Genomic DNA, 60,488 nt, shown 5'->3' on the forward strand with positions numbered 1-60,488 from the left:
AGTACATCAGGGACATGCCAATTCCTAGGAAGGTCCCTGGTGTCTTGGAGTTCAAAGAAACAGACATCTGTTGCCCTATCCACCGCTGAAGCCGAGTATGTTGCCGCAGGACAGTGTTGTGCGCAACTACTTTGGATGAGGCAAACCCTCCGGGACTTTGGCTACAATCTAAGCAAAGTCCCACTCCTATGTGACAATGAGAGTGCAATCCGCATGGCGGATAATCCTGTTGAACATAGTCGCACTAAGCATATAGACATCCGGCATCACTTCCTGAGAGACCACCAGCAAAAGAGGGATATCGAGGTGTACCACATTAACACCGATAACCAGCTAGCCGATATCTTCACCAAGCCTTTAGATGAGAAAAGGTTTTACAGGTTGCGTAGTGAGCTAAATGTCTTAGATTTGCATAACTTCACCAAGCCTTTAGATGAGAAAAGGTTTTACAGGTTGCGTAGTGAGCTAAATGTCTTAGATTTGCATAACTTGGATTGATCTGTAGCATACATGTGTTCTATGCCCTTTGATCATGTTACTTATACATTTATGCAATTTGTTGCTTAATTGATGGTACGCAAGTTGTGCAAGGGATCCCCGGACCTCACAAGTCCATGTGTGAATGATGCACATATTTAGGGGGAGAAGTGCTACAACTTGACCCTTTGAGACTAATCCTTGTGTTTGAGTTACTTGATGTAGTCTCAAAGGTGCATTGAAAGGGAAAGGTGAACTTGGACCATGCAAAGACTTCCACTGCACTCTCGTATTAGTGTACTCACCTCCAAGTTCATTCTTATGCTCTTATTGCCTTTTGCTCTTAATTGACAATTTTTGGTGAGGCAATGGGGTTAAAGGGCAAAAAATGATCCAGTTTTGGTGCTTAATGCCAAAGGGGGAGAAATTAAGGCCAAAGCAAAGGGATCAGCTACCACTTGAGAATTTTGAAAATAGTAGAGTTAGAATTTTGATTTGACCAAAATGCTCTTATTGCGCAATTCTGTCTCTTGTGGGGGAGAAATTATGATTATGGGAAAAAGATTATGGGAAAAGGAGAGTTTTTGGCACTCGATCAATTTTTCCATTGGAATATCTCTCTTTGTGCCTAAACAAGTGTGCTTGACTAAGAGATATGAAAATGAATTTGATTTTCAAAAACAAACCAAGTGGTGGCAAAGAATGATCCAAATATGCCAAATTAGAGTCAAAACAATTTTGCATCGATGTTGCACTTATTTGTGTTGCTTTTTGATGTGTTGGCATCAATCACTAAAAAGGGGGAGATTGAAAGGGAAATGTGCCCTTGGGCCATTTCTATAATATTTTGGTGATTAAGTGTCCAACACATATTAAGTGTGTTGATTATGTGACAAACAAGCAAGAAGTGCAAATCATGTAACAAGGTACGTTTTTAGACTTAGTACATTGTTTTGAGTAATGACATATTTTTGTCTAAGTGCTAGAAACAGGAGAAAAGGAATTGGAAAAAAGTTGGCTGTGTACAGCCAACTCCTGCTCGATCTAGGTGCACCGGACTGTCCGGTGGTGCACCGGACAGTGTCCGGTGTGCCAGGCGAGTCCAAGGTGAACTGGCCGCTCTCGGGACTCGACGACGGTGTATGGCTATAATTCACCGGACTGTCCGGTGGCGCACCGGACTGTCCGGTGAGTCGTCCGCGCCGAAGTCGTCGCTCTCGGGAAAAGGATCAGTGGCGTACGGCTAAAATTCACCGGACTGTCCGGTGGTGCACCGGACCGTCCGGTGAGCCAACGGTCGACTGCGCAACGGTTGGCCGCGCAATCCGCGGGCGACGCGTGGCAGCGCCAACGGTCGGCAGGGGGCACCGGACTGTCCGGTGTGCACCGGACAGTGTCAGGTGCGCCAACTGCCACGAATCTGCAACGGTCGTCTACACCAGAATAGGAAGGAGATCCGCACCGGACATGCTACAGTGACTGTCTGGTGGCGCACCGGACTGTCCGGTGCGCCACCCGACAGAAGGCAACTTTGGCCTTCCTTATTGATCTCCAACGGCTCCTAGCTGCCTTGGGGCTATAAAAGGGACCCCTAGGCGCATGGAGGAGTCACCCAAGCATTCACTAAGCATTCTAAGTCTCCCACACTCCGTCTCCGCGCACTTGATCGATTGTGTTAGTGATTTGAGCTCCGTTCTAGTTGTGAACTCGTTGTGCTTCATTTTGAGCTCAAGTCTTGGCTTGTGTGCGTGTGTGTGCTGCAGTTTTGTGTGTGTTGCTCCCCAACCTTACTCTTGTGCTTTCATTGTGATCTTTGTTGTAAGGGTGAGAGACCCCAACTTATGGAGATTCCTCACAAACGGGAAAAGATATAAGGAAGAAAAACTGTGGTATTCAAGTTGATCATTGGATCACTTGAAAGGGGTTGAGTGCAACCCTCGTCCATTGGGACGCCACAACGTGGAAGTAGGCAAGTGTTACTTGGCCGAACCACGGGTTAAAATCACGTGTCTCTTGTGTTGATCTCTTTGTGATTGTCTTGCCCACAAGAACTCGCTTCTCAACTACTTAGTCGCACTAACATTTTTATAACCAAGTTTTGTGGCTATTTAGAGTTGAATTTTACAGGATCACCTATTCACCCCCCTCTAGGTGCTCTCAAGTAGCAGAGGAGAATAGAACTGCTCCATTCTTGTTTTCTAGATGTTTGGTTTCTTTTTTCGAATACGTAGGAGAGCTGCGTATCATTGAATTAAAATAGAGGAAAAACGGCCTGAGGCCCAGGACAAACAGAACAACACAAAACAAAAACATACACTCACACCCACAAAACACACACAACACAGACACATACAACCCACTAACACCCCAGTCTTTCAATAGGCTTCAAGACTTTCCTTTATCCAGGGTTGAAAAGAGAGTGCAGGTTCCTGGCTCCAGCAGCAACCCACAATCTCATCTCGTCCTTAAATCCGTCTTCTAAGGTTGAAAGGTAGGGTCGAGCACCATCAAAAACACACCTGTTTCGCTGCTTCCAAATATTCCAAGCCCCAAGGATTACCATACTATCAAATCCCTTTCTTTTGCTCTTAGGAATCCTCGAAGAAACCTTTCTCCACCATTCAGCAAAGTCTGAATCTCTTCTTTTAGGACCCACAGAAGTCAGACCAATTGGAGTTAAGATACTATGCCAAAACTGTCTTGTGAATACGCAATTAGATAAAATATGATGCACAGTTTCGTCCTCTTGGTCACATAAAACACAATTTTCAGGATGATCAAGCCCTCTTTTTTGAGTCTTTCCGCTGTCCAACATTTATTGTTTATAGCCAGCCAAACAAAGACCTTACGCTTAGGGGCTGCCCAGCTCTTCCAAATTCTTTTTCAGGGCTCAAAAGATTCCGCTCCAATGAAAAAAGCTCTATAGGCAGATTTGGAGGTATACAGTCCATTGCTGCTAAAATTCCACACATGTTGATCATTTGAATTTTGAAGCTGAAAAGAATCAATTATCTCCCATAATTGTAAATATTGCTCAATCTCAGCCAGAGAGAGATTCCTCTGGATATCATGAACCCAGAAGTGAGAGGTAAGGGCCTGCTGCACCTGCACAGTCCTTACATCTTTAATTTTCTTTGGAACTGCAGCAGCGATAAGGGGAGCTATATCCATAATAGAATACCCATGAATCCACTTATCCTTCCAAAAGAAAGTTGAAATACCATTACCAATAGTGGTAGACACTGCAACCTTAAATAAAGCATGGGCTTGGGATGATATTTTAAGATCCAGGCCACTCCAAGGCTTAGAAGGAGCAGTTTTTTGTAGCCAAAGCCATCGCAATTGAAGGGCCCAATTCATCTTTTGGAGATTAGGAATTCCGAGGCCCCCCAAATCAATAGGCCGAGTGATTTTATCCCAAGATACAAGGCAGTTACCTCCTCTAGCCTCTTTTCTTCCTTTCCATAAGAAGTTCCGTTGAATTTTTTCAATGGCTTTTATAACCCATTTTGGAGCATTAAGAGCAGTAAATAAGTAAAGTGGGATGGCAGAGAGTACAGATTTAATAAGAGTGATTCTCCCCGCAAGATTTAAAAGGTCAGCCTTCCATCCTGGAAGCTTGGCAGCAATTTTCTCTATCCAGTGAGCGAGGTCTCCAACACTAAGTTTTTTGCTGCTCAGAGGGAGACCAAGATAGGTTGTGGGAAAGTTTTTTGAGGCACACCCCAAGGTCTGGACAGCCAACGTAGTTCTCTCAAAATTGCACTGTATTGGGTAGGAGAAACTTTTTTGCAAGTTAGTTTGAAGACCTGAGGCAACACCAAAACACCTCAAAATTTCTCTGACCACCACTAAGTCCCCAGAAACTGGTTTTACAAAAACAGCAACATCATCTGCGAACATTGAAACCCTTTGGCTAATGCTTCTGTCAGCAAGGGGGTGTAATAATCCACACTCATCTGCCCTGATGAATAGACTATTAAGAACATCCATAACTAAGATGAATAAAAGGGGGACAGAGGATCGCCTTGTCTCAACCCACGCTTGAGTTTTATAGGCTGTCCAGGCACTCCATTAACAAGAACTTGAGTGGATGAAGTCCATAGTAAGTTCAAAATCAGGTTGCACCAAACCTGTCCAAAACCCAAATGTCGAAGAATTTCCAGAAGAAATGCCCAATGCACTGAGTCAAAGGCCTTTTTAATGTCCAGCTTCAAGAAAATAGCAGGGATTTTCTTATGGTGCAGCATCTTGACAGTTTGACTGACCATAATAAAGTTATCATGAATACATCTTCCCCGAATGAAGGCACTTTGATTTGTGCTAACCATTTTATCCAGTTCAGGAGCTAACCTGTTAGCCAAGATTTTTGTGATAAGTTTAGCAAAACTGTGAACTAGGCTGATTGGTCTAAAATCTCCCGGAAGAATAGCCTCAACATGTTTTGGAATAAGAGTAATATATGCTGAATTCAACAAATCAAGCCTTCCAGGGTATCCTTGTTGTAGAAATAAGATTGCAGCCAGTAGGTCCCATTTGATTATATCCCAACAGCATTTATAAAAGCGCCCTGTGAAACCGTCAGGTCCAGGGGCTTTATCACTAGGGAGACTTAAAATAGCAGACTTAATTTCCTCCAAAGATATGGGATTATCAAAATGCGAGAGCTCCAAATTGCCTTTATGAAAATTAGCAAGGTTAAGACTAAAATTTCGCTCAAACACTTTACCAATCAGATCCTTGTAAAACTGAAACATAACCTGCTGTTTATCCTCTTGAGAAGAAACAATGTTCTCGTCAACCATCAGTTTATGAATAAAGTTCTTCTTTTTCCTGAACCTGGCTTGCGCATGAAAGAAAGCCGTATTTGCATCTCCTGTTTTGATAAAGTTCACTCTAGACCTTAATCTAGCAATGGTTCTTTCCAAAGAAGAAAGATGAAGACATAATAATTTTAGTTTTTTCCTCAACCACTCTTCAGCCGACCACAAGGATCTGCTGTCCTGGGCAATTTCCAAAGATGTAGGGTCATCTTGGCCAATGCAAGTTGAGTAGAAACATTACCCACAGACTTATGACTCCAGGAATGCAGATCCTTAGCAAGTCTCTTAAATTTAATAGATAATCTCTCCATGGGACAAGCAACCAAGATAGAGGCATTCCAGGAAGTAGCAACTACCTCCTGAAAGCCTTGCATCTTTGGCCAAAAACTCTCAAAATGAAAACGCTTCTTTCCCTTAAAGGTCACATTAAGCCTGAGGATCAGAGGGCAGTGATCAGAAATATTAGAGGCAGAACTCTGCAGAGAACAATCAGGAAATAAATCCTCCCAATCAGAAGTGTAGAACACTTTGTCCAGCTTGACTAAAGTAGGAACATCTCTTTGATTTGACCAGGTGAATCTTCTTCCAGTTAGAGGCAACTCCTTGAGGGAGAGATTATTAATCCAAGTATTTAAGCTATTCATGAGGGTTCTATTAATATTTGAATTATTCTTGTCTTCAGCACATCGGATCATATTGAAGTCCCCTGCAATCACCCAGGGGCCAGGACAACTTGTTCTGACCATAGAAAGTTCTTCTAGAAAAGCCAATTTCTCCTCATCTCTATGGGGTCCGTAGACACTCGAAAACCACCAAGCAGTGCTGTTTTCTTTCATAAAACAGACTGACACTGAATGATTATGAATTTTGGAGTCTATAGCAGAAATGAGCCCTCTACGTCAGGCTATCAAGATACCTCCTCTAGTACCACTAGAAGGCAAGTAAACAAAATTCCCAAACTCTGAACCAAGACAGGAAGCAACATCCCAGTGAGAAATAGAATTCAGCTTGGTTTCTTGAATACACACAATAGTAGGCATCATATAGTTTATTAATGATCGAAGAGAATCCCTACGATGAGGGTCATTCAGACCCCTCACATTCCAAACCAGTATATCAAAATTATTCATTGTGAGATAAAATACGACCCTGTGGGATAAACCACTTTACGAAACTTGCAGCAGACCATCAGCTGGGCGAACGAGTAATTCCTCCTCAGGAATTTCCCATCGGAACAAGGTAGCTAAAGCCTTTACCAGACTGACGGAAAGAGGTTTATTGAATTCTCTAGCGCAGCATTCCAGATCATCCGTAGAAACAGGAGCCTGCCCATTTTTCAATCCCAGTTTTAGACAGATAGTGTGAGCCGCAGAGTTCCCAGCGAGGGGAGGAAGTTTGGCTACACGTCTGGATCTTCTTGGCACAAAGTTGGGTGGGATAGACTTCCTGGCTTTTAGCTTTGGAGATGAAGGAACCGGCAACACATTTGAGAGGGGTTTAACGATCTTGTTAAAGAATTCCAAGGCCACACCCTCCTCCTCAGAAGCTAAACAACTTTGCTTGAGGTGTTTTCGTCTAGAATAGACTTGCAAGGCCTTACAAGGCTGCTGGACCAGGGCAGGACAAGGTTCACCATCCTGCAGAGAAACAACTTTCGGAAGGGGTAATGAATTTCCAGTGGCCATAACTGCCCGATTGTCTGGCTTGCAACCCAACTGAATCAATGCAGAAGACGTGGATGTAGACTCTTGAGCAAGTCCAGACACCATACGAACAGAAGACGAAGGGCCATGAGCATCACCAATATCTGACGGCTCCAACCGGTCAGCCACATTTGAATTTGCAAGGGGTGGCGCCAACACAGTAGGAACCATCGCAGAAACCGAGGAGCCAGAAGTTGGAACATCCCACATAATAGATGAGTGCCGGAGACTCACCACCCTAGGCGTCATTTGAGTAAAATCCGAAGTCATTAAGAGCCCGGCTTCAGTAGTCATGCGGGCCAGGGCATTAACTGTCGCCCCAAACGAATCAGCCGCAGAGAAGCATGCGCGGGGGGGGGGGCGCCAAAGCAGCCGGCAATCTGACAGAACCCAAGAGCCAACCATTAATGAATCTGAGAACAAGGGTCTTAACCCAGGCGCCGTCAGCTCAACATCCGAAGCACACGGGAGAGCGAGGCAATCAACTGGGCCACCCTTATTAATGAACCGGAGGGCATTAACTGATGCTCCAAACGAAACGTCCTCATTTAAGCATGCATGGGGTGGCGCCAAAGCAGCAGATCTCGAGGAGTCATCCATTAATGAAGCAGCTAACAAGAGTCTCATCCCAGGCGCCGTATGCTCAGCATCCAAAGCTGGGAGAGTGAGGCTATCAACTGGGCCACCCTTACCAACATTAAAAGAAACTCGCGGACCAAGGCGAGACTTAACCGAAGCGCGACCAGTCAAGTCTCGGTTAGCGTGCCGTCTCTTCCGCTGAACAATATCACAATCATCATCAGAATGATCCGGCAATGTTGGAGGGGAAAGATTTGTCTCAATCTCCGGTCGAACATCCACGCATGATGCCAAAACAGCGATAGGGTATATCAGTGATCGAGGATATGACGAATCCACCTCAAAAACAACCGGCGATTCTTCAACGTGCAGATCCACAAAAGAAGGCAGCATTGCCGGAACAGGGCACCATGCACGAAGCTTGAAAACAGCCCTGTTGTTGTCATCAAAAGAACTTGGATGGATATCTTGAATCAAACATAGACCATATAGAATGCTCTCTACTGTTTCGATCTTCCAAAGATGAGCAGGAATTCCACGGAGCTCTAAATCCATAAGCTGGGGGTAAGGCTCCACCCCCCGAGGCCAAAGCTTGACGAGACCAGCGCTTGATGTTCAATCGGAGGGAGGGGTACAAACAGAGACTGCCCAGCAGAAAGCACACGATCAACCAGCTCAACATTGGAAAATTGAACAATGAAGTTGTTTGACGCCACCATGCGTAAGTTGAGCACATTAGCCTCAAGGTTGAATCTTGAGATAAGCGCATCCAAGACATCCGCAGTACAGAAAGATCCCTCCATAGCAACAACCGAGACCAGCAAAGCATGTCTAAGCTCTTCTTCAGCCTGAGAAATGTTCCTCGAACGCTTGACGAAACACACCTGCCGGCCAAAGGCATCGGCAGGAGCAGGGACAGTCGGTGAAGAGGGAGTGGTGGGAGGAGCAGCACATGCCTCCCGATCATCATGACCACCGCCACTCCGAGAACTCCTCCTTCTCTGCCCACGACGAGTACGCCTTCTATCGCTGCCGCCAGGAATTCCATCGACGAGACGCGCAGAATCTTCCATTCTGCGCCCAGTGACCTCCAATGAAGGTGTCCCCTAGGAGACTGGACGCCACACTTGAACACGACGAGGACGAAGCGTTGCTGTCCTCCGGCGCGGGCACACGTGAGCACGGTGCCCAGGCAGCCGACAGCAGAAACACCGTACTTGCTGATGACAAGCGGCAACACGATGAGAAGGCGAGAGGCAATTAAAACACTTTCCCCTCAGATCAAAGAGCATCGAATGAGGGGGAGTTTAGAATGGTATGAGTCCCACCGACGAGCATGACGACGAGCACGACGGCCAAGAACCGGCACCCAGCCATCAACATCATCCCGAGCAGAAGAAGAGTGGGCAGAGGTCTTGGAAGATAACAACACGTCCTTGTACGAAGCATACGGCTTCAAAGACCTCTGGGGAACATCAGAGGAATAACCATCGTCTTCACTCCATCGCTGCGACTTGGACCGACCAGCAGGGATGGAAGCAGGAGAATCAACCGGTGCCTGGAGGGAAAGAGATGTGGACGCTGGGTCCAGGGTAGACGTCGGCGTGGGGCTGTGGGGGGCTGAGGCAGACGTCGGCGTGGGCTGTGGGGGGCAGAGGCAGACGTCGGCGTGGGGCTGTGGGGGGCTGAGGCACCGGGAGGAGAGGGGCAAGGAGGGGGCGGAAGGGGAGGGGATAGGCGTGGAGCCATTGCATGGTGTCACATGTGCTGTATTGTTTGGTTTCTAACAAAAGAGAAATGCAACGTCTCCTAGAGCCTCAAAATAAAAAATATATCTTAAGTTTAGATGTTTTCGTTCCACCAAAACGATCGGACGTGAGCGCTCTCTCGAACACGAATGAGCGTGTGTTGGGACCTGCTACTGAGATTGTATCTATAGAATAGAGCGTTTCTAAAGCATAAATATATTATTAACTCTATATATCTTAAAATATAAGAATTAACTAGAACTATATATATTCTGTTGTTATAAGTGGACTCTTCGGGAGGAGAGTATCTCCTTATATTTTTATCACTCCCTAAAACCCCTAAAAAAGAAGAGGTATTTAATTAGGTTACATGTCCTTAAGGGTGTTTGTATAAGATTATAATCGTCTAGATTATATAATCTAATTTATTTTAAACTAAGCGTTAATTTAATAAGTTAGTTTGTGTAGCCCCTGCGCTTGCTCGTGCCTGGGTCAGCGGTGAGGCGCAGGGAGCGGACGGGGCCAATCAGCTCGAACACGTCGCTGACCACCTTCTCGAACACGTGGAACGAGATGTTGCCCACATACACCCAGCGGCGGACCCACAGGGGGGTCCGGGTGGGCCCTGGCACACCCTAAGCCAGGCCCACCAAGGACCCCGCCCGATCATCCTGTAATCTCGTTCCTGATGTTCCAAATTCTAGATCGTTTGGCTTTCTGGCGGCTTCCTGGCGGCTGGCGATTATCGTCTCCGCACGCGAAGTTCTAGCGATCTGGCCCGCTGGCCGATAGCTGCAAGCCGGCGAGTAGCGACAGAAAGTCAGGAACACGCCAGGGCACCCAGCCCCACGCGCTGAGCCGCTGTGCGGCGTCCCGCAAGGCCACCAGCAAGCAGCAAGGCTGCACCGATGTCCGCTGCGTGCTGCTGCTGGTATCTTGCGTTGGCTATTTGGCAATTGGCATCTTCATCTTGCTGCTGCTCGGTCTTGCTGCTGCAATTTCTTGCTGTTGATTTGGCAATTTCTGGCTCTGCTCGAGTGCTCGGTCTCACGGTCTGCAACTGCAAGGGCCAACGGCAATATCGTGTACAGGTGCGCACTGCGCAGGAACATCGCGCCCCTCGGTCTCTACTGTTGATTTTTATTTTATTGATTATTGATTCACTATCATTATTTTTGTAGTGACTAAAATATGAAGAAGCAGAGAGATATTGCCTCTCTTTTTCGTAATCATGCTGCAAAGAAACATAAGTTTATTGTGTCGACACCTCAAGAACAAGAGAAAGAGAGGATAAATGAAGAAATTGTGAATCCAATGCCATCTGCACCGCCTCCGCCAACATTTTATGATGTCAGTCGTCTTCCACATGATCCAGGTGAAAGACAACCTATTGCAAGTTACCATGCTAATGATCACGATGCAATTCGAAGAGCATATATTCTTAGAGGTCCATTTCAACCATATGCACATGAATTCCCAAATAGGAAAATTGGAGATAGAGATCGTCATTTTAATTTTGTGTGGTTTCAAAATTTTCCTTGGATTGAATATAGTGTCAAGAAAGATGCTGCATTTTGCTTTATGTGCTACTTATTCAAAAGTAAAGCAAATAAGGGCAAAGGGTCTTCTGCATTTACTTCAGATGGTTGGAATAATTGGAATAAAGGGTCTGAAGCACTTCTAAAACATGTGGGTTCTATGTCACATAAGACAGCCGAAGAGAAATATCTTGGCTTTATAAATCCTAATGCAGCAATTGATAATAAAATTGAGAAGTGGAGTGATGATGATCGCAATCTTTATAAGATAAGGTTGACATATTCACTTCGATGTTTGAAGTTTCTTTTGCACCAAGGATTGTCATTCCGTGGACATGATGAAAGTGAAGAGTCTAGCAACAGAGGAAACTTTATCGAAATCTTGAAATTTCTTGCTGTAAATAGTGAAGAGGTCAACAAGTATGTTCTTAACAACGCTCCAGGTAATTGCACTTTGACTAGCCCAAAGATACAAAAGCAGATTATTCAGTGTTGCGCTATAGAAACTAGAAAGAAAATAATTGAAGAGCTTGGGGAAGAGCCATTTGCAATTTTAGCGGATGAGTCTAGTGACATATCACACAAAGAACAGCTAGCTCTTTGCTTGCGTTATGTTGATGCATTAGGAAGGCCATGTGAGCACTTCATTGGAGTTGTTCATGTAGATGATACTAGCTCTTTATCACTTAATGATGCAATTGAAGCTTTACTTGTTAGTCATGGCTTGACTTTGACACGAATTCGTGGACAAGGTTATGATGGGGCTAGCAACATGAGAGGTGATATTAAAGGATTGAAAACATCGATCATGCAAGAGTCACCTTCTGCTTATTATATCCATTGTTTTGCACATCAACTCCAACTAGTTCTTGTTGTTGTTGCCAAGGGAAATAATGATTGTGTGTGGTTTTTTGATCAAGTAACTCTCTTATTGAATATCGTTGGAGTTTCTTGTAAACGTCATGGTATGCTTCGAGATGCTAGACTTGAGAATCTCATGAAATCACTTGAATGTGGTGAACTTGAAACTGGGAGAGGATTGAATCAAGAGATGGGGTTGCCTAGGCCTGGTGAGACTCGATGGGGCTCTTATTACAAAACTATATGCAACATAATTACTATGTATCCTGTAATCCGAGATGTTCTCATGATTCTTGGAGAGGATACTACAATTAGAAGTGATTGGACAAGGATACATTCTATGCTTGGAGCATTTGAGTCATTTGACTTTGTTTTTGATGCACACTTAATGTTTGTTATTCTTGGATATACAAATGAATTATCTGTGTGTTTGCAAAGAAGGGAGCAAGATATTATTAATGCAATTTCACTTATTAATGTGGCAAAGAGAAGAATGCAACAATTAAGGCTTGATGGTTGGGATCAATTTCTTCAAAGAATCACTTCATTTTGCAACAAACATGATATCCAAGTTCCTGCTATGGATGGAAATTATAAGCCTTATGGAAGATCATCACGATTTGTTCATAACCAAACCAATGATGACCACTTCAGAAGAGAAGTATATATTGGGGTCATTGATCAAATTAGCTTAGAGCTTGATAGTCGGTTTAGTGAGGCTAATATGGAGCTGCTTTCTTGTATGTCAGCCTTGGATCCTTCCAACTCTTTTGCTTCTTTTGATGCACACAAGGTACGAAAGCTAGCTGATTTCTATCCTAATGACATGTCAAGCACTGATTTGTTAAAACTTGACTTGCAACTTGACAATTATATTGATGGCATAAGAGAAGATGATAGATTCAAAGACATAACTAATCTTGTGGACCTCTCAGTTAAGCTTGTTGAAACAAAGAGTCATAAGGTGTTTGATATGGTTTATTTGCTTCTCAAATTGGTATTGCTTTTGCCGGTGGCGACAGCAAGTGTTGAAAGGGCATTTTCTGCAATGAGTTTGGTGAAGACCAAATTGAGAAACAAGATGTGTGATAGTCTTTTGGATGATTGTCTTGTTACATACATCGAGAGGGATATTTTCTTCGAAGTGAATGAAGAAGATATAATTGAAACTTTTATGGCGTTGAGGAAGCGCAGGCCAGATAAGTAGTATTATTGTAATCTTTATGTTTAATGTATGCAATTTTCATGCTTATTTGTTGAGTGTCAAACTTTATATCTATATATTAAATTGTTTACCAAATTTACTATGAAATTATATGTATATTAGATAGAATTCTACATGAAAATTTTGTTGCGGCACACCCTATGTAAAAATTCTAGGTCCGCCACTGCATACACCACACGACCACACTAGTAGTTCACGCGTGGCCGCTGCTAAGGGCGTAGGTAGGCACGTAGCTCCTCCGTCGTTCATGCTCTTGGATGAAAGATGATGTGCAATGGAGACAAAAGAAGCGCACACCACCCGCGGTTATAATTTAAAAAGCCGGCAATGTGATGTGGAGTCAAAGTTGATGTTTGTTTCGTGATTGGTATATAGGGTTTGTTTGGATCCATGAGATAAAACAAAGTGATTAAAGTTTAGGCACTCTAGAGGCTAAAGATCTAAACATGAAGTTAAAAGTGACTAAATCCTTTTAGTTCTTCATGTTTTTTTTGTCACTTTTAGCCTTTCCTTTTTTTTATCTTTAGCTTCTAAAATGACTAGACTAGAGTTTAGTTCGTGTTATATCAGATATTTAAATATCAGTTACAAATATTGAATATAATCGAATTATAAAACTAATTATATAGATAAAAACATAAGACTCATTAAACTTAAATTTCGTATGTAATTAGTTTTATAACTATACTATATTTAATACTGTAATTAGTATCAAACATATGATATGATAGGACAAAAAAGTTACTCCCCTGTATTCAAATGCCCTATAAACTTTAGTCACTTGGTTTTACTTTAGATCAAACAAGCCCATGCTTGAGTTACGTGTGCCCTTCGTTGCTTACGGTAGATGACGTCAGCGACAGCCAAAATCCAACACCCTTCCGCCGCCTTCCCGAATCCCGACCCACCCGCGCAACCGCCCTAGGCTCCAGCCCGCCCCAGATCGGATTCGGGTTCGACCTAGAGATGGCAACGGGTACAAACCCGCTGGGTTTTGCCGTCCCAAACCCGTACCCGTGAAAAATATCTATGCCCATTAAAAAACCCGTACCCGTGACGGGTTTGAGATTTTGCCCAAACCCGTACCCATCGGGTTAACGGGTACCCATGGGTTACCCGCGGGTTTCATCTCCAATATAATTATCTTCTCATAATCAATAAGTATCGTAATGATTAATGATATCATGATCCAAAATCTATGTAATGAACAACGAGTTCATGATTTGGTATAAAAATTATTAGTAGAGAGAATGAAATACAAATAATAAGTTGTATAATTAAGTGACCTTGCACTAAGTTATCCATCCACCACATATATAACGCTAGTAAAAACTATAATAGCAAGCAAGCAACACTCTCACCGATTACTGATACATTCACCAATTGTTAAAAATTATGAAGTAAATAAGGAATAACAAGTTTGTTGTTCGTTTATAAAATAAAATGACAATATGCACTAGGTTTGGTCGGGTTTAAAAAACCCACGGGTTCACGGGTTTGGGTACTATAGGAACAAACCCGTACCCATAAACCCGTTGGGTACAGATTTATGCCCATTAACAAACCCATGGATATGAAAATTGGCCCAAACTCGTACCCTAATGGGGTAAAAACCCATCGGGTTTCGGGTTTCGGGTACCCATTGTCATCTCTAGTTCGACCCAACAGGGAGGCCAGGAGCAGAGGACTATGGCCGTAGCCGGACGTGGCGGGCGCGGCACCACGATTCTCCTGCGGGGAGCGCAACCCTGAGGTGGTGGCGCGCCTCATCGGCGGCCGGGATGCCGTGCAGCAGGCGCTCGACTGCCTCGCCGACGCCTCACGATCGAGGCCGAGGAAGCCAATCGTAATGGCGGGGCGTAGATTTGGAGCCATACATTTCAAACTCAAGCGCCGACTGCTAGCATTTGCTTAAACGTGTTGTAAGCGACGATCTCTAATTATCAATGTTTGTTATGAAATGATTCCAAGGAGGAAGCTTTCGCAAGCAATACTTACGCATGTTTGATTTTTCATATTATAAAAACCCGAGAGAGAAATTTTAGATAATTCTTGCATGTCCTAGTTTAGTCTTCACTTAGTTTTGTTTCTCTATGTTGTGACCCTGACGCATGCATTCAGTTCATGCGGGGAGCCGGGGAGCGTCAGCTGGCATGCACGGCATGCGCGCCGTGTGCGGCGACAGCGCCACGATCCTCAGGTTGTGGGCGCTGATCTCAGCTGTTAGCCTGTTAGTGGCCATTGTTGGTTGTAGATGTTAGGACTTTTATATTTTGGCAATGATAAACCAGATAAGATAAGCTGCGGCGAGGACCTTCGCTGGTTTCCTTTCTACAAGAAATACTTAGCTTTCTAGCATTTGATCCGTGTATGATGTGTCGTACAATGAATACAATCAGCTCAGCATTTTTACTTTGTATATAGATGAAAAAAAACTTTGTACATGTCTTACTTTCAATTGCTACAAAAAGTGATGCTTGGTTCTTATCCAATGTGTATAATCAGTTGCAGGTTAGAATTGCCCCCAAATTGTTTGGCAACAAGAAACAGATGTAACTTCCTTCGCGGACCATCTGCTACGACTACATAGGAATGAATATATGCGGTATGTGTCCTCAACTTGAATACATGTTGTACTAGCTTGCAATCATGCCTTGTGTCAGTTTTGTGAAAGCCCGGGTACTATCAGATCAGTCTGCATCCAGGTGTCCCGCTCTTGCACAATCTCATTCAGTCATTCCATCATCAGTCTTGACTGTTCACCAGTAATCACCACAGCAACCAGAGCCATCTGAAAATATGCGGTATATCTTCGTGTCACCAACTACAATTGTCTGTCTCAAATATTTTGATATCAACTTCTGTGCATGATGGCTTTGGTTGCATAAACACACATTCTTCTGGACAAGAACAGTGGTCCGAGCCTCAGATGATATCAGACCAAAGGAAGCAGCCAGCCTTACACAATGCTTATCGGGAAGTACTGCATTAAGATCGACAAGGCTCCTTGCCTCTGTCTTTCGGAGCCCCTTCTCCTTTATCGGAGATCTTATCCTCCCCACATCCTCCCCTCTCCCGGCATCAGCATACATGGAAGACAGAACAACATAACAGCCTGTGTTGTTGTGTTCCAGTTGGAATATCCTCTCTGCTGCATATTCTGCTTTATCAATATCACTATTATTTCTGCTCGCTGTCAGCAAGAAGCTCTGATTTAGGGCCTGTTTGGTTCCAAGGACTAAAGATTAGTCTCTGCATTTTAGTCTCATTTAGTCCCTAAATTTTCAATCAGTGGGACTAAACTGCTTTAGTCCCTCGTCCCTTAAGGGCGATAAAAGGGACTAAACCATATTAATTCCACTTTTGGCTCTCATTTATTTCACATGCACTAATGCCAGAGAATGGTGAGAGGCATTTTGGTCTTCTTACGAGTCATTTAATGTGTTATGGATACTTTTAGTCCCTCAAATCAAACAGGATATGGACTAAACTTTAATCCCTAGACTAAAGTAACCAAACAGGCCCTTATTGGTGTTCTAAGCAATTCCAAGTTTTGTAACAGTTGAAGACCATGATTAACTCGTAAACTGATGGAGTTCAAGCTATCTGTTACGAAGGGACAGTTTTTTTTTGAAAGTGAAGCAAATTTTTTATTGACGCCAAGAACAGTACATTAAGAAGATACAAAGGGCTACAACTTTATTTGGAAGAACATTGGTGCTTCCTGAAAATACTAGTAAAATATATCATGCAATCAAAAAAATCGGTCTCACGCTTTAATGCACAAATCACCTAATGGCTGCAGCAGGAGAACCCTTCAGTGGGATGATGATTCTTCCTCACTACAGAGGAGCTTCTTAAACTTGTCTCTAATTCCTTGCAACTCTTTCAGGGCATCTCCAATTGACATGCGATCTGTGGGTATCTCCTCCGAACAGGAAATTCCAACTTGCAGAATCGAAGTGATGCACAACATTCTCAGCTTGGAGTTTGTAGTGGCTGGTTCGCCAACTTCTGTCTCCACTCGTAGTTGTTGGTCCATGATAGTACTCACTCTGCCTGATAGTGCCATTAGAACATAGTTGCGGAGCCCCATGGCTCCACCAAATTCGTTGTCGGTTGGCCTTTTCCCAGTAAACATTTCTAGCAATAGTATGCCATAGCTGTAGACATCACCGTGGGTGGATACTTCATTGCCCAGTCCATACTCTGAAACAAACCAAAATGAGATTTTTCTCTTCAAATTAGATAAAATAACACCCTAAGAATATCTAAGTTGATAGTAAGAAAGCCTTGGGCTTTAGTTGAAGCCATCATTATGGCGTACATCTGAACAGAGCAAATGAAAGGTACCTGGAGCTGCATATCCAATGGATCCTCTCATTGATGCCCATCCACTTGATGTGCCTACATCTTGATGTAGAAACCTTGCAAGCCCAAAATCACCCACTCGAGCAACCATGGAACTGTCCAGGAGAACATTACTTGGCTTAAGATCACAGTGGATTATTGGCGTTGGCTTATGTTGGTGGAGGTAATCAAGTGAGGATGCCACGTCAATTCCAACATTTAATCTTGCATTCAGATCCAGTGTCTTCTGTTCATCGTCTTCAGTGATATGTCTGTGCAGCCATTGGTCCAAATTTCCATTTGGTAGAAACTCATACACGAGGGCCTTGAAGTCATGGCCCTGAAAATCAATGCTTGAACAGATAGTCAATATCTTTACAAGGTTCCGATGCCGAGCACATCTTAATGTCTCGCATTCTGCAACAAAACTTTGAGATGCACCACGCTGCATTAGGTTGAGAACCTTAACAGCGACCACTATTTGCTGGTCGTTGCTTCTCATTGTTGCTTTGTAAACTGATCCAAAGCTCCCAGCTCCTACCAGATTCTCGGGTGCAAAACCATTTGTCGCATTGACCAATTCGGCATATGAAACCCTCACATATTGCTCGCTCAAGCCCGACTTTTGTAGGTGTGATTTTGTCCTGTGGCGGCTCCTTTGTTGAAGTGCAAGCAATGCAAATACTAGTGTGACACAGGCAAGTGCACTGCATATGGAGACTGTCATTATGACAAGTTTTCGATGATGTGGTTTCTTGGTGGTCTGTGTGGGGCAAGGTGGCAATCCCAGTTGAGGAATCCCACCACAAAGACCATCATTCCCGGTGATTAAGATCACTGCTACATTGAGAAACACCCCATCACTTGGAACTCCACCTTGGAGTTTATTGAATGCCAGATTCAATACAGAAAGGCCATTTAGTCCGGCAAGGGTCTCAGGAATAGTCCCCGACAAATTATTGTGAGAAAGATCAAGCCGTGCGATGCCCTTCAGATTTCCTAGCGACGGTGGAATCGTGGCCTGAAGGTTGTTTCCTGACAAATTGAGAAATTCTAGGCTTTGACACCCACCGATGGAGGGTGGAATCTCACCAGATATCATGTTATAAGATAAATCAAGCCCGTCCAGATTTTCTAGGCTTCCAACTTGTGATGGCAAAGACCCAGATAAGGAATTGTGTGAAATGTTAACGAAACTCGACAAGGTTGATATGGAAAAGAGTTCTTTAGGTGCCGGGCCAGAAAGATTGTTGTGAGAAAGATCCAATGTTTCTAAAGGGCAATGGCTGAGACTAGATGGTATAGGTCCACTGATACCATTTGTACCGAGGAGAAGTCTAGTAAGCTGTGTAAGATTGCCTAGAGTCACTGGCAAGGGTCCACACAAAGCATTATTGTACAGATATAATTGAGACAGCTTATTCAGGTTGCCGAGAGATGCTGGAATCGAGCCTATGAGAATGTTGTGAGGCATGTAAAGTGCTTGCAGGTTGATGAGATTACCGATCCCTTCTGTTATTGTTCCAGTTATATTGTTGTATGCGGTGCTGAGATACGCCATCTGTGTCGAGAGGTTACCGATCGAATTTGGCAGCACGCCATGGAGATTATTTGAACTGACATCTAACACGGTCAAGTTGCTACAGTTGGTCAGACTAGCCACGAAGCTCCAATCAGCGTCATTTGTTGCTTCAAACTGGTTTGCTGCGATTGACACTTCAGACAGGCTCGTCTGCTGAGCTCCTAAGCATCCTGGAATTGTCCCCGACAGGAAGTTTTCTACTGTCATAATAGACTGAAGCATGGAGGCGTTGCAAAGGGACCGCGGGAGCACGCCTTGGAGTTCATTGTCTGACACATGGAAATAGTTCAGATTCGGAAGGCTGCTTCCAATGTTAGGTGGAAGAGTCCCATTCAGGTTGTTGTATTCTATATCCAGACCCCAGAGAGAGGAAAGATTGTTGAACAATAGAGGGGGCAAGGGGCCTTCTAGTTCATTGTACGACATTTCGAGTAGAGTGAGGGAGTAGAGGTTGCCAAGCGAACTGGGTATGGAACCTGAGAGATTATTTCCTGGCACAGAAAGGTATTGTAGCAGCTCAAGGTTTCCTAACGATTCTGGGATCTGACCAACTAGAGCATTTTCTTCGAGATCTAGGAGTACTAATGAAGAGAGGTTGCCTAACCAAGAAGGGATGGTCCCTTGGAGTTTGTTTGCCCCGAATTCAAGCACACTAAGCGACGAGAGGCGTTGCAGTGGTAGAATGCTTCCTTGAAAACTGTTTTGGAAGGCGTAAAGAACCGTCAACGCTGACAGGTTTCCTAGTGAGCTGGGGATCGTCCCTGAGAAGTGATTTGCACCTAGGTCCAGCAAGTTGAGGTTGGCAAGGCTGCCTATCTCTCTTGGGATTTCTCCGGTCATGCTGTTAAATCGCAGGACTAGTTCCTTCAGATTTACAAGGCCTGCTATAGTGGAAGGGATTCTCCCCGTCAGTCTTTTTCCCCCGAGACTGAGTAGCTGCAGGTATTGCAGGGAGCCTATCTCGCTGGGTACTCCCCCATGCAAACTGTTGTCGTCGAGCATGATCTCTATCAGGTGGCTACAGTTTGAAAGCGACGGTGGGATCTGGCCAGATATGGAGTTGTGGTGAAGCTGTAGAGTCTCTAGGTCATGGATGTTACCGAGCTCCGGAGGCAGGATTCCATGGAAGCCATTAGATGAAAGGTCGAGCCGCCTCAGGTAAGTGAGGTTTCCTAGCGCGGGGGTGATGGTGCCAAGCAAGTTGAGCTCGGGGAGGTCCAGTGCCACCACATGGCCCCGGCGATGTCCCCTCAAGCCGCACGCCACGCCGCGCCACCGGCACATGGGAATGGACATGTTGCCCCACGAGGCTAGGGCTCTCGTATGGTCGCTCCCCACGAGGGACTTGAACGACATGAGCGCGAGCTCGTCGGAGGAGTGGAGGGCGTGTGCTGATGCATCTCCATGGGCTGCGTTTTTGGCGAGGCAAATTAGGGAGAAGGCGAGCATGTGGAAGATGAGCATCATCATAGTGATGCTGATTATATGTTTCTTTGCAGACAATGCATGGTGCTTATTATATTCTGGATCGGATGGAGTTGCCATTGCGACGACTGACCCGAAGAGGGAATGTCAGGCTTTTTCCTGTTTTAGTCATGCTGCAAGAGCAAGACTGGCGTTGGATATCTTTGCCAGTCAGAGTTTGGTTGGCGACCACCAATCTAGCACTGAGGCTCTACCTAGTGTTGTACCTCTTTCTATTTTTTGTCTACTAACCCATGGTCAAGCTTGGTCAACTGCAACAGGTTGTATATAAAAGACGGGGGCATCCTTAGGCCCAGCTGATAGCAGTTAGTTTGTATAATCCTTTCTAAAATATAATTCGTTTTAGACTAAATCTGTATTCATTCAATAACATATGAATATAGTTTGTATTCATTATCATTGCATGGTGCTTATATTGTGGATGGGGCTAGGCACCACTTGCCATTGCGACGACTGATCCGGAGAGTCCTAGTCATGCTGCAAGACTGGCGTCGGACATGTTCGTCAGAGTTTGCTTGGTGTCCACCAATCTAGCACTGAGTCCTTGTCTTGGTTGGAAGGCCTTTTGCTTTTGAGTGCCATTTAGAGATCCTTGCAATTGAAATATATTTTGATAATCATAATTTATATACAAATAAATTGCATGGTATAGGTTGCAATATAGAAACAGACCATGGACACCGATGAAATCTTTTTTTCTCTCTCGTAACGTGTGAATTTAAGATAGAAGATTTATATCTAGATTTTGAAAAGTTTTACAATGTTAAATGCCGAACCAAGTAATTTAGTCCATCAAGTATATTTCAGCCGCTGAAAGGGTTCTCTACGCATCGTTTGCTTTTGCCCATCATGGAGCCACTCCCAAAATCACGTACCGACCTCGCATCAGTTGCCTTGGCCTGCTGAAGCTGCTTATGTATCCTGTCATTGCTTCAGGGTCATTGCCAGTCGCTCGTGAAAGTGAAACGTTAGCTGGTAAGAGGCAAAATACACTCACTGTAACAAACAGCTTTCTGTAACAATCATTTCCAAATCGCTTGAAGCAAATGGAATAACCGTTTCACCAGTCAAAAAGGTTCGTAATACAAAACTCAAAATAAAATCAGCTAATCGATTGTTTGCAGTACTAATTTGAGTACCACCAGATAACAAGAACCGCTTTGAACTGCGTCAGTGTTATGAACTAGTGTCATTTACAACATAGGGAATCATCTGCCAAATGTATATTCAGATATTGCAGGAGTTAACATATTATTAACAGTGTCTTAAAGAAAGCAAAAGGTTACTAAAAGTTCAGACAGCTCACTCTGAGAAACTCAGAGGTTATTATAAGTACTCAAAAATGGGTCGTTTACACCAATTACGATTCACCGCATCGCAATCATCTCAATCTACTGTTCCGCAATCTTTCTGATGACATATGGTAGAATGCCACCATGGTCGTAGTAAGCAAGCTCCACCTGGAGGTGATCAGTAACGGAAACATCAATAACCAGGATACACATAAGCAGCATCAGCGAGTAATGCATGGAAAAGAACAAGCATACGGTACCTCAGTGTCGAATCTGAGTGTGCAAGTGAACGACTTCCCATTATCAGTTGTCACGGTAACATCTTGGCCAGGCTTTATCTCACTCACATTGGTTGGAAGGTGGACCGTGTAGCGCTCATGGCCGGTTAGGCCCAGGGTGTCTGCATCCTCCCCTGCTTTGAAGCATAGAGGGATGATTCCCATGCCAGCAAGATTGCTGCGGTGAATCCTCTCAAAGCTCTTTGCTATCACAGCCTTCACTCCCTGTAATCAAGTGAAAGTAATCCCGTTAGCCATTAGTGAGACTCAGAAGGTTAGTTTAGGCTCAAGAAACTATTGTGGAAGCATCGTTACCTGAAGCATTGGGCCCTTTGCAGCCCAATCCCGAGAGCTACCACTCCCGTACTCGGCACCAGCCAGGATAATAGTATCATGCCCTTCATTCTTGTATTTCTATGGCAAGCACCAAAACGAAATTGGAGGGGATGGAAATTTAGATGTCACATAGATGTAGCTTGTATCACTGAAGTAGAAAATATGAGCTAGAATTATATACCATAGCAGCATCAAAAACTGAAAGCTTATCCCCAGATGGAACATGGATTGTCTTGGGTCCAACCTCACCCTTCAAGAACTTATTCACGAGACGAATGTTGGCAAAGGTTCCCCTAGCCATGATCTCATCATTTCCTCTTCGGCTACCATATGAGTTGAAGTCCTTCCTTTCAACACCACGCTCCTTCAGATATGTTGCAGCTGCGCTGTCTGGGTGAATGTTTCCGGCAGGCGAGATGTGGTCAGTTGTGATACTGTCACCAAAGTTCAGAAGGCAATATGCATCCTTCACTGGTCGCGGGCCAGGAGGAGTCATTGTCATATCCTTGAAGTAAGGAGGCTCATGGATGTATGTAGATGATGGATCCCAGGGATAGAGAGTGCTTGTTGAGACTGGCAGCTCATTCCACATAGGATTTCCTTGGGTGATGGACTCATATGTGCTCTTGAACATGTCAGGAAGCACACTTGACTTGACAACCTGACAGAATTAAAAGCACAATCATAAAGCCCATTCTGACTATAAAAGGTTTTACATCACAAGTGAAAGGAAACATAGTCCAATATACAGTGCTGGGTGCTGACCTCGGCTATCTCTTCTGTTGATGGCCAAACATCCCGGAAGTAAACCTCTTTCCCATCTTTCGAGATTCCAATAGGTTCTTTCTCAAAATCAATATTAACCTAAGCAGAAGTCGCAATTTACCAGCAAATGAAAACAAGAAAACAAGTTCAAACTTTGACTTGGAAAGTAAAATATTTTGTTGATGAAACAAAAAAGACAAACTATCTACATGATGATGAAATATTAGAGCATAAAAATAGTAGATGCATATACAGCTTTAAAGTTCCATTGGTTTGTCTGTTTCAACTACACAAGTTGTATTTGTTATTGTATTATAACAGCATTTTATTTAAAAATGTGTAGGATAGTCAAAACAACAGTGAGCAAGATTCAGTAAATCAACATTTTTATTCTACTAAAACTAAATAAAGGACAATTGAAGGCAACATACCGTGCCAGCCAAGGCATAAGCAACAACTAATGGAGGGGAAGCAAGGTAATTTGCTCTAGTTAAGGGATGCACACGTCCTTCAAAATTCCTGTTTCCGGACAATACAGCAGCAGAAACAATATCTAAACAAAGAAGAGGAAAGATAAGCAATGTGATCTATTTCATAACTTTACACTTGAACCATCCAATAAAGTTAGAAATTACCATTCTCAGTAATTGCAGCAGATACGGATTCATCAAGCTCCCCGGAATTTCCAATGCAGGTTGTGCAACCATAGCCAACAATATTGAAGCCAAGCTGGTCAAGATATTTCTGCAACCCGCTGCCAAAATCAAAACAAAGAAACAGTCACGAAGCCTGGCAGCACAAGAAATAAATTCAATCCATGGAACCAAGATTTACCTCTTATCCAAGTACTGCTTCACAACACCAGAACCAGGTGCAAGGCTCGTCTTAATCCATGGCTTTACCTGATCGACAGATACCAGTGTTACTAAAGGATGGTTTTCATATAAAACAGTGAGCAAAAGCAGCAATGCTTTTTAAATTTTCATGGTAATTGCCAGAGAATTCTAGCCACAGACCACCAAAGAGGAATATACCAAACCAAAGTAATTTAGCTGTGAACCAGTGGATCAATATTTTAGTCATGTTGGTCAGGACAAAACATATATAAAGAAAACAAGTTGGAAGATGAAATCCAGAACCGAACCTCCAGGCCTAACTCACAAGCCTTCTTGGCAACCAAAGCAGCTCCCAGCATTACATTAGGATTTGATGTGTTTGTGCAACTGGTTATTGCTGCAATTACAACATCACCATGCTTTATCTTTGCAGGAGTCCCGTGGAACAAAAATTCTGCAACTTTGCCTTGTGACTCTTTGGGGACAGCAAAACCCTGCAATATTGTTTGTTGCAGTGAGCATAGCAAAAGGAAAATGAGAAACAATGTACAGAACAATATCGAGTATAAACTAATTCGATCTATATCCTACTCCATCCATTACAAATTGTAGCTCACTTTGGCTGTCCTAAGTCAATCATATCTAACTTTGACCGAGTGTTTAGAGAAAAAAAAACATCAACATCTACAATATTGAAATTAATTTTTATGAAGTTCTCCATAAAAATGGCTTCATGGTGCATTTATTTTTACTTGTATATGTCAATCTATTTTTCTCAAACTTGGTCAAAGAAGTTTGACACATAATAACAAAGCTAAAGTGAACTATAAATCGGAAAAAGGGAGTGATATTCAGTGTAACTGATTACTTACAAGAGCAATACTGATTTAGTACATACACAATAAGTTGCAATCCATAAAAAACCTTACCTTGAATCCTACATCGCTATCCAAGCAAGAAAGCCAGTCAGACTTCATATTCTTCAATGTCACTCGATCGTGAGGCCTGTCAACAAAGTTCATCAAATTTAATACTAGATGAGAATAAAGATATGCTGATAGCTCAATAGCATGATTTAATCAAGAATGTTACCGTTTTGGTCCCGATAGACATGGTTCTACCTCTTCCAGGTTCAGTTCTAGATAAGAAGAATATACTCTTTCAGCTTCAGCCTACATCCAAGACAAACTTTAGGTAAAACAATATGGTTATACTGAATTATCAGCTTCTGCTCCACATATAGCACCTGGCTGTGATCAACGAACATCTTATTCGCACGCAGGTAGGACTCAACCATGGCCACCTAATAATTAAACAGGAAAAAAAAAAGAATTAAGTGGTCAAGAGTCAAATTGAACATATACACTACAGTTAGCTTACTGTATCATCACTTCGGCCAGTAAGCTTCAAATAGTCCAGCGTCTTTCCATCAACTGGGAAGAAACCCATAGTTGCGCCATATTCGGGAGACATATTTGCGATGGTCGCCCGATCAGCAAGTGACAATTCACTCATGCCTTGCCCTAAAATATAGAAGTTCAAATATATAACATTAGATAAGCTCTTAATATAATGAAATCTAGAAAGTTTTAATTGTAAAAATTACGGTTACCATAGAACTCAACAAATTTCCCGACAACACCATGTTTCCGAAGCATTTGGGTTACTGTTAGAACCAAGTCAGTGGCTGTAACTCCATTCCTCAGCTTGCCTGATAACTTGAAGCCAACAACCCCTGGCAAGACCATGCTCATTGGCTGCATAAAGAAACAAAGAACAATCGATGTGTATGTATGTATGTTACTGAAGCAGTGAAGCAGATCAACCAAAAAATAGGCCATAGCATAGAGAACAGTACTTGTGCATAATATCTCTGAAGCTCAAGTTTGCGAACATTTGTTCTTATCATTAAATAAACATGAAGAAAACAAATGTTCCACAGTACCCGAACCAGACTTTTTAGATATCAAAATGTACTTCACCTGGCCAAGCATTGCAGCTTCCGCCTCTATACCACCAACTCCCCACCCAGCAACTCCAAGACCATCTATCATAGTTGTGTGGGAGTCAGTGCCTACGACGCTGTCAGGGTAAAGGATCCCACCATTATTAAACACAACCCTTGCCAGATATTCAAGATTCACCTAACAAAGTGAAATAGAGGATTATAAGTTTTTGATAGATAAAATAACCTTGACTAGATTAAGTTATTTTAAAAAACAACCATATCATCAAAATACCTGGTGAACAATGCCAGATCCAGGTGGAACAACAAGCATGTTGCGGAATGCAGAGGACCCCCATTTCAAGAACCCAAACCGTTCCTTGTTACGATAGAACTCAAGCTCCATATTTGCCTGAGCAGCATTTGCTGATCTTGCCACGTCGACTTGTACTGAATGGTCAATAACAAGGTCTACAGGTACCTGCAACCAGATGTCATATCGTATCCATATCAACAAAATAAACATGTACACGCTAAGAATATCTATATGCATGCAAGCTATCATAAGGGAATGAACGGAAAAGGCAAGATTAGAGGCTAAGTTAACAGGGTGGTAAATGGCTTCACATAATTACTTTCAAAATAAAACACTAATAATTTACAGGAGGGTTAAAAAGCTTCTCAAATCTCAATCAAGACTTATCTCAATCAAGTGAATCAACTCAACATCCAGAGTCTGCCCATGACAGGACGTGCATGGCTAACGCAAAACAGTGTGGGCACATTGTCAACCCCTACTGAAAGCAAGACTAACACCGTTCTCGAGCATGCAGGAGATATGTGTATCGTTGCATTAATAGAAGAGAGTTAAACACACACGCACAGAGAACGCTTGTGGACAGGAATCATATTTGTGTATGAGCAACATAAATGAAGGATAACCGGACCTAGAATTTATCAACTGAAGCTAGGAACTGTAATGAAAGAGTCTCTTAGCACATGCCATATTACAGAGCTGTGATTCCTCTCGAGCGAGAGATATGGCTGTGGATAGGGCCGAACTAACTAACATGACACTGCAAATTTGTCAGCTATACCAGATTCGGGGCCCACCAGAATAAAGATGTAGAAGTAATATGCTTGGCACTGTGAAAAACCCTAACCGTATCTCAGGGTTGGGAGTTGTATTAATAGACCTTATTAGGTTTGGCTATTACACAGGGGTATGACTGTAATTACAAGAGCTAACCCAAAACCCTAAACAAGTACTCTAAGGGCATGTACAATGAGTGTCTTAAGTTGTGTCTTAGAGTGTGTCTAGGGGGGTGAATATAAAAAAACCCAAGACATGTATCTTGACGAAGACACAGTGTCTTAGCTCTATGTTCGAGACAAGAGGCTAGCTGATTGGTCACTTTAATTTATTAAATGTTCTGATTGGTACAATGAATATGGTAAGACACACGTTTTAGACACGACCACTGTATTATGTTGTGTTTTAGCTGTGTCTTATACTTGGAGTACCGTGCAGCCGTATCTGGGTTGTACATGCCCTAACAGGCACCAACCTAGGCTGGCCAAAAACGTAAATGCATTAGAATTTATCAAATCTTGTCTTATATTAAAAAGGTGACACCTGTTAGTAACTGCAATAACAACAGCAAAAAATATTAAATAATATAAAGTCTCATAAACAAGCGAGGTTCTTAGCAGTTCATAGTCAATAGTTCATAACCGTTCATGAAAAGGTAAGGTTTAGCAGTCTACACAATAGGTAGTGTCCACACTCAAATATCGACTATTGGCATAAAGCAAAGATTCAGATCATAGTGATTGATGGCGTCTTATGCGGAAAATGTGAAGCACAACGACAATCAACACAAAAGAAGGAAACTAGCACAAATAGCAGTAAGAAAAATATTGAGGGGAAATGTGAAGCACATCAACAATCAACACAGAAGAACGAAACTAGCACAAATGTCAGTAAGGAAAATGACACGAATGGCTAAAAATGACAGGCCAAAACAAAGATATAAGCATTGCGCTTAACTTACCAGAGGATTAATTTTGTTCGGGTCGCTGCCGAGTTTGCTCATAGCATCCCTCATGCACGCAAGGTCGACAACAGCCGGGACACCAGTAAAATCCTACCATTTAGAAAAAATGAGAAGACTGAGTCATCAGTCAACTAGCCTCAACGACAATATGATAATATTCCAGGAAGTAGAACTTTATTCCCATCAATTACAACTCGACAAGAAACTTATGTTGTCAACATTAAGAAATATATGTGGAAATATATGTCATTAAACAACTCAACAAACAGTACCAATCAAGCACCTAGAATTGGTGCACGGACAAAAGGTAAGTTATGGGGAACTCCACTTTCTTGATAGGATAGGAAAGTGGAACTCCAATTGCAAGATTCGTGCCATCAAAAGCCATTGACAGGAATATTGCCAGCTCACAGTTATTCTATCCATAGAAGTTGGACAAAATGGAATAAGAAAAAACTGAAAAGGCGTTGCACGATCAGTACCTGGAGGAGGACACGGGCGGGCTTGAACGGGATTTCAACTTGCTTCGGTGCACTTCTCTCCCAGTCCAAGATCTTCTCAACATCCTTCCCGGTGACCTGGAAATCATCGCAGTTCCTGATCGCCGACTCGAGAAGAATCCTGATAGAATATGGGAGCCGATCTGACAGATGAAATGGCCAAAAACATGGGTCAAATCATCAGTATTTTCAGCTATATGGGGAAAAATAAAGCATTCCGATACATCATCATCTCAGACAATTCGCGCATCCCAACGTTAGGAGAGATCAAAGAATGTGGGCCTGTGAAATGAACCCACCAGTTTATCCACGCATCCCAACATTAGGAGAGATCAAAGACAGCGGGCCTGAGAAATGAACCCAGCAATTCATCCACGCATCCCAACATTAGGAGAGACAAAGACAGTGAGCTGTGAAATGAACCCACCAATTCATCCACATTACACGCAACTGAGACAAGAAAACAGATCGAAGGAGACAAACCTCACGAAATTTCAACTCAACAGCAAAAAATCATGATCACACCACTCACTGCGATCAATCAGCTAAGTCACACCGAAATTGAGGACGAAAGCATATTAAAGAAAAAACATTCAAACTAACTCACCAATCCGCGGATCGGAGAGAGCAGGCAGGCTGTAGTACTTGCCAAACTCCTCTCCGCCTCCTGGCCTCCCGAGGCCCGTCAGTATTTCATCGTACGAGTTCCTGGTCGCTGCAGAGTGGGGAAAAAAAACAAGCCGAGACAGAGACGTCATCAGATGGCGCGACCCAGACCCGATGCGATGATTTGACCAGCAACCCCGCCCAGGTCGTCGCAAACCATACCGGCTGAGGCAAACCGGCGCTCGAAGACGGCGGCCGCAGACGACGCGGAGCGGGTGGCGGCGCGGTGGCCGCCGAAGAGGCGGCCCGCGAGGCCGGACGCGAAGGGCGACGCCGGGCTTGGGCGCGGCCTCGGGGTCGGACGGGCAGGCGGGGACGAGGAGGAAGGGGCGGCGTCCGCGGCGGGCCTGGAGATCGCTGCGGCCACCGCCACGCCGCGGGCGGAGGAGCCGCCGGTGGTGGAGCGGGAGAGGAGGGAGCTCGTGAGGGGAGGCATGGCCGCTGTGCAAAAAAGGACGAGGGGTTGCGATGGCAAAAGTGGTGGTGGGCGGGGTCTTTATATATATAGACGGCCGCGAATTTGGGGAGACGCGTGGTGGGAATGCGCGGCGCAAGGCGAGCGAGCTGCCGGTCCCGGTAGGGTTGCTGCCCTTGCGGAGATGGGTTTCGTTTCGTTTCGTCCTGCGCTCACGCCGTTCCCCGCCGCCGCCGCGGTGGACAGCCGAGCTGAAGCTTCGCTGCGATGTTTTCTTGGAGACGGGGCCAATAGCCGAGTGTGAAGGTGGGAATATAATTCTGAGTGGGCGAATCCCATATGTCCGCATGGCAAAGGCCACAGACGCAGCCACGCAGGGCGGGGCCGCTGGATGCATGGGATTTTTCCGTAATTCCACAATTTTTATAGCCCGGATACGATAATGGCATTTCTCTATTCTCTACTCTCTACTCTCTACGTGCATATAGTACCACCCGCTAAATAAAATGTATGAGCAAGAACAACTAAACAAGCTATAAATAAGATAGACTCTTTTTAACTCATATATTTTTAAGCCTTTTGGTTAAGATAAAATGTAATCTATACTATACTTAAAGCACCAGTTTCAACGGTCGTCCCGCGTCATCTTTTTACAAGTAACCCCTCACAACTATTTCAAATTAATCTGTTGCACGTCTATAGATGGCCAAACGGCGGCCCGACATGGGCCAGACGCCCGCGGGCCACAACTCTGACCCAGACACGTTAGACCGACATGGGCCAGACGCCCGCGGGCCACAACTTTGGGTGAAGCTGTTTAACCAGTAGAACATCATGCTCAGATATTTTTAATATTAAATATAAATTGTATATATGTATATACGTTTTTGTAAAATAAAAAAATATAATCGTGTCGGACCGGGACGAGGCTACAACCCAAGCAGGGCACGGCGTTCTTGGCTCTTGCAAGCATTATGTCGTTTTAGAGACCACATTGACGCAATATACTCCATAGTATTTGATGTTGCTGAATTGGATGGAGCAACAATGATTGTCACACTAACAGTAAAATAAAAGGTTATTTGTTGGTTTTAAACGTTAGTAATTGCTACAGAGTAGCATAATTTATATGCAGCACATCCAGTTTTTATTGATGCCTGACTTTAGCAATTACTCCATATTTTGATATATCTTTTTTATAAGTTTGATTTCATGTGACTTATTTTAGAAACTTGAGCTCACAAACTTTCTCTTATTTGGTCTCTATATGGTGGAATTATGTTATTTTATAATCTCTGTTCGTTCAGTCAATCGTTGTTAACTCTCATCTAATCGCTCACTTCATTGGTCGCGTTGTATCAAGACATATTGCATAGAGTAAACAATAACATTAGTTAGCCAAATCAAAAAAATATTATACAGAGAGCGGAGACAATAAATAAAAAATCTTAAAACTTTTTTGATGGATAATTTACTTGAGTATTGTTGTAAGCCGTCGCAACGCACGAGCAACCAACTAGTATTTGTTTATGTGTGACATCACAACAACCGACTAGTATTTGTTTATGTGTGACATACAACGCATCAACATTATATTAATATTTTCAATTACTTAGTTTAGGATCACATTGTTCCTACCTTAATAATTTGTGTTTGGTTATAAAGCAAGGTAGGATGCAATAGCTCCACCAATGTGTTCTAGGCATGAGATCCCTTCATTTATGTTTTTTTATAAAGATGGGTGATTCGTTCTACCTTAAATGTTTTGGGCGCACCAGCATCTTCTCGGGTAGGACAAATTTGCGTTTGGGGGAATCTGAGAGATGAACTTCACCTCTTTGATCAGGATCCTATACTAGCTTAGGAGCAGAAGCTAGAGGAGTCAAAATAACCGACTTCTCTTGGCTCCTAATTTATTTTGGAGAAGAGAGGGAGAAAAAGGATCTAATGAATAGTGTAAAAGCTAGAGTAGCACGCAAAAAAAAACTTATAAACTATAAAATACGAGCATGATAAAATACGAATATCACGTAGATGAGCTGACAGGTGGTCTCAAGCACTCGGAGAGCACGTGAGAGCTCTGTTGCACAACAAAACAAACTAGGAGAACCGTCTACCAACTACATCCAGGGAATATCCTCTCTTACGGGGTAATTACAATACTGTTCGTACAACAATTCGCGTACATCGGACTATACATCCACATGTTACATTGACAGGGGGCTTTCGATGTCTTCTAGTGCACCGCAAGGTCGACTTGTGGCCTTCGTCCCGAGGGCCTCCGCGTCATTGCTCCCCTTGGTCACGACTAGCTTGGGCGCATCCTTTAGTTGACGAGGAAGCGAAGGCCTTCTATCGATGGCTTGTTGTTGCTCACCGGATCGAAGACCCTTTCACTTGTGATCTTGCGTATGGTTAATACAAGACAAGAGGTATGATCTTCACTATACGGTCGAAACCGTGTCTGGCCTCGACTGCCCGACAATCCAAGGCCCCCATATGACATAGTCCCTCCTCAGCGTTTTGTCAGGTCGAAGAATGACTTTGCTGATGAGCCCTTCGCTCGCGGCTCTGCGAAGGCTATTAGGAAGGAAACGTGGTATTCGTCCGATTGATTGAAGGTATGCTCGACCTCCACGCAACAGAATAAAAAACCAAACTCTAACAATAAATGTAAGCGCTACTGAGAGTTTTTGAATAGGGTAGGGTTAGTTACCAGCTGTGCTAAAAAAATATATCAAAATAGCTAAGGTTGGTTGCTAGTGCGAGTAGCTAAAAAAAATCAGTACATATGTTAGTTATTCTGTTTGATACCCTTAATGTTTAAATTCACTAGAGCTAATAGACAGTTGGTTAAAAATTGCTAGTGAAGCTAGCTAACAAATAGCTAATTTGCTAAAAGTAGTTAATATCTGAACTATTAGGTAGATTGTTTGAGTGTCTTTAGCTAATTTTAGCAGCTGACTACTAGCTCTAATATATTCAAACATGATCTAAAGCTATTTTTTGGTTAGCTAGTAATTAGCTTAGTATCAAACAGGCACTAAGTCTCTACTACTCATTATGTGTTTAGTGTAGGCGTGCACAACGCCATGTTCTGCCATCGCGCGATTCCCCTCCTCCGTCCGTGATTCCCTCCTCGCGCCCGCAGTCCCCGCCGCCATCCCGATTCCTCCGCCCGCGCGTCCCCTCCCTACGCCCGCAGCCCCCGCCCTCCATCTCGCGCAGGTCGGCGAGATCCCCGCCGCGATCTCCCCTCGCCTCCCCTCCTTGCCGCGGTCTCCTCTCCTCGGCAAGCGCCCACCCTCGCCCTCCCCCCGGCGCGGCGACGCAATCCTGCATCACGGCGCTCCCCCTCGGCAATCTCGCATCGCGGCGCCCCTCCATCCTCGCGTGTGCCCCGCTCTCCTTCACGAAGCCCCGCTCCCTGCCCGCGCAGGCCGGCGAGATCCCCTCCCTGCCGCGATCTCCCCTCGCCTCCCCTCCTCGCCGCGGTCTCCTCTCCTCAGCAAGCGCCCGCCCTCGCCCTCCCCCCGGTGCGGCGCTCCCCCTCGGCAATCTCGCATCGCGGCGCCCCCTCCATCCTCGCGTGTGCCCCACTCTCCTTCACGAAGCCCCGCTCCCTGCAGTCCCCTTCCATCAGCGACACCATCCTCGCCGGCAAATCGCGCCTCGCGATGCAATCCCCCATGGATCCAGTCGGACTCGTCGTCGTCCCGGCGATCCCCCATGGATCCATGGAGAGACTCGCAGTTGCCGAGTTCCAGCTCAACAAGTCGCTGCATCAGGGAGAGGTGCGAGAGATTAAAAGGTACGTGTAAACGTCATCTATTCCTTACCTCGTGATCCCTCTCATCCTGACTCCGCCCCCACCGCCGCGAGTGCCCGGTTCGGATCCAGCACCCCCTACACCCTGCACCAGTCCTCGGGTACCCCCGCCTCACCGTCGTTCCTCGTCACCCGTCGGCGCGACGTCGGTCCGCTATGTTGCGCCCTGCAGGGAGGCTGTAGAGGATCGCTTAGGCCGCCCTTCGCCGGGAGAGCATCGACCTCGTCACCCTCGGTGACTTTCACTCCGGCTCGCCTCCTTCCTTCACGGGTCCCACCGTTCCCGCAGCAGCAGCAGGTGATGCCGCTTCGCGGGAGGTGCGGGCTCCCCTCCATCTAGTTTGCCCTGTGATGCTATAACGAAAATTATTGAGCTAGATACTATACTTGATCACTTGATGAAAATAAATTAGCTGAGGGCCCTTTCCAAGCTTTGTGATGGTTGCCCTGACATGTAATTGTGCCCTGATAACTGATTTGCGATGTTCCTTTTGATCAAAAGAGGTGATGTACCTAATTTTCCCTGTGATGCTAACGAAAATTATTGAGCAAGATACTATACTTGATCACTTGATGAAAATAAATTAGCTGAGGGCCCTTTCCACACTGAAATTTTCCAGCTTTGTATGCAACTGTTAGTCCTCTGAAGTCCTCCACTGCCTTTGCTTCCCTTGCTGGTTGACGCGCCATCATCGCATGAAGGTTAGCTTCCCCTCATGATGATTGTGCGCTGGCAAACGCACTGGAGGCGATAGATATTTCTGCATGGTTCTATGTAAGCTTCCTTCAATTTATTTTTTCTTCCTATATTTCTTTCCTCGATTACGTCGCAAATTAAAAAAAGGTTGGTCTCTATCTGTTCATTGTTCGGTTCCTCCATTATTGTTGATCAGCCTCTAATCTGTATGACTGCTATAAAGCAAGGGATTGGTCCTGGTGTGTGCATGATGTTATGGTAGCCAAAGACAGGTATGTGCATGATGTTATTCTTGGTAGCCTATAATCATCTTTGCCTCAAAGTGCTTCTATAGGTAAATGAATGTAGTGCAAGTTTTTATTTTCTGCTCCAATTGTTTTCTATGCTACTTCCTTAGTGTTAGTTCACCATTCATAAGTCATCTGCAGAAAGTGTGTTTCTTCCTATCTAGCTTCAGCATTTACATGGTGATGTAATAATGTAATATAACATGAGCGACGTCGGTCCGCTATGTTGCGCCCTGCAGGGAGGCCGGAGAGGATCGCTTAGGCCGCCCTTCGCCGGGAGAGCATCGACCTCGTCACCCTCGGTGACTTTCACTCTGGCTCGCCTCCTTCCTTCACGGGTCCCACCGTTCCCGCAGCAGCAGCAGGTGATGCAGCTTCGCGGGAGGTGCGGGCTCCCCTCCATCTAATTTGCCCTGTGATGCTATAACGAAAATTATTGAGCTAGATACTATACTTGATCACTTGATGAAAATAAATTAGTTGAGGGCCCTTTCCAAGCTTTGTGATGGTTGCCCTGACATGTAATTGTGCCCTGATAACTGATTTGCGATGTTCCTTTTGATCAAAAGAGGTGATGTACCTAATTTTCCCTGTGATGCTAACGAAAATTATTGAGCAAGATACTATACTTGATCACTTGATCACTTGATACAGTGTCCGGTGCGCCAGACCAGCGCGGAGCAAACCAGCCGCTCTCGGGTTTTCTCCGGCGACTTCGGCTAAAATTCACCGGACTGTCCGGTGTGCACCGGACTGTCCGGTGAGCCAACGGTCGGCCGGGCCAACGGTCGGCCGCGCGATCGGCGCGCGACACGTGGCCGAGCCAACGGTCGGAAAGGTACACCGGACTGTCCGGTGTGCACCGGACATGTCCGGTGCGCCAACTGTGCGCAGATCTGCATCAGAAAGCAACGGTCGAATGAGCTTTTTATGGAAACAAATCGGGCACCGGACAGTGTCCGGTGTGCACCGGACTGTCCGGTGCGCCACGAGACAGAAGGCAAGGATGGCCTTCCAGATTTGTTCCCAACGGCTCCTAGCTGCCTTGGGGCTATAAAAGGGACCCCTTGGCGCATGGAGGAGCACACCAAGCAACCTTAGAGCAATCTTGATCATCCACACTCAGTCTTTGCGCATTTGTTCGTCATTCTAAGTGATTCGAGCTCTGTTCTAGTGAGAACTTCGAGATAGTCTTTTGAGCTCGATTCTTGGCCGTGTGTGTGCGCATTTTGCTGTGGATTTGTGTGTGTTGCTTCCCTACCTTACTCCGTGCTTCTTTGTGAAATTCAATTGTAAGGGCGAGAGACTCCAAGTTGTGGAGATTCCTCGCAAACGGGAAAAGATCAAAGGAAAGGAAAACACCGTGGTATTCAAGTTGATCATTGGATCACTTGAGAGGAGTTGAGTGCAACTCTCGTCCGTTGGGACGCCACAACGTGGAGTAGGCAAGTTTTGTACTTGGCCGAACCACGGGATAACCACCGTGTCATCTCTGTGATTGATTTCTTGTGGTTATTGTGTTTTGACTCCTCTCTAGCCACTTGGCCTTAATTGTGCTAACACTTAACAAGTTTTTGTGGCTTAAGTTTTGAAGTTTTACAGGATCACCTATTCACCCCCCCCCCCTCTAGGTGCTCTCAATTGGTATCAGAGCCGTTCTCTTCAAGAAAGGGACTAACCGCCCGAAGAAATGGATCCTAAGGGGAAGGGAATTGTGATCAACGACAAGGAGAAGGAGTCCTTTGTCAACGAGCCAAGGGATGACAAGTCCAACGACTCGGGCTCGGGCCACAAGCGAAAAGATGGGAAGAAGAAGAAGACAAGACGCATCAAGGAGATCGTCTACTACGACAGCGACGAGTCCTCTTCTTCCCAAAAGGACAACGACGACCACGACAAACAAAAGACGGTTAACTCAAACTTCTCTTTTGATTATTCGCGCATTCCACATAGCTCAAATACTCATTTGCTCCCCATTCCACTTGGCAAGCCTCCTCACTTTGATGGAGAGGACTACGGATTTTGGAGTCACAAAATGCGTACTCACCTATTTTCTCTCCATCCAAGCATTTGGGAGATTGTGGAAAGTGGAATGAAATTTGATAGCTCGGATAGCCCTTCATTTATTAATGAACAGATCCATAAAAATGCACAAGCTACTACTGTGTTGCTAGCCTCTTTGTGCAGGGACGAGTATCACAAGGTGAGCGGCTTGGACAATGCCAAGCGGATTTGGGACACCCTCAAGATCTCTCATGAGGGGAATGATGTCACCTTACTCACCAAGATGGAGTTGGTGGAGGGCGAGCTCGGACGATTTGCGATGATAAGGGGCGAGGAGCCGACACAAACATACAACCGGCTCAAGATCCTTATCAACAAAATAAGGAGCTACGGAAGCACGCGATGGACGGATCACGACGTCGTCCGCCTAATGCTAAGGTCATTCACCGTTCTTGATCCTCACTTGGTGAACAATATTCGTGAAAATCCTAGGTACATCAAGATGTCGCCCGAAGAAATTCTTGGGAAATTTGTGAGTGGGCGAATGATGATCAAGGAGGCGAGGTACGTGGACGACGCGTTGAATGGCCCAATCCATGAGCCTCAACCCATTGCTCTCAAGGCAACAAGGAGCAAGGAGGCACTACCCAGCAAGGTGGCGCAAATTGAGGCGGCCGGTCTTAATGATGAAGAGATGGCCCTCATCATCAAAAGATTCAAGACGGTGCTAAAGAGTCGCAATGGACAGCCAAGCAAGACTAAGACCAAGGGAAAGCGATCATGCTTCAAATGCGGTAAGCTTGGTCATTTTATTGCTAACTGTCCGGATAATGAAAGTGACCAGGAAAAGGGGAACAAAAGAGAGAAGAAGAAGCACTACAAGAAAGCCAAGGGCGAAGCACATATCGGAAAGGAGTGGGATTCGGACTGTTCCTCCTCCGACTCCGACAAAGAAGGACTCACCGCCACCGCCTTCAACAAGTCATCTCTCTTCCCCAACGAGCGTCATACTTGCCTTATGGCAAGGGAGAAGAAGGTGAGTACTCGAGATACCACTTATGTTTCTTCTAGTGATGATGAATCTAGTGATGATGATGAAATTGATTATTCATGCTTGTTTAAAGGTCTAGATAGAACCAAGGTAGACAAAATTAATGAATTGATTGATGCCTTGAATGATAAGAACATACTTGTAGAAAAACAAGAGGATTTGTTGTATGAAGAACATGATAAATTTGTTAGTGCACAAAATTCTCTTGCTCTAGAAATTAAAAGAAATGAAATGCTTTCTTGTGAATTATCTTCTTGCCATGAGACAATTTCTAAATTAAGAAGCATTAATGATGATTTGAATGCTAAATTAGAAGTAGCAAATAAATCTAACTCTTGTGTAGAACATGTTGCAATTTGTACTAGGTGTAAAGATATTAACATTGATGCTTATAGTGAACACCTAGCTTGCATTTCTAAATTAAATGAAGAGGTAGCTAGTCTTAATGCCCAACTTAAGACTAGCAAAAGTGATTTTGAGAAACTAAAATTTGCTAGGGATGCCTACACTATTGGTAGACACCCCTCAATTAAGGATGGGCTTGGCTTCAAGAGGGAAGCCAAGAACTTAACAAACCATAAGGCTCCCATTCCCGCCAAGGAGAAAGGGAAGGCCCCTATGGCTAGTAGTGTACAAAAGAACCATGCTTTCATGTACTATGATAGGAGATACTCTAGAAATGCTTTTAGAGATAATGATGTTTTTGATTCACATGCTATGACTGCTTCTTGTTCTCATGTTATGCATGGTAGAAATGTGTTTAGAAGAAATGTTGTTCACCAAATGCCTAGGAGAAATGTAGTTCATAATGCTCCTAGGAAAGTAGTGAATGAACCTTCTACAATTTATTGTGCTTTAAATGCTTCCTTTGCTATTTGTAGAAAGGATAAGAAAATTGTTGCTAGGAAGTTAGGGGCAAAATGCAAAGGAGACAAAACTTGCATTTGGGTCCCTAAGAATATTTGTGCTAACCTTGTAGGACCCAACATGAGTTGGGTACCTAAAACCCAAGCCTAAATTTGCCTTGCAGGTTTATGCATCCGGGGGTTCAAGCTGGATTATCGACAGCGGATGCACAAACCATATGACGGGGGAGAAGAAAATGTTCACCTCCTACGTCAAAAATAAGGATTCCCAAGATTCAATTGTATTCGGTGATGGGAATCAAGGCAAGGTAAAAGGGTTAGGTAAAATTGCAATTTCTAATGAGCACTCTATCTCTAATGTGTTTTTAGTAGAGTCTCTTGGTTATAATTTGCTATCTGTTAGTCAATTATGCAACATGGGGTATAACTGTCTATTTACAAATGTAGACGTGTCTGTCTTTAGAAGAAGTGATGGTTCACTAGCTTTTAAGGGTGTATTAGACGGCAAACTTTATTTAGTTGATTTTGCAAAAGAAGAGGCCGGTCTAGATGCATGCTTAATAGCTAAGACTAGCATGGGCTGGCTGTGGCATCGCCGCTTAGCACATGTGGGGATGAAGAACCTTCACAAGCTTCTAAAGGGAGAACACGTGATAGGTCTAACTAATGTTCAATTCGAAAAAGATAGACCTTGTGCAGCTTGTCAAGCAGGGAAACAGGTGGGAGGCTCTCATCACACCAAAAATGTGATGACAACATCAAGACCCTTGGAGATGCTGCATATGGACCTCTTCGGACCCGTCGCCTATCTGAGCATAGGAGGAAGTAAGTATGGTTTAGTTATTGTTGATGACTTTTCCCGCTTCACTTGGGTGTTCTTTTTGCAGGATAAGTCTGAAACCCAAGGGACCCTCAAGCGCTTCCTCAGGAGAGCTCAAAATGAGTTTGAGCTCAAGGTGAAGAAGATAAGGAGCGACAACGGGTCCGAGTTCAAGAACCTTCAAGTGGAGGAGTTCCTTGAAGAGGAAGGGATCAAGCACGAGTTCTCCGCTCCCTATACACCACAGCAAAATGGTGTGGTAGAGAGGAAGAACAGGACGCTCATCGACATGGCGAGGACGATGCTAGGAGAGTTCAAGACTCCCGAGTACTTTTGGACGGAAGCCGTGAACACGGCTTGCCACGCCATCAACAGGGTCTACCTTCATCGCCTCCTCAAGAAGACGTCGTATGAGCTACTAACCGGTAACAAACCCAATGTATCCTACTTTCGTGTATTTGGGAGCAAGTGCTACATTCTAGTGAAGAAGGGTAGAAATTCTAAATTTGCTCCCAAAGCTGTAGAAGGGTTTTTGTTAGGATATGACTCAAATACAAAGGCGTATAGAGTCTTCAACAAATCATCGGGTTTGGTTGAAGTCTCTAGCGACGTTGTATTTGATGAGACTAATGGCTCTCCAAGAGAGCAAGTTGTTGATTGTGATGATGTAGATGAAGATGATATTCCGACGGCCGCTATACGAACCATGGCGATTGGAGAAGTTCGGCCACAGGAACAAGATGAACAAGATCAACCTTCTTCCTCAACAATGATGCATCCCCCAACTCAAGACGATGAACAGGTTCATCAACAGGAGGCGTGTGATCAAGGGGGAGCACAAGATGATCATGTGATGGAGGAAGAAGCGCAACCGACATCTCAAACCCAAGTTCGAGCGATGATTCAAAGGGATCATCCCGTCGACCAAATTCTGGGTGACATTAGCAAGGGAGTAACTACTCGATCTCGACTAGTTAATTTTTGTGAGCATTACTCCTTTGTCTCTTCTATTGAGCCTTTCAGGGTAGAGGAGGCCTTGCTAGATCCGGACTGGGTGTTGGCCATGCAGGAGGAGCTCAACAACTTCAAAAGGAATGAAGTTTGGACACTGGTGCCTCGTCCGAAGCAAAATGTTGTGGGAACCAAGTGGGTGTTCCGCAACAAACAGGACGAGCACGGGGTGGTGACGAGAAACAAGGCTCGACTTGTGGCAAAAGGTTATGCCCAAGTCGCAGGTTTGGATTTCGAGGAGACCTTTGCTCCTGTGGCTAGGCTAGAATCAATTCGTATCTTGCTAGCATATGCCGCTCATCATTCTTTCAGGTTGTACCAAATGGATGTGAAGAGCGCTTTCCTCAACGGGCCAATCAAGGAGGAGGTGTACGTGGAGCAACCCCCTGGCTTTGAGGATGAACGGTACCCCGACCATGTGTGTAAGCTCTCTAAGGCGCTCTATGGACTTAAGCAAGCCCCAAGAGCATGGGTGATGACGCAGAAATTCGAGATGTCGATGATGGGCGAGTTGAACTACTTCCTTGGGTTCCAAGTGAAGCAACTCAAGGAGGGCACCTTTATCTCTCAAACGAAGTACACGCAAGATCTGCTAAAGCGGTTTGGGATGAAGGACGCCAAGCCCGCAAAGACTCCGATGGGAACCGACGGACACACCGACCTCAACAAAGGAGGTAAGTCCGTTGATCAAAAAGCATACCGGTCCATGATAGGGTCATTACTTTACTTATGTGCTAGTAGACCGGATATTATGCTTAGCGTATGCATGTGTGCTAGATTTCAATCCGATCCTAAGGAGTGTCACTTAGTGGCGGTGAAGCGGATTCTTAGATATTTGGTTGCTACGCCTTGCTTCGGGCTCTGGTATCCAAAGGGGTCTACCTTTGACTTGGTTGGATACTCAGACTCCGACTATGTTGGATGTAAGGTCGATAGGAAGAGTACATCGGGGACGTGCCAATTCTTAGGAAGGTCCCTGGTGTCATGGAACTCTAAGAAACAAACATCCGTTGCCCTATCCACCGCTGAGGCCGAGTATGTTGCCGCAGGACAGTGTTGCGCGCAACTACTTTGGATGAGGCAAACCCTCCGGGACTTTGGCTACAATCTGAGCAAAGTCCCACTCCTATGTGACAATGAGAGTGCTATCCGCATGGCAGAAAATCCTGTTGAGCACAGCCGCACAAAGCACATAGACACCCGGCATCACTTTTTGAGAGACCACCAGCAAAAGGGGGATATCGAAGTGTTTCATGTTAGCACCGAGAACCAGCTAGCCGATATCTTTACCAAGCCTCTAGATGAGAAGACCTTTTGCAGGCTGCGTAGTGAGCTAAATGTCTTAGATTCGCGGAACTTGGATTGAATTATAGCATACATGTGTTTATGCTTTTGATCATGTTCATTCTGCATTTTGTTGCTTATTTTGGTGCTCAAGTTGTACAAACACTCCCTGGACCTCACAAGTCCGTTGCAAAGTGATGCACATGTTTAGGGGGAGATGTGTTACAACTTGATCCTTTGAGACTAACCATATGCTTGAGTTTGCTTGATTTAGTCTCGAAGGAGAATTAAAAGGGAAAAGGTGGACTTGGACCATGAAAGACTTCCACTGCACTCCGATGAGAGGGTAACTTATTCCAAGTCCATCTCATGAACTCTTAATTGCCATTTGCTCTTATTTGAAGATTTTGGTGAGGCAATAGGGTTAAAGGGCCAAAGTTGATCCCGTTTTGGTGCTTGATGCCAAAGGGGGAGAAAATAAAGGCCAAAGCAATAGATGGATCAGCTACCACTTGAGAAACTTTGAAAATAGTAGAATAGAGCTTTTGGTTTACTCAAAACTCTCTTATTGTCTCTTTTGTCAAAAGTTGGCTTCTTGTGGGGAGAAGTAGTGATTATGGGAAAAAGGGGGAGTTTTTGAAATCTTCGATCAATCTCTTTTTGAATGACTCTCTTTATGCTTCAACATGTGTGCTTGACTTAGAGATAGAGATTTGAGGTTGATTTACAAAAACAAACCAAGTGGTGGCAAAAGATGATCCATATATGCCAAAATTGGATAAAACTCAAAGTTAGTTTTTATTTGAAGTGATTTTGCACTTGTTCTAGTTGCTTTATGTTGTGTTGGCATAAATCACCAAAAAGGGGGAGATTGAAAGGGAAATGTGCCTTTGGGCCATTTCTAAGTATTTTGGTGATTGAGTGCAAACACAAGTACTTAAATGTGAAAATGTGCCCATGGTTGAACTAAGTGCAAATCACAAGTAAAGGTATGTTTCTAAGCCTTAGTACATTGGTTTTGTGTACTAATATCTTGTCTAAGTGTTAGAAACAAGAAGAAGAAGAAAAGAAAAGAAGTGGAGAGTGGCTGTGTACAGCCAAAGGCTGTTTCGGGCTGGGGCACCGGACTGTCCGGTGTGCACCGGACAGTGTCCGGTGCGCCAGACCAGCGCGGAGCAAACCAGCCGCTCTCGGGTTTTCTCCGGCGACTTCGGCTAAAATTCACCGGACTGTCCGGTGTGCACCGGACTGTCCGGTGAGCCAACGGTCGGCCGGGCCAACGGTCGGCCGCGCGATCGGCGCGCGACACGTGGCCGAGCCAACGGTCGGAAAGGTACACCGGACTGTCCGGTGTGCACCGGACATGTCCGGTGCGCCAACTGTGCGCAGATCTGCATCAGAAAGCAACGGTCGGATGAGCTTTTTATGGAAACAAATCGGCGGACTGTCCGGTGCGCCACGAGACAGAAGGCAAGGATGGCCTTCCAGATTTGTTCCCAACGGCTCCTAGCTGCCTTGGGGCTATAAAAGGGACCCCTTGGCGCATGGAGGAGCACACCAAGCAACCTTAGAGCAATCTTGATCATCCACACTCAGTCTTTGCGCATTTGTTCGTCATTCTAAGTGATTCGAGCTCTGTTCTAGTGAGAACTTCGAGATAGTCTTTTGAGCTCGATTCTTGGCCGTGTGTGTGCGCATTTTGCTGTGGATTTGTGTGTGTTGCTTCCCTACCTTACTCCGTGCTTCTTTGTGAAATTCAATTGTAAGGGCGAGAGACTCCAAGTTGTGGAGATTCCTCGCAAACGGGAAAAGATCAAAGGAAAGGAAAACACCGTGGTATTCAAGTTGATCATTGGATCACTTGAGAGGAGTTGAGTGCAACTCTCGTCCGTTGGGACGCCACAACGTGGAGTAGGCAAGTTTTGTACTTGGCCGAACCACGGGATAACCACCGTGTCATCTCTGTGATTGATTTCTTGTGGTTATTGTGTTTTGACTCCTCTCTAGCCACTTGGCCTTAATTGTGCTAACACTTAACAAGTTTTTGTGGCTTAAGTTTTGAAGTTTTACAGGATCACCTATTCACCCCCCCCTCTAGGTGCTCTCAATTTTCCAGCTTTGTATGCAACTGTTAGTCCTCTGAAGTCCTCCACTGCCTTTGCTTCCCTTGCTGGTTGACGCGCCATCATCGCATGAAGGTTAGCTTCCCCTCATGATGATTGTGCGCTGGCAAACGCAGTGGAGGCGATAGATATTTCTGCATGGTTCTATGTAAGCTTCCTTCAATTTATTTTTTCTTCCTATATTTCTTTCCTCGATTACGCCGCAAATTAAAAAAAGGTTGGTCTCTATCTGTTCATTGTTCGGTTCCTCCATTATTGTTGATCAGCCTCTAATCTGTATGACTGCTATAAAGTAAGGGATTGGTCCTGGTGTGTGCATGATGTTATTCTTGGTAGCCAAAGACAGGTATGTGCATGATGTTATTCTTGGTAGCCTATAATCATCTTTGCCTCAAAGTGCTTCTATAGGTAAATGAATGCAGTGCAAGTTTTTATTTTCTGCTTCAATTGTTTTCTATGCTACTTCCTTAGTGTTAGTTCACCATGCATAAGTCATCTGCAGAAAGTGTGCTTCTTCCTATCTAGCTTCAGCATTTACATGGTGATGTAATAATGTAATATAACATGAGCATGGTTACTGCATATTGTTTAAGACTTTAAATGCAGTGCAAAACAGAGATAACTCACAATATTTTACTTCTCTTCTAATCATCACTTTCGCATGGACTTGTACTCATTGTATTTATTTTACTTTCAGCCTGTAGTGTTGAACTCTCATGCCTGTGAATGCAAAAGTTCAGTTCTAGGGGTTGTAAGACGTTAATTATCTGAGATTCCTGTAGTGGTGATTGTTTGGATTTTAGGGTTGCACGCACAGGAATTCAGTTTGTTCTTGTGTTGGGTGCTCCTTCGGTAATTGGTGCTACATTTTTTATGTTCGTCTTCTTTGACAATGGTAGGATGATGACAGTGACCTAGAACTGGAGCTTGAACCCGATCCCAACCTGACCAAGGAAACTTTATGTGAGGCCTCTGCATTAGCCAAGGTATCACTTGTTTGGCAAGCATACAGTAGGATGGTCATTTGTTTTTAGAATTTATGATGCCAAATCATGTTTAGTTCACCTTGTTTTCATTTAATTGAATTCGATGCTCTAAAATATCCAGGAAAGAGAGGCACCTGCTTGTGTAGCATTTGCTCTGCCATTTTTCAACACCTTATTTTACCATGATCAAAGAATACAGTAGTCTGTAACCTTTTGAGCCTGAAACCTATGAAAACCATTTTGCTAGATCTGTCAGCCAGTTTATTTAAACCTGGACCAACCAACATCACATGGGCAACACAACCAAAAATTCTCAAATGAATGACACTAGGTTTCTTTCCATGCCAGGCTTCAAAAGGAGTCTTAGATAATAGAGCTTTTGTGATTGACCTGTTCAGTAAATAAACTGTTGTCCTGACAACTTCTCCCCACAAGACAGATGGGACTTGCATTGTTTTGAGCAAACATGTAGCCATTTGAACCACTGTCTGATTTCTTCTCTCTACCACTCCATTCTTGAGTGGGGAATATGGAGTTGTAGTATAGTGTTTGATCCCACCTTCACTACAGAAAATGGAGAACAGATTTGAGGTAAACTCACCACCCCTATCTGTTCTTAAAGCTTTCAGTTTATTTCCAGACTCAACCTCAGCCCTTTGTTTAATTCTCTTGAAACATTCTAACACTTGATCTTTGGATTTTAGCATCTCTACCCACATGTATCTACTGTGATCATCTACCACTAGCAGAAAATAAGATGCACCCCCTATGCTCTTGGGAGCAATCTGACCACAAAGATCTGCATGGACTAGATCAAGATTTTTAACTGCCCTGAAACCTGACACTTTGGGAAAATGGTTTCCTGTGTTGTTTTCTTTCGGAATTTCCCCTGTAAGGCTGTTGTTTTATGTCTAAGTAGAAAAGGTACTCCAGTGTGTGGATCCAGGTTGGTATGGGTCCACTGAGTCGATTGCCATCTAGCAGTCCACTGAGTCGATCTAGGTGAGTGCTTAGGATCAACTCTCCTCTAGCAGTTGGCACAGCTCACCCTTCAGCCAGACTACCTAAGAATACAGCCAAATATAAATACTTATATTACTAGAACAGAAGTAACTATTTTAATTATGAGTATAAGTACAGAAACACAAGGAGTAACTACAATTCCTTGGGGACATTCAGCCTGCTAACTATAAGACCTGCATGATTTATTGGGCCAGGAGTTATGTCAGTGGTAATGCCAAGCATTTGTTCACAATGTTGTATGATATGCATGATGCAGAAATTGCTACAAGAGACTAACAAGATACAAAACCATGTTCATCCCATGTTCATCCCATTCTACCTTCAAGTTGCGCCACTTTGAGTTTGGCCATCGCATCGGGTCATAGTCGCTTATTCCCACAATAGCACCTGTGCATCTGCAATATAAAGCAGTTTGGTTTGGAATGGTTATGGCGTAGAAGTACTCATCATATGCTAAGCTCAAACACAAATTCTAACTTAAATGTTACAGTTTACATTGAATTCAAAAACACTCTAGGCACTTAATATTTGATCTCTCAATTCAAAAACATCTGTTCCCGAAGTAGCACCAGTTACTTCATCTCTCAGTTCCTTCTTGTGTTGCTTGCTCAAACAAATCTTTTACTGCCATGGATTTGATTTAAGGTGAACTCCCTTTACTTATTTTGGTGTCTTGCTTGGCTGGCTCAGATTCGTGTTTTCGGTCGACCTATCGCAGAGCTGAGAGAGAGATTTGGTTCTTTCTTCGCAGATTTGGGGAGATCGGTCGTGTTCATGCTGCGAGATTCGATTTTTATGCCTGTTTTATTCACGAGGTTGGCTCTCCTCAGATCTCAAGTCTTCCCGTGTTCTTGATCCCTTTGTTCCCGTTGATTTCATCTCCGCTCACTTTCTTTCTATTCGATTTTGGCGCCTGCAGATTGCAAGAACGGGACTGCTAAGCAAGCTAAGATTTCATTTTTTTTCTGGATCAATCTCAAATTAGGATTTAGGAGGAGGAAATAAAGCAAAAATAGAATTTTTTTTGGGTGAAGCCATGATGCTGGAAGGGAAGTCCTACCTTGTGTCGCGCTCCCTGCTGAGCTCCTGCGAGACAGAGACGTAGTGGGCGTACCTCGCCCACGAGGTCCTCGGCGGCGAGCGCCCGACGCCAGAAGACGTCGAGGTCGAAGACCTGGACGAAGCTGACGGCGACGGCAAGCGCAGCAAGCCGACGTCTCCGTGTATTAGTGTATTACTATTGTACATTGTTTTGTCTACATGTTTTTTTTTGTTTTGCAAATAAAAAACCTTGTGCTGCAGTTTACCGTGAATTTGATGGTCTAACTTATTTAATACAGAATGTAAGCATGTAAGCTTTTGTTAGGTAAGTACTCCAAGTTAAGTGATTTCAAATCTTCATGACTGCAGAAACCAAAAGGTATGACTAAGTTTTTGTGATCATAATGTCTTCGTTTCTATACTCCTGGATCACTTGAATAAATGTGACAATTGCTAAGCTTTTTGACAACGACTTCATTTGTCTGTCATTAAAAATTCTATATTGACTCTTTACAAATAATTTGTGTAATATTGATAATGTTTACCACACTTATTTTGCATATCATAGTGATGTTTGTCGTTTCTTATCTATGTTTCATATAATTTTTTTACTTCCATAGCAACGCATGGGCACATACCTAGTAGTAGTATAAGGGTCTATTATAATCCCAAACAAACAGTCCTTAGGAAAAGACATCCACCCAAGTTTAACGATGATGGATAGTTTGAAAACTTAAATCTTCTTCGGGATTACGAGTATTGAGTGAGAAATTAGCTTATTTGTTCCCTCAATCTCCGGTAATCATTGTTAATCGCATTGATTAATTAACTTAATATATTTGTAATCACCGTTAATCTCAGTGCTACATAAATTAATTAAGTTTACCAAGATATTTGAGAAATTAGCTTAAGTTTACAAAATATATTTGTATACTCTACGTGCACAAGTCCAGGATTACGAGATATTTGAGAAATTAACTTACAAAATATATTTGTACACTATTATTATCAAGATGTCATAGATATTTATGTGCTAAATTTTTACTATAGAAAAGTAGTACGAAGAGTGTCATGTAAGTTACAGAGTAGAAACAAATTATACTAATACATAAAATTATTTTACATCTATCATCCCATGAATTTGAGATGGACTTATATCTAAACTTTGGGAAGTGGTGGAATGTCAAATTCCAAACTAAATAAGTTATTTTATTGAGTGAATTCTAACTTCTCTAAAATGAAGAGATCCAAACGTCTCGTAAGGGATTTAAGTTTTCAAATTAGCCCTAAACCACTGAGTTGGGTGCAATAAAATCGGTGCACGTAGGAGATTAAACCGTACTTGTGCATATCAGTGTGGTGTTGTTACCACTGACACCTGAATTTCGCGAATGCGTGCTGCATGTTCTCTCGTCTTGAGTTTCCTCTGCTGCCATTTTCCTGTGCCCGTTTTCTGGGAACCTTGTGCACACATTTTGCTATTGAGGCACCATTTATTATTGTTGTTATTATTGGCTTCTGCAGTTCACTGTTCACCTTTACAGTGTAGCCGTGCCAAATCGATGTCACAAGAGAAAACGTGATCCGTCATTTGCACTCTGAATGACACTTATATAGTCACCTAAAACACTGTTTTATATAAATTGTACTATTTACATAGTTGAATTTGAATATTAGTACAAGGATTAGTAGACTACTGGAGATAAGCTTGCAGAGGGAAATTAAAATATCTCGGAGCACGCATCTAAAAATGCATCTGGGGTTTCTACTCAACGGCAGCTTAGCTGGAACGCGGAAGATGCTGGCAAGTGACAAATCCAACGGTAGAGTGGTCGGGTAGGGCCACGAGACACATGTTCTGCTGACGATGAACGGTGAGGGAAGCAGGCCAGGTCAACCCATTGTGCTTGCGAGTTGCAACAACAGAAAAAGTGAAAAAAACCAAGACCATCTCGATCGAATGGTTTTGAATGGGCACAAGTGTGTGCTTCACCTTCACGATATTTCGTTCCTACTTTTTGAAATTCAGTAATATATTGTACGGCTGCCAATAGATTCCAGCATTTTGCATTGTTTTTGTTGGCGCAGACGGAAGCCAAACGGCGATTCGCTCTCGCTAAGAGAAGTATCGATTGCATAAGAAACAAAGAGAGCAAAGCTTGCTTGGCTTCCTCCACTGAACTTCTTGTTCCAATTCCAGTCCAAAAGGGTACGTAGACATGTAGTGGACTATCTATCTATCTTCTGCTCCCTGCTTGCAGCTTGCGTTCGTTCCTCTGAACTTTTCTGGCTCCGAACTGTCAAAGAGTCGTCGAAATCTAAAACAAAAGGCCGTGCACTGCAGCTGGAAAATTACTGGAGCTGGGAATAATCCACGATTGTTTACTAGCTCTATTCCAAATTATAAAACATTTTAGTTTTTTGGACATATTATTTTCATTATATATCTAGACATGTTATATATTTAAACGTGTAACAGAAAACTGTAGATCTATAAAGAAATAAAATATCTTATAGTTTAGAACAGAGAAAACATATAGTAAATTTTAACTATTTAGAGTACCGTTGTTACGGTTACGGCAATCAGAGTTTCACACGTCTCTTCATTTCATGTCTGCTCACATGCAAGCATGATTAGTGCCCTTAGCTGTCGCACTCTGGTTAGGCATGAAAACCGATGGGATCGGTATGAATAATCCTTCTCCTATTTTAGATAGTGTTTGGTTGAGGAGCCAAGTAGAACAGAGCTGTCCCTGATTCTATGAATAAAGCCGCTCTGTTATGTGCTTGGTAATTTGGAACGAAACGACTCTGTTTTTTATTTGGTTGCAGAGTGAACGGAACGGAGCGTGACTGTGCGAGCGGGCTGGAAACGAAGCGGCCCCGTCCGGTTAATTTTTTGGAGCGGGATGGTTCCGGATCTGAGGAGAATATTCCCTAATTGGAGTCATTCCGTTCTAATTACTTTGTAACCAAACAACAACAAAACTGGGACAGAACGGCTTCATTCTACTTGGCTCTTCAACCAAACACTACCTTAATTTTCATATTTTATTTTGAAAACAGGATTTTCATTTTTATATTTTATTTTGAAAGTTGCAGCAACAACACGCACACGAGTCACGAAAAGAGCGCACGAAACAGCATAGCAGAGTCACATCTTAAAAATGCGCTCAAATCTTAATCTAATGAAACAGTAGCGTGGCCGCGAGGTCTCGAAGTTGTAGTATGCTCAAGGAATGCTTGTGTAGTGCTCCGTGGCGCCTAGGAGGTTCTTTTATAGCTTCAAAAGATTTAGGAGCCGTTGGAGCTCTGTTTGGAAGACTCTGATTGCCTTCTGTCCGTGGGTGCACTGGACTGTCCGGTGCACACCTTACACCGCACAGTGCAATGGCTATGTATTTCCTAATTGGCTGATTCCCTCTTCTAGGAGGCACCAGAGTGTACGGTACACCGGTTGATCGTGGGCTCCGGTCGATGTGTCAACTAGCTATTGGGCGACTGGCATATCGGACTGTTCGGCGCTCTGTGTGGACTGTCCGGTGATTTATAGCTGATGGAGTCTTGGTTTTCTCGAGAGTGACTTGTTTGGTTGGACCGTGCAACGGATCGTCCGGTGTTCTACAGAATAGCCCAATTGCTCCTTTCTTATTTTAATTCTCTTTTGCTCCTTTTGACTTGACTTCTTATAGTCCTTAATACTTAGACAAATATGATTAGTACCCAAAACAATTGACCAAGTGTTCAGAGTATACCATTTTCACTTGGAACCATATGGATTTGAGTTATGCCCACTTTCAAGCCTTAAAGTGACTTTTTATCAATTTGCTTTAACTACTTGTACATATTGCTCATACAAGATGATGTTAGTCCAAACGTAATGTGTTGAACATTTAATTATTAAAACTAAATAGAAATGATCTAATGACACATTTCCCTTTCACTATGTTTATTGCACCTTGGTTTGGCTACTAACTCCATAATGCAAGAAAAGTAACTTTTGGACTTAGGCTATCTCCAGCAGCTTACCCTTCCCTATACCCATATTCAAACGCCACTCTGTGAACAATTCAGTCTACAGTGCAAAACATTGTTTTGGGTGACCATATAAGTGAACTACTCGACACGGTCTTAGTTTTGTGCATATTCCAAACCCCGGTGAAAACGATGAGAAAAGATACGTTTTCTACACTTAGTAAATTAGATTTAGTGCTAACTATGTTGGTATAAGTTGCAGGGAACCCCTCAAAGAAAGCTAAAAAGTTTGGAGAAGATAGGCTTGGTCTGGTCCGGGGAGCACCAGACTTGGTCCGTGCCACCCAGAGGAATAGTGCGCTCTGGATTTTTCTTTAAGACTCACCGGAACGTGAATAGTGACGGCCCGAGGCACCGGACCACCTCTCCAACGGCTTTATGGCTGTCAATGGATAGCTGACGTCACTGGACAGTCTGGTGGCACACCGGACCGATCTGGTGTCTGTCATCTATGAAAGGTGGCCAATCAGGATCTCGGACACTGGGCTACAGGACCCGGCCTAGTGCGCCCGTAGGCAGGATTTTTTTTGGGCTTCTCTTAGGGCTATAAAAGGACCCCTATGCGCCAATAACCAGTACCCAAGCATCTCAAGAGCAAACCAACACTCTGAAACTATGCGATCACGTCTTATAGTGTTTTTAGTGAGATCCGATCGCTAGTTTTGTGTTGTAATTGTGACACTATGTTCTTGCGCTCATTTCTTTTTTTGCGTGTGTTGATGCGTTGTGCTTTTGTGTGCATATTATTTCTCCCTTCCCTATTCTAGTTTGTGATTGTGATCATTTTGTAAGGCTGTGAGACACTCCAAATTGTGGAGATTCCTCTCAAAGGAGAATACTGATATAAGGAAGAAACAGTGGCACTCAAGTTTGATCGTTAGATCACTTGAGAGGGTTGTTCAAAGGAGGACACCGCAACGTGGAGGTGGGCTTTGGGCGAACCACGAGATAAAAATCATTGTCTCTTGTGTCATTTACTTTATCGCGATTTTCCCTTCTTCCTAGTTCTATTTATTCACTTGTATTATTGCTCTTAGAATCTTTCATATCTTGAAAGAGCAATCAAGTGAAGGGAATTGTTTTCTCTTATTCTCATCTAAACTTGGTTTTAATTTGCTTTACCTTAATCATTAGACCAAGTTTGTGTTGCTTTAAGCTATTTTTTTGCAGGATCACCTATTCAACCCCACTCTAGGTGCTCTCAGTATTCCTCTCACACAAGCACGAGAGTCCAACGCTCCATCTTGTTCAGCACCACATTGGACGTAAGAGACTTTCTCGAACATGGGAATGAAGCCACGACGCTCAATGTGTGTTTTGTTCAGCTTTATGAATCGGTAGAATAGATTTCTAAAAGTCTATAGATTTTCTCTAGTTCGATTCAAAGTCGCATCTTACCCTAGATTTTCTATATTTCCCTAGATTTTCTATATTTATGTCATCTATATTACTAAGCTATCGTGCTCTAGTATAATCTATAGTTGACAGTTTCAACTAAACAGATTTTAACTTTCTCACAACTCACGTCAATTTTCTCGCAACTTAGCGTTATAATCCGATTTTCAAGATTCCACGGTTGAACCAAGCAAACTCTCAGTGTTGACCGTGGACCCAAATAAGGGTTTATCGGTTTTATGATGTTTAGGGGGTATAAATGTAAATCCTTTAAAAAAGTAAGCTATAAAAATATCGGGCAGCGTGTAGCTCCACAAAATTGTCGTTGGACCTGGAACTTTCCGGCTCACGATCAAAGCTGCGGCCCATGTTTATGCAGGCTCAGCCCAGACACGTGAGACGGCATACATATGTTCTTGACTTCTTACCAATCTGAAATCTCCAGTAGCCCAGCCAACATCTGCAGGCCGGCCACTCGGTACTTCGACATGACTGCAGTCTGCGGATCGCTGACTAGGGATGGCATCTGATACATATCTATATCCGTACTTATTAAAAAAATTATATTTGTCGGATTATCCATATATACTCATAGCTTTATACGTATAAAATCTTATCCATGTACTCGTTGGGTAACCCGTACCCACCAACAAAATCTTAAATTCCAATATACCAATCACTCAAAATATTAAATAAGCGTACAAAAAAGTTCAACTTCACATGTGACAAATCATATGATTACATAAATTGGTAGCTAGATAAATAATAACTAGATAAGGGTTTTATTTTAGCTAACATGTACTCTATTAGATAGTTATAGAGATATTGATGTAAATATATTTTATCCATAGGTAGGCGGGTCCGAGTAGTACTAACCCGTACTTATACCCATCTACCCAGCGAATAGAAGTTCTTATCCATTAATATACCTGTAAGTAAAGAAATCATCACATATCTACTTTTATGTCGGATAAAACCTGTCGAATATTCGGGTTTTGGATACCCATTACCATCTCTATCGCTGACCAATCTCCGTTTAAAACAGTCTTTTTTTCACGAAAGCAACTCAAATGAGAACTCCAGTACTGAAACCATCTGCTACGCGCCTACGCCTGTGACGCGGACGAATGGTGCTGCCTGCAGGCCGCGCCGCACTGTTGGGCTACAGGCCATTGACTTCCCGGGCCGGCCCGTCCACACGAGATCACCTGGGGCAGAGTAGAGATGGCAACGGGTACAAACCCGCTGGGTTTTGCCGTCCCAAACCCGTACCCGTGAAAAATATCTATGCCCATTAAAAAACCCGTACCCGTGACGGGTTTGAGATTTTGCCCAAACCCGTACCCATCGGGTTAACGGGTACCCATGGGTTACCCGCGGGTTTCATCTCCAATATAATTATCTTCTCATAATCAATAAGTATCATAATGATTAATGATATCATGATCCAAAATCTATGTAATGAACAACGAGTTCATGATTTGGTATAAAAATTATTAGTAGAGGGAATGAAATACAAATAATAAGTTGTATAATTAAGTGACCTTGCACTAAGTTATCCATCCACCACATATATAACGCTAGTAAAAACTATAATAGCAAGCAAGCAACACTCTCACCGATTACTGATACATTCACCAATTGTTAAAAATTATGAAGCAAATAAGGAATAACAAGTTTGTTGTTCGTTTATAAAATAAAATGACAATATGCACTAGGTTTGGTCGGGTTTAAAAAACCCACGGGTTCACAGGTTTGGGTATTATAGGAACAAACCCGTACCCATAAACCCGCTGGGTACAGATTTATGCCCATTAACAAACCCACGGGTATGAAAATTGGTCCAAACCCGTACCCTAATGGGGTAAAAACCCATCGGGTTTCGGGTTTCGGGTACCCATTGCCATCTCTAGGGCAGAGGCATGCAGTGAAGTGGTCACGTGGCGGTGGCGCCGTCCCTGTCACAGGCTATGACTGTGACCCGGTGGAGTATGTGAAGTTGTGAACTGAGAATACCAGGCATGAAACTATCAAGCGCTGTCAGCAGATCTCGGCGCTTACGTGAGTTGTACTGGTGAGTAGAGTAGAAATTGTTTGTTTCGGTTTTTTTCTAACTAGATTTTCTGAAAATCTAGTTTTGGAGAGAATCTGGATGTGAATAGAATCTAAATATCAAGGAGATTACGTGCATAAGATCTAGAAAGCGAGGGATTGCTGTCGTGAGGACTCGATCGATTTTGTTTTTATGTTAAATTTGAATGATTTTTATAAAAACTAACAAAAAAAACTAGAGCGTTTGAAAGTATACAGCAGCTTTTGCTGGTACGAAGCTAAAAAAAACTCAAATAAACAGGGCCACGTGACACGCCGTGCGATGCACGGCCAGCACCACCTACTTTTATCGTCAACGCGTACACGACAGAGAGGAAGACGGAAGACCGCCGGCAGGTGCAGGTTGCTACTCGCCTGGTATTCGACTCCCCCACACTGATCGCATATTCGCATATACTAAACTCTAGTCTAAATTTCACATATCAATTAAAAAAATAAACATAAATTAACTATATAAACTATGGATAATTTATAAGATTATTAACGTCAAATTCGATCGTCCACTAGGGCTAAATCATCGATGTTGTCACGGACTAAAGACAGAGGAGGAGCGCCAGGATTACAACATAAAAGTATCGACCAATTCATCAATATTATATAGTGAAAAAATACCGTATAATGTTATCAAACTTGTTTCTAGACTTGGCCACATTCGACACTAGATGTGCGGAATAAGAATTTTAGTTCTTTACGAGCTATTCTAGTCTATGAGTTCTTTTTTTAGCTAATTGATTTGCTGAATTAAAGTTGTGACACAATAACAATATCAAGATAATAAAGAAGATGTCTTGATGAATGTCTGATCGATGAGATTTTACTTTTTATATAATGACTCTGGTGTTCATGAGGCAGCTAACATTCTTTAAGATAATTAAAAAACCAACTAGCCTCGAGGATCCATGAAAATGTAGGACCCCGTGCAGGTATGTATCAAATTCGTTGTGTACACAACAACTACCAGGTATATGTGTATTTTATATCCGGGACACGAGAAACCAATGTTTTTAAATCTATATCAAAGATAAACAACTAGCATAGTTGTCGGCGTTTCGAGACCGGGGGGTCCCCGAGCCGACGAGTGAGTGTGCCGCGTGCCCCAGCCCAGATGGGTCGAGCGCGTGGGCGAGCACGAAGGGGGGACAGGCGAGGTGGCCGGAGACGGGCGTGAGAGAGGTGGAGATCCCGCGGCCTTTGTGTTCGTCCCGCGCCCAGGTCGGGTGCGCTTGCAGTAGGGGGTTACAAGCGTCCACGCGGGTGAGGGAAGCGAGCGGCCCCAAGAGAGCGCCTGTCTCGTCCTCGTCCCCGCGCGGCCAACCTTCTCTAAGAAGGCCCTGGTCCTTCCTTTTATAGTCGTAAGGAGAGGATCCAGGTGTACAATGGGGGGTGTAGCAGAGTGCTACGTGTCTAGCGGAGGGAGAGCTAGCGCCCTAAGTACATGCCAATGTGGCAGCCGGAGAGACCTTGGCACCCTGCTGGCGTGATGTCGTGGCTGTCGGAGGAGCAACGGAGCCTGGCGGAGGGACAGCTGTCGGAGCGGTCGAGTCCTTGCTGACGTCGCCCCGCTTTCGTAAGAGAGCTGAGAGCCGTCGTCGTCACAGAGCTTGTGGGGCGCCATCATTGCCCGTCTAGCGGAGCTAGCCAGATGGGACGTCGGTCTCGTTCTCCGTGACCCGAGTCGGCTCGGGGGAGGATGATGATGGCGCTTCCTGTTGACGTGGCGGGCCTGCGTCCTAGGCCGGGCGACGTGGGGGCTCCTCCGAAGCCGAGGTCGAGTCTGTCTTCTGTTGCCGAGGCCGAGCCCGAGCCCCCGGGTCGGGCGAGGCGGAGATTGTTCGGCAGAGGCCAGGGCGGAGTCCGAGACCTGGGTCGGGCGAAGCGGAGTTCGTCGTCTTCTGGGGCTGAGCCCGAGTCCGAGCCCTGGGTCGGGCGGAGCGGAGTTCGCCGTCTTCTGGGTCTTAGCCCGAGTCCGAGCCCTGAGTCGGGCGGAGCGGAGTTCGCCGTCTTCCGGGTCTTAGCCCGAGTCCGAGCCCTGGGTCGGGCGGAGCGGAGTTCGCCGTCTTCCGGGTCTTAGCCCGAGTCCGAGCCCTGGGTCGGGCGGAGCGGAGTTCGCCGTCTTCCGGGTCTTAGCCCGAGTCCGAGCCCTGAGGTCGGGCGGAGCGGAGTTCGTCGTCTTCCGGGTCTTAGCCCGAGTCCGAGCCCTGGGTCGGGCGGAGCGGAGTTTCCTATGGCGCCTTTGGCAAGGCCTGACTGTCTGTCAGACTCACTCTGTCGAGTGGCACTGCAGTCGGAGTGGCACAGGCGGCGCTGTCCTGTCAGACCGGTCAGTGGAGTGGCGGAGTGACGACGGTCACTTCGACTCTGCCGGGGGGGCGCGCGTCAGGATAAAGGTGTCAGGCCACCTTTGCGTTAAATGCTCCTGCAACTCGGTCAGTCGGTGCGGCGATTTAGTCAGGGTTGCTTCTGAGCGAAGCCAAGGCCTCGGGCGAGCCGGAGATGTGTCCGCCGTAAAAAAGGGGGGCCTCGGGCGAGACGGAAGTCCCTCGAGGTCGGCTGCCCTTGGCCGAGGCTAGGCTCGGGCGAAGCGTGATCGAGTCACTCGTATGGAGTGATCCCTGACTTAATCGCACCCATCAGGCCTTTGCAGCTTTATGCTGATGGGGGTTACCAGCTGAGAATTAGGCGCCTTGAGGGTACCCCTAATTATGGTCCCCGACAGTAGCCCCCGAGCCTCGAAGGGAGTGTTAGCACTCGCTTGGAGGCTTTCGTCGCACTTTTTTGCAAGTGGACCAGCCTTTCTCGGTTGCATTTTGTTCCGGTGGGTGCGCGCGAGCGCACCCGCCAGGTGTAGCCCCCGAGGCCTCGGAGGAGTGATTTCACTCCTTCGAGGTCTTAATGCCTTGCGTAATGCTTCGGCTGGTCTGGTTGTTCCCTCATGCGAACTGGCCGTAGCCCGGGTGCACGGTCGGGGCCCAAGCTCTCGGGCTGGTATGTTGACGCTGTCAACGGTTTGGCCGGAGCCGGGTTTGCGAGAGCAGCCCCCGAGCCTCCGCACAGGGCGAGAGGACGATCAGGGACAAACTCGGCTTTTTTTACATACGCCCCTGCGTCGCCTTTCCGCAAGGAGGAGGGGGGGAGAGCGCCATGTTACCCTCGATGGGCACCGAACATGGTGTCTCCGGTGAGCTGCAGGCGGGTAATCCGAGTGGACGTCCGTGCCCCGTTCGTTGGGGGTCGGCTAGGGGCCCAGAGGCACGCCCAAAAGTACCTGCGGGTGATCTGCCGGACCCGGTCCCCTAGCGACGGGGTCCGAGGGCTCGATGCCTCCCTCCGATGGGATTCCGTTACAAGATCGTTCCCGCTGGTCTCGGAAATGTATTGAACGTACCCCTGGTCATCCCTCGCTCGGCGTCTGAGGCGACTGTGAACCCTTCGGGGGCCAGCCTTCGAACCCCTGATCAGTAATGGGCGTGGAGCCCGAGTAGCCTGAGGCGGCCATGAAGCCCTTCGGGGGGCTGGCCTTCGAACCCCTGACCAGTAGTGGGTGTCGGGCCCACGCGATCTGAGGCGACTATTGAACCCCTCGGAGGGCCAGCCTTCGAACCTCTGATCAGTAGGGGGGGCTCGGAGCCCGGTTCCTTCGCAGAGAAGGGTCCTTTTCGGGGTATCCCCCTTTCCCGGTCCCTGTTGCAAGAGATAGAGAAAGAGGAAAAAGGAAAAGGATACGAAATCGAACGACGTGGCGTACCTTTTTTGGCGCGGTTATTACGGCGAAGGTGAAACATCGCCCGCTTCTCCTGCCAGATGCGCCGCGTGTCCCGTCACGGAGTTAATGCGACGGGGCGAGTGGTTGGCGGGGCGGCCGTTGCTGAAAGGGAATTAGGCTTACACCTAGTTCCTATATAATTTTGGTGGTTGAATTGCCCAACACAAATCTTTGGACTAACTAGTTTGCTCTAGTGCACAAGTTATACAAGTGTAAAAAGGTTCACACTCAGCCAATAAAAAGACCAAGTTTTGGATTCAACAAGGGAGCAAAGTGGGAACCGAAGGCCCTCTGGTCTGGGAGCACCGGACTGTCCGGTGTACACCGGACAGTGTCCGGTGCACCACTGGACAGTGTCCGGTGCACCAGAGGACTCCAACTCAAACTCTCCACCTTCGGGAATTTCCAGAGGCTCTCGCGCTATAATTCACCGGACTGTCTGGTGTACACCGGACAGTGTCCGGTGCGCCACGGAGGAGCGGCCTCAGGAACTCGCCAGCTTCGGGAGACTCCAACGGCTAGTCCGCTATAATTCACCGGACTGTCCGGTGTGCACCGGACTGTCCGGTGTGCACCGGACTGTCCGGTGCGACTCCGGAGCAACGGCTATCTCCGCGCCAACGGCTCTCTGCGGTGCATTAAATGCGCGCGCAGCGCGCGCAGATGTCAGGCGCGCCCATACTGGCACACCGGACAACAAACAGTAACTGTCCGGTGTGCACCGGACACCCAGGCGGGCCCACAAGTCAGAAGTTCCAACGGTCAGAATCCAACGGCAGTGATGACGTGGCAGGGGGCACCGGACTGTCCGGTGTGCACCGGACTGTCCGGTGCGCCATCGAGCAGACAGCCTCCCAACGGCCACATTTGGTGGTTGGGGCTATAAATACCCCAACCAACCCACCATTCATTGCATCCAAGTTTTCCACTTCTCAACTACTACAAGAGCTCTAGCATTCAATTCTAGACACACCAAAGAGATCAAATCCTCTCCAAATTCCACACAACGCCATAGTGACCAGAGAGAGTGATTTGCTTGTGTTCTTTCGAGCTCTTGCGCTTGGATTGCTTTCCTCTTTCTTGATCCTTCTTTGCAATCAAACTCACTTGTAAATTGAGGCAAGAGACACCAATCTTGTGGTGGTCCTTGTGGGAACTTTGTGTTCCAAGTGATTGAGAAGAGAAAGCTCACTCGATCCGTGGATCGTTTGAGAGAGGGAAGGGTTGAAAGAGACCCGGCCTTTGTGGCCTCCTCAACGGGGAGTAGGTTTGCGAGAACCGAACCTCGGTAAAACAAATCCGCGTGTCTCACTTACTTATTCGCTTGCGATTTGTTTTGCGCCCTCTCTCGCGGACTCGATTTTATTTCTAACGCTAACCCGGCTTGTAGTTGTGTTTATATTTGTAAATTTCAGTTTCGCCCTATTCACCCCCCCTCTAGGCGACTTTCAATTGGTATCAGAGCCCGGTGCTTCATTAGAGCCTAACCGCTCGAAGTGATGTCGGGAGATCACGCCAAGAAGGAGATGGAGACCGGCGAAAAGCCCACTACAAGCCAAGGGAGCACTTCATCGGAAGAGTCCCGCACCAAGAGGAAGGAGAAGAAGAAGATCTCCTCCAACAAAGGGAAGGAGAAGAAATCTTCTTCTCACCACAAAGAGAAGAAGGAAAAATCTTCTTCCCACAAGCCGCATCGGAGTAGGGACAAGCAAAAGAGGATGAGGAAAGTGGTCTACTATGAGACCGACACTTCATCAACATCGACCTCCGGCTCCGACGCGCCCTCCGTAACTTCTAAACACCAAGAGCGTAAGAAGTTTAGTAAGATCCCCCTACACTACCCTCGCATTTCAAAACATGCACCTTCACTTTCCGTCCCATTAGGCAAACCACCAACTTTTGATGGTGAAGATTATGCTAGGTGGAGTGATTTAATGCGATTTCATCTAACCTCACTCCACAAAAGTATATGGGATGTTGTTGAGTTTGGTGCACAGGTACCGTCGGTAGGGGATAAGGACTATGATGAGGATGAGGTGGCCCAAATCGAGCACTTCAACTCTCAAGCGACAACGATACTCCTCGCCTCTTTAAGTAGAGAGGAGTATAACAAAGTGCAAGGGTTGAAGAGCGCCAAGGAGGTTTGGGATGTGCTCAAAACCGCGCACGAAGGAGATGAGCTCACCAAGATCACCAAGCGGGAAACGATCGAGGGGGAGCTCGGTCGGTTCCGGCTTCGCAAAGGGGAGGAGCCACAACACATATACAACCGGCTCAAGACCTTGGTGAACCAAGTGCACAACCTCGGGAGCATAAAATGGGATGACCATGAAATGGTTAAGGTTATTCTAAGATCTCTTATTTTCCTTAACCCTACTCAAGTTCAATTAATTCGTGGTAATCCTAGATATACTAAAATGACCCCCGAGGAAGTAATCGGGCATTTTGTAAGTTTTGAGTGCATGATCGAAGGCTCGAGGAAGATCAACGAGCTTGATGATCCATCTACATCCAAGGCTCAACCCGTCGCATTCAAGGCGACGGAGGACAAGAAGGAGGAGGCTACACCAAGTCGACAACCAATAGACGCCTCCAAGCTCGACAATGAGGAAATGGCGCTCGTCATCAAAAGCTTCCGCCAAATCCTCAAGCAAAGGAGGGGGAAAGACTACAAGTCCCACTCCAAAAAGGTTTGCTACAA

The 60,488-nt window shown here is 44.8% G+C and overlaps 2 protein-coding genes across 2 annotated transcripts; both read right to left on the minus strand.

Moving 5' to 3' along the window:
- Window positions 1–16,366: 16,366 nt before the first annotated feature.
- Window positions 16,367–21,346, minus strand: LOC103639550 (receptor kinase-like protein Xa21). Its single transcript, XM_008662290.4, has 2 exons — window positions 17,308–21,346; window positions 16,367–17,163 (listed from the first exon to the last, which is right to left on the minus strand). Exons 1-2 carry the CDS (start codon window positions 20,429–20,431, stop codon window positions 16,772–16,774), a joined length of 3,516 nt encoding a protein of 1,171 aa, XP_008660512.1. The 5' UTR covers window positions 20,432–21,346; the 3' UTR covers window positions 16,367–16,771.
- A 312-nt stretch (window positions 21,347–21,658) lies between these two features.
- Window positions 21,659–29,732, minus strand: LOC100304315 (aconitase3). The gene is made up of 20 exons (NM_001361406.1): window positions 29,209–29,732; window positions 28,988–29,095; window positions 28,363–28,523; window positions 27,878–27,970; window positions 26,119–26,304; window positions 25,861–26,022; window positions 25,491–25,635; window positions 25,259–25,401; window positions 25,125–25,181; window positions 24,971–25,050; window positions 24,808–24,883; window positions 24,187–24,372; window positions 23,877–23,944; window positions 23,678–23,796; window positions 23,474–23,595; window positions 23,043–23,141; window positions 22,459–22,938; window positions 22,257–22,355; window positions 21,924–22,166; window positions 21,659–21,831 (listed from the first exon to the last, which is right to left on the minus strand). Exons 1-20 carry the CDS (start codon window positions 29,480–29,482, stop codon window positions 21,763–21,765), a joined length of 2,970 nt encoding a protein of 989 aa, NP_001348335.1. The 5' UTR covers window positions 29,483–29,732; the 3' UTR covers window positions 21,659–21,762.
- Window positions 29,733–60,488: the final 30,756 nt, after the last annotated feature.

Source organism: Zea mays, chromosome 9 (genome assembly GCF_902167145.1).
Source record: "Zea mays cultivar B73 chromosome 9, Zm-B73-REFERENCE-NAM-5.0, whole genome shotgun sequence".
Lineage (NCBI taxonomy): Eukaryota > Viridiplantae > Streptophyta > Magnoliopsida > Poales > Poaceae > Zea > Zea mays.

Coding starts and splice junctions, on each gene's coding strand:
- LOC103639550 (XM_008662290.4), bottom strand. CDS start 20,431: ATGGCAACTCCATCCGATCCAGAATATAATAAGCACCATGCATTGTCT. Junction 17,164..17,307: donor CATTGGATATGCAGCTCCAG/GTACCTTTCATT, acceptor GGTTTGTTTCAG/AGTATGGACTGGGCAATGAA.
- LOC100304315 (NM_001361406.1), bottom strand. CDS start 29,482: ATGCCTCCCCTCACGAGCTCCCTCCTCTCCCGCTCCACCACCGGCGGC. Junction 25,402..25,490: donor GAAATTTGTTGAGTTCTATG/GTAACCGTAATT, acceptor TCTATATTTTAG/GGCAAGGCATGAGTGAATTG. Junction 23,797..23,876: donor AAGCAGTACTTGGATAAGAG/GTAAATCTTGGT, acceptor TGATTTTGGCAG/CGGGTTGCAGAAATATCTTG.